This window comes from Staurois parvus, unplaced genomic scaffold (genome assembly GCF_062004578.1).
Source record: "Staurois parvus isolate SC_StPar_1 unplaced genomic scaffold, SC_StPar_1.0 ptg000576l, whole genome shotgun sequence".
Lineage (NCBI taxonomy): Eukaryota > Metazoa > Chordata > Amphibia > Anura > Ranidae > Staurois > Staurois parvus.
Window position 1 is genome coordinate 312817 of NW_028318372.1, and position 72089 is coordinate 384905.

At 43.2% G+C, this 72089-nt stretch overlaps 2 long non-coding RNA genes across 2 annotated transcripts; one reads left to right on the top strand and one right to left on the bottom strand.

Annotated features, from left to right (window-relative positions):
- Positions 1 to 14312: 14312 nt before the first annotated feature.
- On the bottom strand, positions 14313 to 19300 carry LOC149450260 (uncharacterized). The gene is made up of 3 exons (XR_016315277.1): positions 19142 to 19300; positions 17657 to 17824; positions 14313 to 14529 (listed from the first exon to the last, which is right to left on the bottom strand). It is a non-coding gene; the product is annotated as an uncharacterized LOC149450260 (long non-coding RNA).
- On the top strand, positions 14785 to 59554 carry LOC149450261 (uncharacterized). The gene is made up of 3 exons (XR_016315278.1): positions 14785 to 15324; positions 53763 to 53868; positions 59455 to 59554. It is a non-coding gene; the product is annotated as an uncharacterized LOC149450261 (long non-coding RNA).
- The last annotated feature ends 12535 nt before the right edge of the window (positions 59555 to 72089 follow it).

A 72089-nucleotide genomic window follows, 5' to 3' on the forward strand; every position in this document is an offset into this window, starting at 1 on the left:
CATAGAGGTGGTAGTTGAAGCCGTGAGAGTGTATGAGTTGGCCAAGGGAGGAGGTATAGATGGAGAAGAGAAGGGGCCCGAGGACAGAGCCTTGAGGGACCCCAACAGAGAGGGGGAGTGAGGGGGAGGTGGTAGCATTATAGGTAACGCTGAAAGAGCATTGTGACAGGTAGGATGAGATCCAGGAGAGAGCAGAATCTCTGAGGCCGAGGGAGTGTAGTTTTTTGAGGAGTAGGGGGTGGTCGACTGTGTCGAAGGCCGCAGAGAGGTCAAGGAGTAGGAGCACTGAATAGTGTCCATTAGCTTTGGCGGTTAGCAGGTCGTTGGAGAGTTTGAGTAAGGCAGTTTCGGTGGAGTGTAGGGGACGGAAGCCGGACTGTAGGGGATCGAGGAGGTTGTTGTCGTTGAGGTGAGAGCATAGGCGGGTGTAGACTAGGCGCTCGAGGAGTTTAGATGTAAATGGGAGCAGGGAGATGGGTCTGAGGTTGTTCGGGTCATTGGGGTCCAGGGAGGGCTTTTTAAGTATGGGGGTGATGTGTGCATGTTTCAGAGGGGAGGGGAAAGTGCCTGAGGAGAGGGAGAGATTGAAGATGTGGGTGAGGGAGCGTAGGATGGAGGAGGAGGAAGGTCGTAGGAGTTGTGAGGGGATAGGGTCGAGGGGGCAGGTGGTGAGGCGGGCATCAGAGAGGGTCTTGGAGACTTCCTCGATGGTAGTAAGGTCAAAGGTGTGGAGTGTTGGGGGAGCTTCAGTATGAGGAATGTAGGGTGGGGTGGAAGAGGAGGTCAGAGCAGTGGTGGGGCCGTGGGAGAGGGGTGATGAGGGGGTAGCTGAGTGAGGGTGAAGGGGGTTGGAGAGAGTTTGAGCAGCGACGAAGTCCCTGCGGGTTATGTCGAGGGGGAGGGGGGATAAGGGGGTAGCTGTGTGAGAGGGGACAGGTTGAGAGGGCGTGTGAGTTGCGGCAATGTCCTTGCGAATTGTGTCAATTTTGTTTTTGAAGTGATTGGCAATCTCAAGGGCAGTGAGTGAGGTGCTGGGTGGAGGTGGGGGTGGAGAGAGTAGAGAGTTGAAGGCAGAGAAGAGTCGGCGAGGATTGGAGGAGAGGGCCTTGATGAGGGTCAAGAAGTAGGCCTGTTTGGCAGCATGGAGGGAGGAGGTGTAGGTGCGGAAGGCAGATTTGTAGCGGGTGAAGGCTTGTTTGGATTTGGTTTTGCGCCATAGTCGCTCTAGGGCACGACTTTGTCGTTTGAGGGTTTTGGTGTGATCAGTCTGCCAGGGCTGGAGCGGTCAGGGTCTGGTTTTGCGTGTGGTTAAAGGCGCTAGTGAGTCAAGGGCTGTTGAGAGCGCATTGTTGTAGGCGGTCAAAGCCAAGTCGGGGCAGGACAGGGGGAGGATGCGGTCGTGGAGTTGATCAGCTGCAGAGTGGAGGGAGGCAGGGTTAAGGTTGCGGAGGTTACGGCTGGTAGTAGTGTGACATTTGGAGGGGTAGGCGTTGGAGGACGAGGAGATAGAGAAGGTGATCAGGTTGTGGTCAGAGAGAGGGAAGGGGGTGTTAGTGAGGTTGTGGGGAGCGCATCGGTTGGAGAAGACAAGATCAAGGATATTTCCGTCGGAGTGGGTGGTGGATTGTATGCACTGTGCAAGTGCAAAGGAGGAGGTTAGGTGGAGGAGATGGGCTGTGTCCGGGTTGTCGAGGTTGACAGGGATGTTAAAATCCCCAAGAATGATGGTGGGTAGCTCAGAGGAGAGGAAGAAGGGTAGCCAGGAGGAGAAGTCATCCAGGAAGCGGGGTATGGATCCAGGAGGCCGGTATATCACAGCAATCTTCAGGGGGGTTGGGGAGAATAGTCGGACGCAGTGGGCCTCGAAGGAGGAGAAGGATAGGGAGGGGGGGTTTGGGAGGACTCGGAAGGTGCTCTGCGGTGACAGGAGCAGACCAACCCCACCACCTTTACGACCGTTAGGCCTGGGTGAGTGGGTCCAGGTGAGACCTCCATAGGAGAGTGCAGCAGGGGAGGTAGAGTCAGTGGGCTGGATCCAGGTTTCCGTGATCGCCAGGAGGTTGAGGGAGCGGGAAACAAAGAGGTCGTGGATGGCGGTAAGCTTGTTGCACACCGAACGGGCGTTCAGGAGTGCACATGAAAACGGGGGGAGATTTTAGGGAGCAGGGAGACAGATACTAAGTTGCGGGGGTTGCAGTAGGACATGGAAGTGGGAGGGTGTTGAGCGGGTGAGGGAGGTGGAGGGCCAGGATTTGGGGAGATGTCCCCCGCGGCTAGGAGGAGGAGAAGGGTGAGAAAGGTGGCATGGGAGCGGGATGTGCAGGAGCGTGAGAAACTCCTAGTGGAGGTGTTGGGGTCAGTGGGAGAGCGGAGTAATAGGAGGAGGTGGTGGGTGCCATAGAGGGGTGAGGGAAGCAGTGAGGACACGATATACAAATGTTTGGGAGGGGCAGAGGGATATAGTGAATGGAATTTGGGAACGGAGGAGAGGAAAATGAGAAGGAGGAGTGGAAGAGACATTTTGGGGAGGTGAAGAGAGCAGTAGTAGGGAGATGATAGCAGTGAGGGGGAGATGTACAGGTTGTGGGGTGGAGCAGAGGGGTAGAGAAATGAGATTTGGGAACAGAGGGTAGTAATATGATGAGAAGAGGGGCGTATTATATAAAGGCACACAGAGTGGGTCTCAGGCATGTAAGAGGTTTCCCAGGGTGTTTGCTTGCAGTCTTCCAGCATGCAGTAGAGCTTCTAACTGTTGTTGTGTCTTCCTGCTGCTTGGGTTCTCCTGCTTTAGTTCAACTGCTGCGTTTAACTGCTTCTTCTATGCACTCGTTCGAAGCCGCACTCAATCTGAAGCAGCACCCCATCAGAGACTGTGCCCCCCATCAGAGATCTCCCCCATGAGCTGATCTAAATTTATAGGGAGATGCTCAAATGAGCATTCAACTCCACCCCAATTAGAAGCTGATAAAGATCACATGAGGAGTGGGGAATGATTCTCTCAGGAAACAGGCACCAGTCGTAAAACGGGTGCAGCTAAAGGTGAGTGCTGGTCAACATATACAAAAATATAAATACACCATTTGTTCTGAATATAGCAGGAGTCAATGCGTTTTGGAGTTAAGAGTGGAGGTAGGAGAATATTGATCAATTGATCAATATTCAGATCTATACCATAGTTTGTGAACTCTATAACTTTCCTACAAACTAAATAATACATCCTAATTTGGGTTATTTTCACCAAAGACATGTAGCAGAATACATCTCAGCCTAAATTTATGAAGAACAATTATTTATTTGTAAACTTTTATAACAGAAACAAAGAAAAATGTGTTTGTTTTTCAAAATTTTTGGTCTTTTTTTGTTAATTTAGCAAAAAATAAAAACCCCAGAGGTGATTAAATACCACCAAAAGAAAGCTCTAGTTGTGTGAAGAAAATGTTAAAATTTTAGTTTGGGTACAGTGTTGTATGACCGCGCAATTGTCATTCAAAGTGTGAGAGCGCTGAAACGTGAGAAATGGCCTGGGCAGGAAGGTGTAAAATTGCACGGTATTGAAACGGTTAAATTGGACGTCGCTAGCCAAACCTTGTCCCCAGGCCGCAACACCAGATCTCCCCTCCGTTTCCTGTTGAATGCCTTCCTGTAGTCCTCCTGGGCCCGACTGATGGCCTCTTGAAGCTTCTTATTGTTCGCGGAGAAAAACGTTACCGTACCTTGCGTTACTGGTACTGGGCATTCCGAGACCAAATCCGGGAGGAAGACTGGGTGAAAACCATAGTTGGCAAAGAACGGGGACTGTCCTGTCGCTGAATGGCGAGCGTTGTACGCAAATTATACTATACCTGAAACCTGCGTTTCCCTGTGTCAGTCCACACCTTTCTGGTCATTCCTAGATTCCTGACATCACACCAAGGCCTTTCCTGACCAGAAGTGGCTGCACAGGGAAGCCATCTTGACTTGTTGTGAAGGATGCATCCTGATGAGGTTATATATTTGTCTATGCTAGTTTTTGATGACAGAGAATATGCCTATCAGACTCTGCGGGAGTATACCAGGGATCAGCTGCTAGAGTGCATACGGGTCGCTCATTCCCTAGTAGGTCAGGACCTAGAGCTCTCTGAGGTGCAACCATTGATTCAGGCTTGTGTTGAGTTGGCTTCATCTAGTACCCCTGAAAGCAGGGATGAATTCCTTCCTCCATTCAGGGTGAGTCAAATAATATCACTGGTATGGTTGTTGGAGGATGATCCGGATTGCTTCTTGGAGCATTATTCAGCATGTTCACCACATGTGCTAAAGAAGTGTATAAACGCAGTGCAATCTTCGAGCAGACAGGCCTTGTGTAAGCTGAGCGTTGTCCAACCCTTACTGCAGACATGGTCAGACTTGTCACAGCTAGCCTCAGTCAGCTTGCAACAAACCAGTCCTGCTTCTCATCATTCCTCTGTTCAAAGCTCTCTTCCTGCATTCCCGACAGCACCCCCAGTGACAGCCCAGTGTACCCTGCTATCTACCACATGTCAGTCCCCTGCTCCCACTCGCTGTACCATCCTGCCAGTATCCAAACTGGTCAACCTGTCGTCTGAGAACCCGCCTTCCGTGGTTCAGCCGGCTCACTTGGTGCCCACTGTTGTACCAGTTGACTCGGTGCCAGTTGACTCGGTTCCCACTGTCGTGCCAGTTGACTCGGTGCCCGCTGTCGTGCCAGTTGACTCGGTGCCCGCTGTCGAGCTTGGTGACCCGGTACCCACGGTTCTGCTAGATGGCTCGGTACCCACTGACATGCCTGGTGACTCGGTGTTGTACTCGGTGTGACTGGTGTTGTACCAGTTGACTCGGTGCCCGTTGACTCGGTGCCCGCTGTCGAGCCTGATGACTTGATGCCTGATGATTCGGTGCCCGCTGTCGTGCCAGTTGACTTGGTGCCCGCTGTCGTACCAGTTGACTCGATGCCAATTGACTCGGTGCCCGCTGTCGAGCCAGATGACTTGATGCCTGATGAGTCGGTGCCCGCTGTCATGCCGGTTGACTTGGTGCCCGCTGTCGTACCAGTTGACCCGGTGCCAGTTGACTCGGTGCCCACGGTCGTGCCAGTTGACTCGGTGCCCGCTGTTGAGCTGGATGACTTGATGCCTGATGACTCGGTGCCCGCTGTCGTGCCAGTTGACTCGGTGCCTGCTGTCGAGCCAGATGACCTGATGCCTGAGGACCCAGTGCCCGCTGTTGAGCCACATGACCTGATGCCTGATGACTTGGTGCCTGCTGTCGTGCCAGTTGATTCAGTGCCCACTGTTGTGCCAGTTAATTTGGTGCCTGCTGTCGAGCTTGGTGACCCGGTACCCGTGGTTCTGCTAGATGGCTCGGTGCCCGCTGACATGCCCGGTGACTCGGTGCCCGCTGACTTGCCAGGTGACTCTGTGCCCGCGGTTCTGCTAGATGGCTCGGTGCCCGCTGACATGCCCGGTGACTCGGTGCCTGCTGACTTGCCAGGTGACTCTGTGCCCGCGGTTCTGCTAGATGGCTCGGTGCCCGCTGACATGCCCGCTGACTCGGTGCCCGCTGACTTGCCAGGTGACTCTGTGCCCGCAATTCTGCTAGATGGCTCGGTGCCCGCTGACGTGCCCGGTGACTTGGTGCCCGCTGTCGTACCAGATGACTCGGTGCCCACTGACGTGCCTCTGCCCGCTGCACAGCCCGACATGCCAGCCCCTGATGTCCAGCTAAACTGGCCAAGAACTGATTCCCAGCCTGCTCCTGGAAATCCCGTGCCCAGTGACCTGCCTTCCTGGGTTCTCCCACACAAGGAGAAGTCTACCACAGGAAACCCAGCCAGCCGGTTTACTCCGGCAGTAGGATATTCAGCCAGTTACCTGACCCGGGTGGTGGAACATTTTGCCCACTAAGGACTGTTTGGAGCGTCCTGAGGCCGCTCCTTGAGGGGGGGTACTGTCAAGAATGGACTCAGCACTGGTGGTGGGACTCACCTGCCGTGTGGGCTGCAGTACCAGAGCTGACCAGCTGGTGCTCTCAGCAATGGACTCAGCACTGGTGGTGGGACTCACCTGCCGTGTGGGCTGCAGTACCAGTGCTGACCAGCGGGTGCTCTCAGCAATGGACTCAGCACTGGTGGTGGGACTCACCTGCTGTGTGGGCTGCAGTACCAGAGCTGACCAGCGGGTGCTCTCAGCAGCCAGAAGCTCACACCTGCAATCAGCCAAACCTGGGGCTGATTGCAGAAATGTGTATTTAAGGCATGACCAGGCCTGTGATCTGGGCCTTGGTGTATGTTTTCCCATGAGCCTCTGTACCTGGTATCTTGTGTTCCTGCTTCGTTGCTGACCCGGCTTGATCCTGACCTCTGCTGACCGTCTCCTGTTGAACCCCTGGCTTGCCTGACCATCCTTCTGCCTGATCCCCTGTACTGCACTGCCCGTGAGTTACTGAACCCGGCTTGTGACCTTGACCATTCTCTGCCTGCTCCTTTGGTACCTTGCTGCCCGCACGTTGCTGACTTGGCCCGTCTGACCATGCTAACTACTCTGCCATCCATCCATCCTGCACGGATCCAGCTGTACCTGCACATACCTCTGGCGGATCCCTCTACCACTAGCAGGTGTACTCAGGGGCCACGACCTGGTTCCTGTCTGCTCCAAGTCCATCCCCACCATCAGGGGCCCTGGTGAATAAGCAGACTGGGACTTAGACTCCGCGCCCTGGGGAATCCTGTCCTGGGGACCACTAGAGGTACCACCAAACGGTCATTACAGAACCCTACGGCCGGCCTGACCGTTCCACCTCTCCAGCCCTGACTACGCCTGTGTTCCTGCACCTACTAAGATTAGTGGAAGGTTGGTTTGTTCACTGTGCGTTTATATATATATATATATATATATATATATATATATATATATATATATATATATATATATCTGCGTGGCTAATAATAAACTGTATTATTATACTATACCTGAAACCTGCGTTTCCCTGTGTCAGTCCACACCTTTCTGGTGATTCCTAGATTCCTGACACCTATACATTTCTTATGTCATCTCTTCTAAGATCCCTGTCCTGCCTGAAAATACAGGATGCAAGCTCCAAAGAAACTGTTGTGTATGTTCCAGTAACAGAATTCGCTGTGCCACCTGATACTACTGTCTCCAACATCCCTCTCAGCCAGGCCTCTGTATTGGAGAATATGCTTCTGGATCTATCACACATCACTACACTATTAGTGAAGAAAAAGCAAAGTGACAATATTTTTCCAGTGTCCGCTATCTGCTATTTCCTTGTGTGATCTAGACTGTTTATTGACCATGTCTCTGCTTGCTGCCTGAACTGACCTTGTTACTCGACTGTGCTTTTTGCCTGCCACTGTATTAGTGGGATTCAAGGTAATTCAGGAGTTTCATGTATGTAAGGGGTTCCAGAATCGTTTTTCCAAGTTTTTGGTTTTCTCCAGGTTTTGTAATTCTCAGATTAGGGTCTGGAGACCAGCGACTTCAATGAGATTGAGGTGGGAAGAAGCCTCTACCCCTGTGTCTAGGTCTTGACCGAATCCCTAAGCCTGAAGTTTCTGCTTGCCATGGCCTGTGAATCATCCATGCCTCTGCCTGAACTGACCAACCTCTGCCTGCTATGCTACCTGTTCTGCCTGTTTATAGACCGTGTTCCTGCCTACTGCCAGGACCAATACTCTGGCTGTGCTGACCATGTCTCTGCCTGCTGCCTGGACAATTCCTTTGGCTGTTGCTGACCACATCTGTCTGCTGCCTGAACCAATGCTTTGGCTGTGCTGACCATATCTCTGCCTGCTGCCTATACTAATTATGGACAGTATTCATGCCTGCTGTCTGGACAATTCCTTTTGCTCTCGCTGACCACATCCCTGGCTGCTGCCTGGACCAATGCTATCTGTGGACAACTGCACTACTAAAACCACAAATAATCTTTTGTTTACCATTTTCTCAGCAGAATGTATTTTGCATTATAATTCTTGGTATGTACATGCTATGTGTAAGAAATATCTTATAAATTGACAACTTTGCGTACAAAAAATACATTTTCATTTTCTTTATGCATTTTCCAAAAACTTGGGGAAAACAAAGACATGTTCAAAAGACTCATTATTTTTGATAAAATATACATTGGTCTGTTTCCTTTGCAAAATGTGGTAATTTTGTGGGTAATCCTATTATCCTGGTACTCCAGGGCCTTCAAAAATATGATAGATAATCAAGAAATTCGATGTGTAATTTATGCCCCTAGAATGCCTGAAGGTGTAGCTTGGATGTTGGGCCTCTGTATGGCTGTAGAAAAGTCTTACATGTAAAATCGTTATACTCAGGAGTATCAGAATGTAATTTGGGGTGTAATTCTTAGTATGTACATGCTATGTGTATATTGGGGTGTAATTGCAAGTACTGTATGCCTATGAAAAATAACTTGCTAATATAACAATTTTGGTCATTTGGAAAATTAAAGTGTGTGTGTGTGTATATATATATATTATTTTTTTTATATATACTTTTTCCTATGAATTAATTATCAATTTTTATCTCTATTCAATTTAAGCTTCATGTGAACTGTTCAGAAATTCAGATATGAATTTTTAATTTGCTGTGTCTGATATATATAAAATGCCATCTGACTGCCTCTTCTGGAGTATGGTCCCTTTTAAGGTGCATGGAGGAGGCGTTTCACTGGGTTGCCATATAATACACAGTTTTTTTGCTCCTATTGGTTGGACTTGAAAAAGGAGACCCCGCCTCTGAAACATGTCGTCATAGGAGCTCATCAAGTCTGATTCCTACTTCCTCTACCATATAATATGCCTCCTCTACTCTTTCTTCTCATATTATCCTTTGTTCTCAAATTCTCATTTCTTTACCCCTCTTCTCCACCTAAAGCTTTAACATATCATCCTGTTGCAAATACTATGTCAGTTAAAGTTCCTATTCTGTAGCAATGTTGTGAGCATTAACACAATCCACTTCCTCCAATTGTGAGGGGTTCGACTTTCCACAGTATGCCCTACATGTTTCGCAACTGAAGTAACTTCCTCAGGCGTTCGAAATGCATTTATAGAACAGAAGAACAAATATTGCCCAATTATTTTCACATTATACACACAATCAAACAAATGAACGTATACCCTTAGAAACCTATTAGAATACAACAATGTAGACCGTGTAGTATATGCAATTCTCAGGGCGGTGTGGAGGACACCACAGAACCAGGGGTGGAAATAACCCCTAGAGTAGATGCGGTGGCACACAAAGCTGTGGAAGGAGAAGACCATAGCATCAAGGAACAGACTGGATGATGAGATAAGATCAGTGGCCCAATTACATAGGTTATACGCACTGAAGATGTCAATGAATTACATGAAATACTCAAAGCTTCCACAATACCATTAGGCCATTAATATAAGTCAAGCATTTCCATATAACCTAAAAAATGCCCAAAAAGGAAAGCTTCTGTGAAAATCCAAGGGCCAGAAAATATATCCATGACCAATGTTCATTACAGGAGTGAAACATTGTAATTACCTTAAAGATTGTTAAATGTTCTAAACGGCCAGTGTAATATACAGCCCAAGCTATTATAGCTCTCCTATCCTCGTCCTCATAACTAGGTAGGTATGCTTCCCAACATGGACAAGGCAACAGTTGTTAGAATGTATACAAAGTACCAAGGGTACCAAGGGAACCATCACTATCTCAATCACGTTATCAGTATATACCAAACCAAATGACCACAATTAACAAGTCATTCAGATAATGGGGTAAGTGGCCTGAAACACACAGCAAACCTTCTGGAAATGGCACATATTGATGTGCCATCCTTGAGGAGTTGGACTGCCCCCTATTGCCTTCTCTTTACGGGGCACCCACATCATATCACTATCCCTACACAGGGTTATCCCCCACCAATAAAATCCTATAATTTGTTCATATACAAGTATGTATAATTCTTTTATATGCAGATCCTTTTTTAGATATACCAATTTTTAACATATTCCTTTTTTCATTTTCCCTCTAGAGCAGCAATGGGCAAACTACGGCTCGGCGGACCTTTTAATCTGGCCCGCAGAGCGTGATACTGTCAGGATGGCTGGCAGGATGTGTGTAGGCGGGGCAGCGTGACGAACGTGAGGGGAGCTAGGCTCCTCTCACAGTCCGCCCTGAAGACCCTCGACGTATCTGCGCATGTGCCGGAGATCGCCGATCGGCTGCTAATGCCTGAAACTGGCACATGCGCAGATACGTCGAGGGGGACAGATCCTCATAGGAGACAGATTTTCATGCTACACCGGAACGGCGCGGGGACACAAGAGGAACGCGCGGAGCAAAGGTAAGTGAATTGACACAGGGGGGACTTGGGAACTTAATATGGGGAATGAATTACTATAGGGGGGATGAATTACTATATGGGGGATGAATTACTATGGGGGATGAATTACTATGGGGGATGAATTACTATATGGGGGATGAATTACTACAGGGGGGATGAATTACTACATGGGGGATGAATTACTATGGGGGATGAATTACTATAGGGGGGATGAATTACTATAGGGGGGATGAATTACTATATGGGGGATGAATTACTATGGGGGATGAATTAATATAGGGGGGATGAATTAATATAGGGGGGATGAATTACTATATGGGGGATGAATTACTATATGGGGGATGACTTGCTATGGGGGATGAATTACTATATGGGGGATGAATTACTATGGGGGATGAATTACTATAGGGGGGATGAATTACTATAGGGGAGATGACTTACTATGGGGGATGAATTACTATATGGGGGATGACTTACTATGGGGGGTGACTTACTATGGGGGATGAATTACTATATGGGGTATGAATTACTATATGGGGGATGAATTACTATATGGGGGATGAATTACTATATGGGGGATGAATTACTATGGGGGATGAATTACTATATGGGGGATGAATTACTATGGGGGATGAATTACTATATGGGGGATGAATTACTATGGGGGATGAATTACTATATGGGGGATTAATTACTATGCTTACTATGGGGGAATATTACTATACTTACTATGGATGACACATACACATCATTCATCTACTCTTGGTCCGGCCCCCAGGTCCAATATATGAACCCATTGCGGCCCTCAAGTCAAAAAGTTTGCCCACCCCTGCACTAGAGTGTACATCTGTTATGCATCCCCATAAGAACTCCCCCCCCCCCCCCTCTTTTTTATCTATGTGTTTGCCAACACGCATTTTATATATGCATATGTGTCTTCCTTCCCCTCCCCCACCCTTTATTTTGTTTTATCTTTGTTTTTTCCCCTCTGGTGCTATTATTGTTGATAATAATTATTTCTGTACATCATACCGATCCCATGTTTTTATGCCTTCATGTGAAGCCCATGTCTTTTAATTTGTCATCACATGCAAAATATCCCTTTGCCAGTGTCAATCTGTTTTTCTCTTGATCACTGATGGCTTTTCTGCTGCTCGGTGACCGTTCCCTGCCAAGTTTCCCCGGCCATGTCTATCATCCTCCCTCGATCTACATAAGGCTCTCCCACCTGCCAGCTCCTCCCTGCCTGATGAAAGAGCACACCGGGCGACGCTCGTCCTGCGCATGCTCAGAAACGCATCGCACATTGTTGTCAGACGCCGAACGTGACCAATCTCAGACATCTTGGAGACTCTGCCAGGCTTCACCACATATGCTACACATACACAGAACCATCTGCTGTTGGACCTAGGCTATCTCCTTCTGGTACAGTCACCCAACATCTGGCTATAAGACATTTTACTTCTCCACTACATGGGCCTGTTTTTAATTGCAAAGATGTGAGTTACTACTTATCTTCTTATTAAATACTACTACAGTACACACTTAGAGTTGCTCTGTTCCTTGTCCCTTCTGCCGCAGACTTATGCTTCACTCCATTGCAGCTTGCCCTCAGTGCCTACTGGACTACCTCTGCCCATTTGGGACTTCATACTACATACATGAATTGCTACACCATGTGCCTGTCATTCTCCTTGTACTGACTCTTTTTGGTATTGCATGCCATTGCAAACCTTCTGGAAGAAAATCCATTCACTGATTAGGCAAGTCACAGGCCTGAACCCCCATTACTTCCAGAAATATTCCTACTACAAGTTGAAATAGATGGTTTTAATTTCCCACCAAACATTTGACCAGACACTTAATAAACGGAGCACAAGTTCTGATCCCCAGACTTTGGAGATCTCCCACGGCTCCTTCTTTGCAGGAGTGAATAGAACTTGTAGTCCATATTCATGATATGGAATACATTATGCACTACAAACTAGACAGACTAACTCACTTCAACAACATATGGCAGGCATGGAAAGACATCCAATTCTCTGAAACCTAAAAAGCCATCACTTAATTAAACTTAGGTTAATAAAGTATATTTCATTCATTTCAAAAGGAAGTGCAAGGGCTATGTGGCTCTTATTTTGTGGGCATCTTGTATCCACTTTCCTCTCTCATTCTCCTTCAGTTACCTACTCTTTTTCACAGGGACGTATGTATCACAAGGCAAACAAGGCACTGGCCTAGGGCAGCATTTTTCAAGGGAGCAGCACATCCCCCCAGAAGAAGGGATGGAAGAAGGGACACGAACCACTATGGGAAACAGGTGGGATCCAAGAGAAGCTGCAGGCTGCTTGATGGTGTATGTAGAGCTTGACTCTCATTCCCGAGGATGTTCGGAGCTGTGAAGATGGGTGTCTTTCTCTCTATTGCCAAGGGGGGGTAGTCGAAGGTTCTCCCAGATGGAGGGCATGGGTGTTGTTGGTCAATGTCAGGCTCTCTCTGCGGGAGGGGGAAGGGGGGTGTTGGTCATGTCTGTGGGGGGCAAACGATTTTTGTGTTGCCTAGGGCAGCACAAAACCTAAATACACCACTGCTTTTCCCTTCCTTGCCAATTTTTATCTCTCCCTTTTACTTTCTTTGGGTCACCCCCCCTCAGCTCTGAATACCAGATGATTATCTCTTCTACTTGACACACAAGACAACTAAAGACTAAACCAGAGGGTGTACCTCTCTCTGGACAATGTTGTGGGACACAGGGAGTTAGATGTTTTGGAGGTTATATGTTGTTCCCTCTTTTTCCTTATCCCCTCCCCGTCCCTTTCCTTTTTTCCCTTCCTGTATACTTACACTCAATTGGACAGTCTTTGAAAAATTTTGTCTCTGTACCACTACAGGGAATGCAGAATTGAGTATGGAGCTCTCATTCCTGCATGTACTATTTTTTTCTGCGTATTGCCAAAAGTTTAATAATTTCTAACATTCTTAACCAACCTTCAAGCGAGATCTCGTATTGTTACCATAGTCTTTGTTATTCAGGTGTACAAGCTCTGTCATAATTGAACTTTCTATGACATTCCTTCATGTAAATGAGCAGTATGATTTTTGTTTTTTTTCACTGTAAATATATTTTTTTAAAAATTTAAAATAAAGGACGTTTAAAAAAAATACAATTTAGGAAAGCAATGTCCTCAATGTAAATCTATCGTCAGTCAAATTATCTAGTGATTCAGATCCATCCAATCACAAAACACTGTGACCCAAATGTGGTTCCCTGCTTCTAAATGACAGATTTCTGTCTGCTAGAATGTAAATAAACAGAGATCAGGAGCTCTGTGGTCACATGGTTGGGAAACCCACCTCCTCCGCTCAACCTAAAGAGTTACTAAAGGCTGAAAAACAGGCACGGATTCTTTATTGCAGAAGAAATATGTAGTGTATTTTTCCCAATAAAATGCACTTACCTACCAGTTTGCAATTCTGTGCAAAATGTACCCAGAGCTGTGCATGCTGGGATGAATGACTCCCACTCATGCTTGGGAGTGACATCATCCCACAATGGGCAAGCAGCCTTGGGGGGATTTACCAAAAGTGAAGCAAACAGAATCTGGTGCAGCTGTACATGGTAACCAATCAGCCTATAACTTCAGCTTGTTCAATTAAGCTTTACAATAAAACCTAGAAGCTGATTGGTTACTATACACAGCTGCACCAGATTTTGTATGCTCTAGTTTTAGTAAATCCCCATCCCATTTAACAGACAAACAAGAAGGTCATGGTTAGGAGATTTACCTGAATGCTAAACTTCAGTGAGCCAATAAATCAGATTGTAAAAGCAGGGTGTAGCGCTACACCCTGCTTTTACGATTTATTTGGAGGTTTTATATGGTACCTTTTGGTGTTTAGCAGCTTTATCTTGTTTTAAGCGCTCGCTTGCTCTCTTAGATTAAATAAATCAGATTGAGTTGAGTTTATATCATATCATTTATTTTCCAGCTGAACTGGAGTTTAGGCAAAATATAAGGGAGATCAAAAGAAAGTAAAGCCCTTCAGAATATTATGGAAAGAACAGAACACACTACAATATCAATAAGCAATCTCTGCTTGTAAAAAGGAACATTCTCTGGTCTTTGTAGGTTGACATCCAAGAGTTCTGCCATTGTAACTGCAATATTTATTATTCTGGATGAAAAGGGAAAAAAAAGAAAGAAATGACATATTATTACACATTTTAAATGATGAAACAGTGAAAACTATTAGTTTATAAATGCAATACCTTTAAAAAAAATGGAACCCCATAAACATTAGTCTCACTTTCATTAACCTCTCTGACGGTCTGATTATGTCAATATTTTTGAATGTCAAAGTGGTACATTGTTTTGCATGAAAATTTCAGTGTCTGATGACGAATTTCCCCACAAATCATTATCGCTCAATTCTGCATGTGATTCTAACTCACTATCACTGTTTTCTAGCTGGTCTAAAACCACTTTTGACCTACAGGGACGCTTTTTGGATGCCATGGATGTTCTCAAGTTTCCAGGCAGAAAGAACGGTAAAAGTGCAGGCAGGGCACAGGACAAAGCACTCGGGACAAAACTGAGGTGAAATGGTTTGATACAGTAATGGAATCCTAACAGATTACAATGTATTGTGTGTATTTCATGTTTTTACTTTTTTAATCTCCCACCGGTTCTGCCCCCCTGCGTCGCGGCACTCGCGGGGAAGGGAACCCAGAAGATGGATGCCAGCAATGGTCGGAGGACACAGTAGGAGGACATCGGCCGGAGGACACAGTGGGAGGACATCGGCCGGAGGACACAGTGGGAGGACATCGGCCGGAGGACACAGTGGGAGGACATCGGCCGGAGGACACAGTGGGAGGACATCGGCCGGAGGACTCAGTGGGAGGACATCGGCCGGAGGACACAGTGGGAGGACATCGGCCGGAGAACATCAGGGGATCGCAGGGGCAAGGTAAGCTACACTACACACACACTACAGTGTAATTCTGAGTGTAGCTTGGGGTTACCACTTTTGGTACTGAAAATTAACCCCGAGCTACACTCGGGATTACCGCCAGAGAGGTTAAAAGTGATTTGCATTTATACTAATGAGAGGACACTGGATGTGCTATGTGTCCAGAAAGACATCCTCGGAGTACAGGGGATATATGTAGAACACCCAGTCATTCTGCCCTTTTGCCATGTCCCCCCCCCCCCCTCCCAATTTCCAGCAAAGCTCGGAGTTGCTGTGTAGATACAGAATTTTCCACTGTCAAAAAAGACTCCTCTGACTTTATCAACATCGTTCAGACGTGAAATAGAGGGATACAAATTAGCATTGTTAAGCTGGCTATAGATGGGTAAAATTTTAAACAAAAAGAATATCCTAAGAAAATTTGTTTTTCTAATCATTGCTGGGTCTAACTGACATTTGTTTTTGACCGCTGTGACAAGAAAATTTGAAGGAGCAGGATGGAAAATTGTTCTTGAACAAAAACATGTCTAACAGTGTACATGGTTTTCATTTGGTAAAGTCCATTAATTCCAAAATCAAATGTTATAAGCAAACTAAGTCTTTCAATTTACATTTGAAAGTTCTGAAAATTTTTCCTTAAAAATTTCTTAAGAATTTTTTTTTTTTTAATTCAATCTATATCTAGCTTTACTTTTGTGTCCACTGTTTCATTCACCTGTAGATCGAAGGGATGAATGTCAGTCTGTAGATGCTCTCAGTTAAATCAAAATTAAAACTATTTGTTTTTTAAAAGGTAGGATAGGGTTTTTATGACAGACAAGACTTATTTGTCTCTTTAGTCATAAATTCTTCACCCAACCTGTCAGTGGTAATGTACACTGAGCCACACGTGACATGTCCAAGTGTTGATAGCACAGCACTGGAGGGCATCATTTGACAGGTAAGTCTGTCATAACGTGCTAATATTCTTATGGCATTAACATGTACATACAAACACTTGCGCGCACACACATACATACATATATACATACATACACTTACGCACACAGATTCTACACACAGGCACATGTATATATACATACACACAGATACATACACTCATACACGTACACACACACACACACACAGATACATACACACACACGTACATACAGACACATGTACATACACACACACATACATACACACAGACAGACACATGTACATACACACACACGTACGCACATACACACACAGATACATACACACACAGCTCTTTGAAAAGTTGCAGTACTTCATTATCTTCATATCCGCCATAATTTCCACTCACCAATGCGAGCAGGCGAGTGCAAATTTGAAGGCCTGCCCTACCCGCTCCTTGGACTGTCGGCTTGTTAAGCAACATTATGAATTTTGATCTAGTGTATGTACGGCAGTGTGATTGAGTGGGTATGCTGGGTCCGGGCTCTTGTGATTCAAGGCGATAACGTAATCAGATCTTCTTTTAATGGTGATTGGAGGATTGTAGGTCATATTGACCAATTTTATAATATTTTTTAATCTCAATAAATCTATTTATGTTTGGTTACACTGCTGTTAGTCCTCCGTTTAAAGCCTCTTACGGGGTGGCCTCTCTTGGTTTCTCTTATGTTTTCTATAGTATTTGCAACTGTTGTACCTTTTTCAAAAATTGCAATAAAAACCTATTGAAACTAAAAAAAAAAAGTTTATTTTTGAAAGACAATAGGTTTATCTTTTAAAAAAACCTTTTCTTTAACTTGTATTTCTTTATCATCTTAACTGCTTCCCGCCTATTCTGGAGCCTCTTTAAACAGTTCCTCATGTACACTTTAGAGAATCATGTACAGAGAGAAGCATGCAGGCTGCCATCACTGACCTCTGCTTGTTTCTGAACCCTCATACAGGCTGTCTAAAAAGTCAGCCACTAACACAGTAATAAAGCCAGACAGCCAGGCAACTAAAATTTTCAAAATGTATCCTGGTAGGTCAGTTGGCTCTTATCTAAATTGCTTATACATGAAAGATGGAATCTAACAGACCTTAGAATTTGAGCTCTTTCATGAAAGGGACTGATGTGAATGTACAGTAAGTAAAGCGCAGTGTAAAATTGTTGGCAACATTTACAGTAGTTCTGTAATACTCATGATACAACCTGGTGCACCAAAGACAGACTCTAGTCATCCCAGAAAAGTCCCAGGGACTTATAGGAAGAAACCCTTAATGCATCAATGTGGTGGGTTGTCGAAAAAACTTTTATTCAGGTTAAAAATGTTCTGAAATGAATCAATATTGAGCAACATAAAATGATAATGTACAAAAATAAAAGTACCTAATTTGCAGAATTCCCTGCAGAGTTTCCTAGTAGCAAAGTTGTTTTTATTTCCTCCACAACCGCCATAGGCGAATTCTTCGCATCTATCCGTATCTTTATTATAGAAAAAACGATCGACCCGACCCTTACATGGACCCCTCGCTTCAGGTAAATTACAGATTGGATCTGGAAAATACAAAAAACACTTGAATGTCACCAACATAAAAAGAGATAATGGATGATAAACAACAAAACTGTTGGAACCAAACCTTACAGAAAAAGTGTAATCAGGGTTGGGTATACTATTAGACAGAAGGCCTGAGCTCATACCTCCAACTGTTCAGGTTTTGCAGGTCTGTATTGTGATTTGAGATACATTTTATATGTAAACTATAATATTTACTACTGACAACTGACCACCTAAGCTAGGGTACTATTCCTCTCATTGATGTCAGGGCATTTCCCTGTACCACTGGGGCATGCCCCTTCAAGCCATGGCCAATATTCCTCTCCAGTTATCCACACCTACCTTTCACCTCACCCACCATTGCGAACACCGACTGTGTCAGGATGTCCCTGATTTTTTTAAATGCTGAAGTTGGGAGGTTTTACCCCCACATAGGCCATACATTTTTCTCCTAACCAAAGAAATGACACATTTTCCATATCAATATAAAGCCGTGATCAAGAAAAGAGGACCATACCTCAAACTAGCAGGAGGAACTTTAAAGGATATCATTAGGAAGGATTATTTTATTGAATGATAAGTTAATGCTTGGAAGAGATTTACAGCAGAGGTAGTGAGCCAGTCCCCCGTGAATTTAAACATATTTGAGACTTGGAACAGACTTTTGAGGTCTATACTACCAAAAAAAAAAAACGAAATATAAAAAGAGTGGTCTTTTTGCCTTCACTCCTCTATGATTTGTCATTTATACTGTATGCTGTCACGAAAATTTCTATGGGAAGTTATGACCAGTAGAACAGTTTCAGACCAACGATGGAAAACCATCTCTACGAGTAGCAAATTCCTATTCATGAACAAGATTATGAAAACTACCTCATACTAATAGTTCATCAGTAAATTAAGGTACAAAAACAACAAAGTTAGAAAGGCAGGATAGCTAGAGATCGACAAGGGAGGATATAAAAAAAAATTATAATATATGTACCACACACACACAAAGTGGGGAGGATACATACAAGGATACTATAGGATGTTCCCTCCATTCCAGAACTGGTGAACTTATCCCTCACTTTCAGTCTTGATGACAATGATCACAAGACTAAATCAAGAGGGTGAATTTACTGCAGAGACATAGACAACAATACAAACCTAATAGGGGTTCTACGTTTACTACACATACACCTCAAAATAAAGGGAAAAAATGGATTTTAGGAACAAATAGAAAGTTTTGCTGCACTCATTTCAAATACTTGTGAAACTATACTGCAATACAAAGCACCCCTGTGTATATATAAGCATTACTATGCAAAACTGACCTCCTCTAGCTGCAGAAGCGAGCTGAATCATCAAGAGAGTGGTGGCGATCACCGCAAGGATCATTGTGGTTTTCATGTTGTAGTCTCGTGTCTTGGTCACCACAATGAAGAGTTGGAGTTGCTCTGTAGACTGTGTATGATGCCAGATTCCTGCTGGATATTTATAGAGACAGAAGTGACCCCATCCACAGCAGGACTGGTTAGGTCAGTTGGTTTGCCCTAGAGGGTGATCTTGACACATCTGGTGGGTTGGAGGTCATTTTAATTGTCAATGGTATCCATTTCAAATCACACCAGGAAGAGCATGCAGAGGACAAACTGTTCTTGTTTTTGTCGCCTTCGGCTTTTGTTTGAGAAGTAATCATCTGACATGGACATGAAGAATTGAACACTGCCATGGGGGACATGTACAAATGCAAAAATAAAATACAGTTCTTCGGGTTAAAGGTTTTCTTGTGTGCCTTAAAGTACAACATTAAAAATACACAAGGCAAGCTATTGTTGAAAAAAGGGCATGGGAACCTGGGCACTGTCCTGGGTAAGAGTTGGGAGAGGGATTATTTTTTTATTGGTTTAACCACTTGCCTACAGGGCACTTATACCCCCTTCCTGCTCAGGCCAATTTCCAGCTTTCAGCGCTGTCGCACTTTAAATGACAATTGCGCGGTCAAACAACATTGTACCCATATGAAATTTTTATAATTTTTTTGTGACAGAGCTTTATTTTGGTGGTATTTATTCACCTCTGGGTTTTTTATTTTTTCTTAAACAAACCAAAAACCACTGAAAATTTTGAAAAAAAAATGTTTATTCTTCGTTTTTGTTATAAACTTTTGTAAATAAGTGATTTTTCTCCTTCACTGATGTGCGCTAATGAGGCTGCGCTGATGGGCACTGATAGGCTGCAATGATGGGCACTGATAGGTGGCACTAATGGGCACTGATGAGGAGGCACTGGTAGGTGGCACTGATGGGCATTGACAGGCATCACTGATGGGCACTGAAAGACAGCACTGATAGGCAGCACTGACTGGCACTGACTGGCGGCACTGACTGGTTGCACTGACTGGCACTGTTAGGTGGCACTTACAGGCAGTGATAGGTGGCACTGATAGGCAGCACTGATTGGCATTGATAGGTGGCACTGACTGGCACTGATGGGTGACACTGAAAGGCAGCTCAGATGGGCACTGATATGTGGCACTGATGGACACTGGCACGAGGCACTGATGAGCACTGACATAAGGCACTGATGAGCACTGACAGGTGGCACTGCTGGGGCTACACTGATCATCAGGGCACACTGATCATCAGTGCCCTGATGATCAGTGTACATGTCCCCTCCGCGGAAAGCCGATTATCGGCTCTCCTCTCCTCTCGAGCTGTCAGCGTGACAGTTCGAGAGGAGAGAAATGCCGATAACCGGCCTTTCCCTGTTTACATGTGATCAGCTGTGATTGGACACAGCTGATCACATGACTGAGCCGACATCTTTGGCTCTTTCCGTGATCGGTGATCCACTGTGTCCTAGGGACACAGAGCACCACCGATCACCACGCTGTGTGCTCCCTGAGCCGTGCATGCGCAGTGAAAATGGGAGGATGTCATATGACGTCGTCCCAGAACAAGAGAACCACCTTGCGCCCGTCATATTACTATATGGTGGGCGGGAGGTGGTTAAAAAGCATCACTGAAAATACAAAAATTCTTTAACCTTTTTACTGCCAGGCCCTGTATTCCACTTTTAAACTCAGGTGGACAGACCATTTCTGCTGTTTTTCCATTGTATTGTTTTTAACTTACAGCTTTCACAGTTTGTAAAAGACCCCACAAACCATACATTTTATGAACGCACATGACCAGTAGAATAAAAAGAAGGGGCTAATGATTATTTTAGGCCCTGGGATGTCTGTTCAATTCTGTATTTTCAGTTAAAATACATTAAAATCAATATTAGGGAATACATACATGGCAAAACTTACAGAAACTGCTAAATTCCCAATAAATATAAAAGCTAAAACTATATTGAATTAATAAATAACACATATTTGTAAACTTTAAATTTCACCATTTTGTGAAGTGGTGAAAACTGAAGGTGTGCAAGACAGTAAATAAAAACTATTTACTCAAAATCTGGAGGTTATCATTTTTCACCTACAACTTTTAGTTTGAAGCAGACCCCCAAAGCATACACTTTCTAAAAGCACATGACCCGTAGAATAAAAAAATGTGCTATTGATTTTTTTAGGCTCTTCCATAGTTGAGCAAATGTTTATCAACTCGTTATTTTCACTATAAATACACTAATATCAATATTATTGGATACATATATGGAAAACTCTACTAAATTCATGCTAAGTTCATACTAAATATAAAAGCTTAAAGTATATTGAGTTAATAAATAACAAATATTTGAAAAATTTAAATTGCGCCTTTTTTGAAATGGTAAAAACTGAAGATGAGCTACACTGTAAATAAGAACAATTTACTCAAAATCTGGAGGTTATTATTTTTCACTTACAGCTTTCAGAATTTGCAAACGTTCGTACATATTCTGAAAGCACATGACCTGTAGAATTAAAAAAAAAGTTCTACTGATTTTTTAGGTCCTGCAATGGTTGTGCAAATGTTTATAAACTTGCTATTGTCACTAAAAAATACACTGAAATCATTATTTTTAGTGAAAACATTATGACTGACTGATGCTGCGCTACTCAATAAAAATAATAAATAAAATATAACTATACCCGCACAGTGTGAAATAAAAAATATATAGCAAATGATAATAATATAAATATAAATTTGAATATGTGACCAAATACTAACTGGACTAAATTATTGTAGAAATAATTCACTCAATGCACATAAAACTAAGCCCACACAGTGTAAATAAAAGTGACAATACTGAACAAATACATTTGTGACCAAATAAAGTGATCAATGGCACATAAAAATATATAAATAAATGTGAAGTGGCACGATAAAGTGTACAGTCCCAATGAATCTGTAGGTCTTCAACAAAGGCCATGAAACATCCAGTGACCACTGCAAAAAACCCCACAAATCTTCTACCAGCTAAAGTGCACACTCACCTCCAGGCTGCGACCCACAAGGGGTCATAAGGCTTTTGAATGCACTCAAACGATGCTATCCCTGTGTGTCCCTTTGATAATATTCAGGGAAATCCTCTATGGTGGAGATAGTAAGCACTCATAAGTGTACCAGCAGAAATGGCTCAGATGTCCCCTCACGGATATGGTCAAATACTCTCCTCTCCAATGGTCCCCACATGGAAAATTAAATAAAAAAACTCCCCATAGTGTAGTAGGTAAACATTTATTGATAAAAAAGGCAGAGTGACTACTCATATTAAAAACAGGGTCCTCAGACCCATACAGGCAGGAAAAACTGCAATGCAGAGAGGTGTATACACTGAGGTGTACCAAGATGGTGGTTGCAGTCTGTACCGGAAATTACATCACCTTTCTACCATCCTACGCTTTGCATCACGAATCACATGACTTCCTCAGGGAATTGATCACTTTATTGGGTCACCATTCGAAAGGTACGCACCTTCAGGCTTTCAAAGTGGTCATTGGATTTCAGGTTCCTATATGTGGTTAGGCTCCCAAACAGTCTCACACATGGTATCCCCATACTCAGTAGAAGTAACAGAATGTATTTTGGGGTGTAGTTCCACATATACCCATGGCTTGTGTGAGAAATAATTTAAATGACAACTTTGTATATGTGTGTATATATATATATGTATGTATGTGTGTGTATGTATGTATATATGTATGTATATGTGTGTGTATATATACATATATGTTTTTGTAATTTTCCAGAAACTTGTGGAAAAAAAAAAAAATCTTCCATGGACTCAATATGCCTCTCAGCAGATAGCTTAAGGTGTCTACTTTCCAAAAAGGGGTCATTTGTGGTGTTTGGTTTGTACTATCCTGGTATTTTAGAACCTCAAGAAATGTAATAAGCAGTCAGAAAGTAAAAGCTGTGTAAATTCCATTATCTATACCAAAGTTTGTAGATGCTATATCTTTCACACAAAGCAATCAATATACACTTATTGGGATTTTTTAACCAAAACATGTAGCAGAATACATTTTAGCCTAAATATATAACGTAATTTGAGTTTTTTGGATATTTTTATGACCAAAATGAGAAAATATTGTTTTTTTTCAAAAAAAATTATCGTTCTTCAAAACTTTTTTTTGTTTATAGCGACAAAAATAAAAAGTGCACAGGTGATCAAATACCACCAAAAAAAGCTCTATTTGTGTGAAAAAAAGACATAAATTTAATTTATGTACCGTATTGCATGAATGCGCAATTGTCCGTTAAACTAGTGCAGTATGTATAGCAAAAAATGGCATAAATTGCAGTATCTATACCATAGTTTGTAGACGATATAACTTTCACACAAAGCAATCAATATACACTTATTGGGATTATTTTAATCAAAAACATGTAGCAGAATACATTTTGGCCTAAATTTATAACTAACTTTGAGTTCACTATATATTTTTTGTAGCCGAAAGTAAAAAATATAGTTTTTCTTCAAAATGTTCTGTCTTTTTTTGTTTATAGCGTGAAAAATAAAAAGCGCACAGGTGATCAAATACCACTGAAAGAAAGCTCTATTTGTGTGAAAAAAGGACGGAAATTTTGTTTTGGTACAGCATTGCAGGACTGCGCAATTATCAGTTGAATTAGTGCAGCGCCGAGTAGCAAAAAGAGGCCTGGTCATTAAGGGGGGTAAATCCTCAGGAGGGCAAGCGGTTAAGAAAGCAAACAATGTCCTCAATGTAAATCTAATGTCAGTCAGATTATCCAGTGATTCAGATCCATCCAAATCAAAAACACTGTGACTGAAATATACTTCCTTTTTTCTAAATGACATTCCTGGCAGTTTTCATGTGATCGGGAAAAGTGCCTCCACTGTTCAACCTAAAGAGGAACTAACGGCTTAAAAAACTTGCAGACAGGCAGATTCTTTATTGCAGAAGAGATGTGCAATGTCTCTTCTGAAATAAAATGCACTTACCTGCCAGTCTGCAAGCCTGTGCAAAATGTACCCAGAGCTTAGCATGCTGGGATGAATGACTTTCACGCATGCTATGGAGTGACATCATCCCACAATGGCCAAGCAGCATTGGGGGGATTTACCAAAACTGGAGCAAACAGAATCTGGTGCAGCTGTACATGGTATCCAATCAACCTATAACTTCAGCTTGTTCAATTAAAGTGATTCTCAAGGTTAATTTTTTTTTTTTGTAAAATAACAAATATGTCTATACTTACCTGTTGTGCGCAGTGGTTTTGCACAGAGCAGCCTGCATCCTCCTCTTCTCAGGTCCCAGCAGGCTCTCCTGGCTCCTCTTGTCTGTCTGGTGCCCCCACAGCAAGCAGCTTTCTATGGGGGGCACCCATTGCTCCGTGTGTCCATTCACACATGGAGCCATCGCTTTGCCTCACCCCCTCTCTCTCCTCATTGGCTGACTGGCTGTGATTGACAGAGGGAGCCAATGGCTTGCTGTCTCAGCCAATGAGAAAGTAGAGACCGTTTAGGATCAAGTCAAGGCTGTCATTCACATTGCTGGATCATGATGAGGCTCAGGTAAGTATGGAGGGGGCTGGGGGAGCTGTCGCACACAGAAGGTTTTTTTTCCTTCACGCATAGAATGCATGAAGGTAAAAAACCCAGAGGCTTTAGAATCACTTTAAGCTTTGACAATAAAACCTAGAAGCTGATTGGCTACTATGCACTGCTGCACCAGATTCTGTGTGGTCTAGGTTGAGTAAATCCCCATCACATTTACAGAGGAGCCAAGCAAGAAGGTCATGGTTAGGAGCTGTATCTGCATGTTAAACGTCAGTGAGCCAATAAATCAGATTGAGTTGAGTTTATATCATATCATTTATTTTCCAGCTGAACTAGAGTTTAAGTAAAACATAAGGAAGATCAAGAGAAAGTAAAACCCTTCACAATATCATGGAAAGAAGAGAACAGTTACAGAACAGAATAGGTTTTAACACACTTCAGTGTCAGTAAGCAATCTCTGCTTGTACAAATTAACATTCTCTGGTCTTCTAAGGATGACATGGTGTTCCAAGGGGAGGTGGTGTTGGTTGGTGTTAGACTCTCTCCTTTGGGGGGGTGGGTTGCTGGTTGGTGTTATGCCCTCTCCACGGTTGGGGGGGTGTTGGTTAGTGTCAAGCTCTCTCCTTTGGGGGGGTTATTGGTCGGTGTTATGCTCTCTCCACAGTGGGGGGGGGGGATGTTTTGGTCGGTGTCAGGCTCTCTCCGTGGGAAAGGTTGGGGCTGCAGATTTTTGTGTTGTCTAGGGCAGCACAAAACCTGGATACACTATTGCCAACGATGGAAAACTATCTCTAGGTATAACAAATATCTATTCATGAACATGTTTATGGAAACTACCTCATACTAATAGTTCATCAGTAAATTAAGGTACAAATAGAGCAAAGAGAATAAGATGGGATAGCTAGAAATGGACAAGGGAGGATATAAACAAAAAATAATAATATATGCACCACACACAAAATGAGGAGGATACATACACGGACAGTATAGTATTTCCCCTCAATTCCAGAACTGGTGAACTTATCCCTCACTTTCAGTCTTGGTGACAATGGTCACAAGACTAAATCAAGAGATGTGAATCTACAGCAGGGACACAACAATACAAACCTAATAGGGGGTCTAAGTTTACCATGCTCAAAAAAAAGGGATTTTAGATACAAATAGAAAGTTTTGCAGCACTCATTTACCAATACTTGGGAAACCATACTGCAATATAAGACACCCTTGTGGGTATATATAATCATTACTGTGCAACATTGACCTCCTCTAGCTGCAGATGTGACCTGAAACATCAAGAAACTGGTGGTGATCACAGCAAGGATCAATGTGGTTTTCATGTTGTAGTCTCATGTCTTGGTCACCACAAAGAAGAGTTGGAATTGTTCTGTAGACTGTGTATGATGCCAGATTCCTGCTGGATATTTATTGAGAGAGAAGAGACCACACCTACAGCAGGACTGGTCAGGTCAGTTGGTCTGCCCTTGAGAGTGATCTTGATACATGTGGTGGGTTGAAGGTCGCCTCCATTGTCAATAGCACTAATTACAAATCATACCAGTAGGACTAGCTGTTCTTATTGACATCACATGAAGAGGTGGACACTGCCATAGAGGACATGTCCAAATCCCCCCCCCCCCAAAAAAAAAATACAGTTCATTGGGTAAATGCTTTTTGGTGCTGCTTAAAGGGCGACATTAAAAACACAAGGCAAGCTATCGTTGAAAAAGGGCATGGAAACTTGGGCACTTCCCTGGAGTACATTACTTTACTATATCAAGCCAATTGCCTGTCGACATATGTAGACATTGCAAGGGGGAACTGCAAAGTGTCCGCCTTGCAAAGCACCTTGTCTAAATATTGAGGGACAAGAACCTCTTCTCCACATCCTCATAAAGAATGTGAGGGTTTATGGGGGGAGTTATAGGAATCTAGAAGCTCCAGGTAGAAAAAGGGGGCCCCGAGATAAATTCTACCTCCCAGAGGAATGAGTATGGGATACATTATAACCCTGTATTACTCATTCTACCTCCCAATAAAGTCAAATGCAGGTAAATACAACACTGTGAGAAAATCTAAATACCAATTGAAAAAAATTGAAATAATATCTTTCAATATAAATTCATCATCAATCATATTGCCCTGCGGTAAATCCATGACTCATGTTGCTAAAAAGTTCTGTCTACTGAAAATAAAACAAAACATTAGCACAGTCCCAAGCACACCAATAATTTAGACTCAATCTAGGGGATGTATTTTTAATATTTATTGCTGTTGAACTTATCGTTTTTATATGTAAGTGGCAACGATAAATTTTATATATGAATATAATTCACATACTGATTCCTGGTCTGTTTGTGAGGTCCTGAGGAACAAGAGGATACCAATCTGAGGACACAGCTGGAATCTGTTTGTTTTAGGGTAATTATGCACTTTATATATAGTTTGCAGTGATATTTATTAATTTTCTTTTCACATGAGTGCTGTGACACTGGAGTGTTTTTTTTTTTTTTATGCATGATACACGTGTGGCACTTTTAGTTCTGGGATTTAAAAGGTAATATACTATGTTGAGATTTTGTTTTTTGAGGTATTTGAAGAGTACCTGTGATTGATTTGCATCTTCTTCAGTGGAGTGGGAAGCGTCTTCCTATCAAGAAATTGATCTTTGTTTGGACACATTATTTGGACACTTTGTATATTGGGACTTTATTTTATTTTTTGTTTTTTTTTATATATTTTTTTTTTTTTTTTTCCAAAAAAAAAACAAAGTTTATTGAAACAAGATACAAGTGATCACACGAAAATGTACAGATGAAGTGTACATAGGACATACAGCAAAGCATGTATCATACAAAGGCAAATGAGGTCCAACGCAAAACCAAACAGTGTGGATGAACTAGGCCACGACAGGGTTGTGCCTGTAATATTTAGGTAGGCTTGTCAAGTGCTAAAAAGAAAGAGACGTTTGGCCTCCTACCATATTGTCTTGCGGTAAAAATCTGTGGGGGGGAGACGAGCAAATACAATACCTAAGTAGAAGTCAATACTACAGAATACGATGGTGGAATTGTGCGAATGTAGGAGTAATTGTCGTGGGAACCGCTGATTAATTGCGAGAGGTGATGCTGACCACCTACTCAATGTGCTATTGGAAAAATTGTCCGAGACGTGTGTAAGCAAATGAAAAGAAAAGAAAGGAGAAGGCGAGAAAAAAGGGAAAGAAAGAAAGAGAGAAAAAAAAAAGGGGAAGGAGGGGAGGGGGGGAGGGAGGAAGGGAAGCAAATATGGAGGGTAAAATAAGAGAGGGGACAACTGTCAAAAATATCTTATCCTCAATACAAACAGTAACGGGAGTGGGTGGAACATACGCTGTCATCGGCGTCGAAAGAATGCGCATGTAACACAGGGGGGAGTATGATAGCACCCTCAGGTCAAATACTACTAAATGACACTATCGGGAAGTCCATATCAGGTGCAGACAGGCTGGTCCATGAGGGATCGATACTCCGGGGTAGTCAGAAAATGGGTCCAACAGGCCCATACGTGAGAGAATTTCGTAGGAGTGTCGAGAGCAGTCGCAACCAGTTCTTCCATGTCCGCCGTTTTACCCACTCGGGTGAGCCATTCACGTATAGAGGGAGAGCGAGTGGAGCCCCACAGAACCGGAATACAGAGTCTGGCTGCGTTGATCATGTGCATGGCTAATGATTTAAAGTACTGAGCCCTGGGAAGGGAAGAATGATGGAGGAGGAATTGAGCAGGAGAGAGAGCTAAGGGCAAGGAACTTATAGAAACTACTAACCTATGGACCTCCAGCCAAAATGGTTGAAGAATCGGGCAAGACCACCAAATGTGAAGAAAGGACCCATCCGGGGTCCCGCATCTCCAGCAGCTGTTGGGGAAGGCGGGGTTAAAATGATGAATTCTTGAAGGAGTTCGGTACCATCTAGAGGCTATTTTGTAGCTGTTTTCTTGTGTCGAGACATTGAGGGAACATTTATGAGAGTATTGGAAGACCAGGTCCCAGTCTGAGTCCGACAGCTCAGCATTAAGATCTCTCCTCCAAGCCCGACATGCGGGGAGGGAGTCATAAGACCGGCTCTCCACTAGAAGTGGGTAGATCTCCGAGATCAGATGTTTCCGCGGTTCAGCCTTCGCGCATGCAGATTCAAATGGGGTAAGAGAGCGATGCCAGTTATGAGGGGGTTTATGAGAGAGCAGATAATGTCTGATCTGGAAATATACCCAGAAAGGGAATTCGCGAATACCCAGACTTTCTTGCAATTCTCGGAGTGTTTTCACCTTGCCCTTGCGGAGAAAATGTTTCACTAAGAGCTGTTTGTGTGGCCAATGTTTCAATAAAAAGTCTTTATGCATGCCAGGGGGAAAGTCAGGGTTGAGGCGTATGGGGGTCAGGGGGTTGGGTGTGTCAGAAATGGCTGCAGATCTACAAGCCGAACGGAAAATTTTTAACGTAGGTCCCACCAAAGGATGGGTGAGAAGAACTTGTGGCGTGTGTTTCGGCAAAAGCCAAGGAATCGATGCCAGGGGGAAGGGCGAGCAAGCATTCTCGATAGATATCCAGTCTTTAGAGGCAGTGTGAACGTGCCAATCAACTATCCGGGAAAGATGACACGCCCAATAGTAGCGGTAAAGATCAGGGAATCCTATACCCCCTTTAAGTTTAGAAAGGGTTAATTGGGAGTAGGCAATACGCGGACGTTTGTGGCTCCAAAGGAACAGTGAACACAGTCTTTTGCAAGAAGCAAAGAAAGCAGGAGGTAAGTGAATTGGTAATGTTTGGAAGAGATACAGGAGACGGGGAAGTACATTCATTTTAATGATCGCTGCCCTTCCAAACCACGAGAAACAAGGACGGTGCCATTTATTGAGGTCATCTTGCATAGAGCGAAGAGCGGGAAGAAAGTTTTTCATGTAAAGGTCATCAAGGTTGCTGGTGAGCTGGATACCAAGATAAGTTAGGGAATCCCTTTCCCAGTGAAATGGGAATTGGGCCTCACAAGCAGAGACTAGCTCCGCAGACAAAGTAATGTTAAGGGCGGCAGATTTGGAAAAATTGATTTTAAAATTCGACAAATATCTGAAAAGGGCAAAGTCTTTCAGTAGGTTTGGAAGAGTGATGTGAGGGTCCGCCAAGAACAAAAGAATATCATCCGCATAAGCTGCAAGTTTATATTCCTTATCTGTCACCGTGATTCCTTTAACATCAGGGTTTAAACGAATTTTCCGCAACAGGGGCTCAAGGGATAGGACAAACAAAAGCGGGGAGAGGGGGCATCCCTGACGTGTACCGTTCCGTAAATGAAAGGAGTTGGACAGATGGCCGTTCACCCGGACCCGGGCAGTAGAGGCAGAATAGAGGGCCATGATAAAGTTGAGCATCTTCTCACCCAAACCCAGTGCCACCAAAGACGCGTTCAAGTAATCCCAGGCAATCCTGTCAAAGGCCTTTTCTGCATCCAAGGAGAGGAAAAAACCCGGCGTGTTAGACCTGCGAAGCCAGTGATGGAGATTAAGGGCCTTGATAGTGTTGTCCCTTGCTTCTCTACCAGGGATAAATCCTGCTTGGTCCAAATCGACCAGGGAGGGAAGCGAGGGAAGAAGACGATTAGCAATGATCTTCGCGAATAGTTTGACGTCCACGTTCAGCAAGGAAATGGGTCTATAATTGGAAACCTGGGTGTTATCCTTCCCGTCTTTGGGGATAACTGTAATGTGAGCCTCCAACAGGTGGTTAGGCGGCCCTGAAGGTTGAGCGAGAGTGTTAAAAGCAGCAAGAAATGGAGTACCCAGTATATCTAAAAAGGATTTATAATAGGCTACTGAAAAACCATCAGGGCCCGGGCTCTTCCCCGGTTTCATCTGTTTTACTGCAGATTGCAGTTCAAGTAGGGTGAGCTCATTTTCCATAGCGTGCACCAGATCCTCGGAGAGGGCGGGTGAACCGTAGAGATGGAGAAATTCAGAGATCAAGGTAGTTCTAGATTTGTCCGAATGTATGGGGGGGCGTTCCGGAGGGAGGTTGTACAAGGATTTATAGTAGCGTTCAAAATGGGCGGCAATATCGGGGTTAGATGTAGCCTCAATGCCATCAGAGCCTCTGATTTTATGAACCGTCATACTAGCCCGTTTCTCCCGAAGAGCTCTAGCTAGAAATTTCCCGCTCTTATTTGCGAACTCATAATAGAGCTTATGTGTAAGAATGTATCTTTTTCTAACCGCTTTACCCAGTTCCGTGAGAAGCTGTGTGCGTGCATGCGTGAGTTCCGAAAGGGTCGACGCAGCCAGAGTCCGTTTATGTACTCTCTCCAAAGAGCGGATCCTATCTGAGAGGAGCTTCAGACGCTCCTGCTTGGCTTTCTTACGTCTTGTCGCAAGGGCTATGAGGCTACCCCGTATGACACACTTGTGGGCCTCCCATTGTGTGATGGGTGAGGTGTCTGACGAGCTGTTCAAGGAAAAATATTCAGCCATATTAGAGCGGAGCTCCTGAACAATAGCGGCATCCGTAAGAAGGGAAGCATCCAAACGCCAGTATTTGGAGCGCGGGTGCGAGATGGGAAACCGAAGCGTCATGGTGATAGGATGATGATCGGAAAGGACCATCGGTTCAACAGTAGCCGCATATAGGAGAGGGAGATCTGGTTGCGACAAAAAAAAGTAATCTATCCTAGAATACTTATTGTGTGGTGGGGAAAAAAAAGTATAATCTTTAACAGTGGGATAAAGTGTACGCCAGGTGTCATGTAATTGTAGAAGCTGTAATTGTATATGTATTTGCCTGAGAGCCTTGTAGGGCAGAAAAGAACTACCCGAGGAGGAGTCTAGCAGAGGGCTTAAGGGGACATTCAGATCGCCTCCAAGTATCAGTAACCCTTCCTGGAAAGCAGCTAGGGCAGAGACAATTGAGCGCATGAAGGAGACCTGTTGAACATTGGGGGCATAGACATTGGCGAATGTGATAGGTCTGTTAGCGAATACTCCCTTTATAAACAGGTATCTACCCTCAGGGTCCACCATAGAATCCTTTATATTAAACTGGAGGTGTCTGTCGAACAATATTGCAACCCCCTTAGACTTAGCCAGGGGGTTGGCGGCGTGGAGGACCGTGGGGAAGTAGAAATTGTAAAGCTTTGGAATGGAGTCTTGGCGAAAATGCGTTTCTTGTAAAAAGACCACATCCGCTTTCTGTTTGTGTAAGTAAGAGAGGAGCATGGAACGCTTTTCGGGTACGTTCAAACCTTTGACATTAAGTGAAAGAAGTTTCAGAGACAGTTGTCCCGTCTGTGAAGCGGAAGAAAGCATGGCTGTAGGAAGGTGGAGCCTGAGTCCGGGGCTTCGGTATGCCGAGGATCCGGGGATGGGAAAAAGGAGGGGGGAAGGAGAGAGAAAAAAAAAAAAAAAAGGGGGGTATAGAAAGTATACGGCTAGAGGAACAGTCCCGCTGTTCCACGTGAGAGAAAGAAAACAGGAAAAGGGGAAAGGGTCGGGGAAAGGGAAGAGGAGCAGAAAAAAGAAAAGAAGCTCAGAAAAAAGATACGGATAGAAGCCGAATGAAAAAGTATCAGTGGAAGCTCGCTGAGCTCACTGTGTGGGGAACGAGGTCGGCGTGAAACCAGGAAGTGCGCATCCGCCGGCCGGTAGCCCCCTATGAGAAATCATAAAACAAAAGGCAAGAACAAGGGAGCGGGGTTCGAGAGATGTAAGTGATGTCAGAAGTCCGCAGGGGTGGGGCACATAAAGGTTTGGGTACCGGTCTTCCATGGGAGATGAAGTGACATGTGACATGCAAAGGAAGAAGACCTGGGCAACTTTAGTAGATGTATCACACGTGGAATGTCGCCGAGCGAGGGGTCTAGCTACGCTTAGTAGGAAAGAAGCGTAAGGCACGTACAGAGTGACCGCATTGGGAAGAGCAGCCCACGCCAAGGTGGGCGTGAGATAGTAAAGGGGCACCTCACTGAACGGAGAATATTGGAAGACCCCTGCATATATTACAGGCAAACCACAGCACAAGGCACAAACATAACAAGTCAACAATATCAAAACATGAATGAGCATGACAAAATCAGATAAAACATCAATAAGCCCCTGTTCAGCTGTTACTAATGAAGCCCCCTAAGACCAAGGCCCGTCATCATCCCACAAATATATGAGTATCAAGGGGACTAGATAAGACATAGAAAACCCTTCCTCCCCCTACCCCCCCCACACCAAGATAGTAGCTAGCGTCCCCAGGGAAACAAAGGGTACGAGCATCACCTCTCTCGGAATGGCGTAAGAGTGGGGAGGAGGAGGAGGAGGGAAGTGAGCATGGGAGTGATCAAAGGCACGCAGGCCCACAGGTATGCCATTTCGGCCAAGTAAAAGCCGGGTGGAAGAGAATGACATGGTACCATTCTGAAATATCTAGCCAGTAGCGGGAAGAGGTGATGCTTGTCCACACAGTCAAATTCACTGACTAAAAGAACATGTACACTCCCCGAGAGATAAAAAAAAAAAAACAGTGATCCATCCCCGCAAACAATAACCATCTCCCCCAAAACCACCTCCCGGTCAAAATTTAGAGACACTAACATAGGTACGCAGAAATTATACATTACAAATTGAGCAGGGAGCATTGCCATAGGATCGGGAAGGCCAAACGTTCCAATGTCCACGGAGAGGATGAGGGGGGCGAACAATCCATCACCGAACAGCCCCAGGCGAGCAGCAGGACGTCCGCAAAGATGTGAGGGCGAAGTTCAGAGCATACCAGCAAGACGATGTCGGAGGATGTTCATCGCCCAGGATGCCTCCAGATGGTAATAGGAAATAAAAGGCTAGGAGAAGGCACCAATCGATAACCAGCTGGAGGCGGAGGACTCGCTGTGGAGTGCGGAGGACTAGGTGACAATTAGTAAGGCAGATCCCAGAAACTGTTCCCCCATGTATGAGGACGAGACAGCTAGAACGGTGCCGACTCCCAACCCCCTGTATGGCATGAAGGAGCTGTGGAGGCCCACTATTTGCGCATAGGGCAGAGACGGAGTTCCGTGAAACACAGGCCGCAAGCTTGACGGATAAACAGTAAAGGTGGCAAAGGTGGTAAAGTAGGAGTCCGACGAGCATTGATCAGAGAGCGCAAGTGCGCAATTAGAACATATGAGGCGGGTGGACGAAAAAAGGTGTGCAGTAACAGTAGAACGTACTCAGCAGGGTATGCATCAAAGTAGCAATGTTAAGGGAAGAACAGGGACCATTAGGTTTCGCGTCTTGGCCTCCTGTGTGCTGGCGAGGCCGTTGGACTAAAGGTAGTCGTGGCGTCCCCCATTAGGGGTCTCGGAGGGGTCGATGGGGCCATCCGCCCTCTACGAGAGGACTGACCGCGCCAATCCATTGCATTATCCTCGGCCGCCAAATCCTGGGATAGCGGCAATCTCATGGAGCTAAACCAATCAGGCAGGTCAATCAGCGGGATGTCTATGGAGGCACAAAAAGAGGGCAGTTCTTCAGGGGTGCGCAAGTTGTAGGAACGACCACTAACTTGTACAGAGAGACAGAAGGGGAACCTCCATCTGTACGGGATGTTACGTGATCGGAGCGTATCCAGAAGAGGGCGTAAAGCGCGCCGCTGGCGTAGGGTGGTGCTGGATACATCCTGAAACAATTGTATTTCTGTACCCTCATACAAAAGGCGCCCTCTGTCTCTAGCACAGCGGAGGATATCTTCTTTGAGCGGGTAGCTGACTAGGCAGCAAACGATATCCCTGGGTGGGTCTGCATCTCCCCTCCTGGGGCGGATCGCTCTGTGCACACGTTCGATGTCAATTGGGGTAGCTTGCGGGCGACCGAGGAGGTTATTAAATATGGCTATTGCTGCCTTGGGAATATCGGTATTTTCTACTGATTCTGGGAGACCGCGGATCCTGATGTTACGCCTGCGGCCACGGTTATCTAAATCCTCAATATGCCTGTGGAGTTCTCTGATAGTTGACGCGTGTATCGATGACCGATGATGTAAATCAAGAATTGCGGAACCATTTTGCCTGGATGCGGATTCCACGTGATCCAAACGTGAACCCATGGCCCTTAGATCATTATGCAGGTCCCCTAATGCTGCAGTGAGTGTGGCTGTCAGGGTGGCCTTAATGTCAGCAGCCACAGCCTGAAGATCCCTCAGGGACAGAGATTGTGAGGCAGAGGGGACATCATGTTGAGGTACTGTGTCTGTAGCTGCCTGCATTTCAGAGCAGGAAGGGTTAACCACATTAGCAGCCGTGGAGAGGAGGAGGGGGGCGGAGGGGGACGCAGCAGGAGAAGGAGATGAAGATGGCTGCGACCCCTCCCTTTGCTGTTGGGAGCGGAAGAGCTCCGTTATGTGTCTCCCCTGCACACCCTGGCCCCGTGGGGAGCGCGATCGGGTACCGGATGAAGTCCGGTCAGTCTTCCCCATGATGTGACAGCTCCCTCTCACCCCGTTCCGTAGTGTAGCAACACAGAGGGATCCGGCCGGCGGGAGCTCTCTCTCTATGCGGCCATCTCCCAGCCGCGGCAGACCACGCCCCCCTTTTTTATATATTTTATATTTTTTATTTTTGGGTAATCTCTTTGGGTCTTGATTTTTTCACTATAATTGTGGGTTTTTGGGTTTAAGTCAATGAATATATGTATTATTGGTACTTCAGGGGAAGGATATTGATATGACCTTAAGGGATTTCTGAGGATTTTATATATATATGTGTGCTGATTTATACTTATTCATCTACCAGCATGTCTTTGGAGTGTGGGGAGAAACCCACAGTACCCAGGGATTCGCCTTGGTGACCCTGGTGCAGCTAGGTGTAAGTGCTAATCAGCTAGCCACTGTGCTACCCATGTTTATACGTGTTACTCAGTGGTTACAGATCTACTAGCCTGAAACAGTTGCATGGAGCTTGGTATCAGTGCTTCTACAATTTTGGACTATAAACCAATGGTTCTGGATGTGCAGTTGGCCACAGGGACAGAATGAAATGATTTACATTGTTCCACCCACTGTAATAAAATGGAGGATAAACCCCATATTTCTGGCTCTGTCATAGAAGTAAGACCCACAAATACCTTCCGTTTGAAGAGGGCGCTACTGTGTTGCTCACTAATTATTGGGGGGCGTTTTGTTTCTTTTTAGCACCCCTTCCCATAATGTTTCTAGTTGGCCTCTGTTGTGTTTTTCATGGTCATATAAATACAATCTATACATAAGAACAAGGATTTTAAAGCATTCGCATATATTCAATATTTGTTTTACTTAGTGGAACCCTATTTTGCAGAACAAAAAAAATGCTGTGACAAAATCTCCCCCAGGTTATTTATCTTTTATTTGAAAGGTTGATTTAAGAAGAATTTTACTGAAAAGAATTGTAAAACATGAAAAGTCCTCAGGATCAATGTGCATATAAAAATAATACCAGAGGACCGGTTAGGGGACATGTTGTTCATGTTTTTGTGTCTTGATTTATGAACAATCTGAAATGGGGACATGGGAAGATGAACTCTGCTATGGGGGACGTGTACGAATGCAAAAAATTTGCAACTCTTAAAAATACATAAATCTTTTAAACAGCATGCTGGAGGGGTGCCTTAAAGTTTCACGTGGTGCATATGCCTGCAACATGGGGAGATACCTTTTACATAGGGGGCTGCAAAGCCTCCTCCCTTGCAAGGCATCTTGTCCTCATGTTGAGAGACAAGGGCCTCTTTCTCATATGCTGGCCTCCATAAAGAATGTGGGTGTTTTTGAGGGGGGACATAAGGGAATGTAAAATCTCCCCCTACAATAAGGGGACCCTCAGAAATCCACCTCCTTCAAGGGGATTGAGTAAGGGATACATTTGTAGTTTAGTAGTTAGCCAGCAATGGTATTGATGCAAGTTTTTTTTGTATTGTGTTTATTTCAATGACATTTTTGAAAGTATAGACACACAAAGGAATATAGAAAACCTTGCATGTATTCCATGATGTCCGTTTCATGCTGAAGTGAGTGCTTTTAATGAAAAAAAAAGATACCATAGGTACTTTATGCGCACAAGCTCAATTCCAAATGAAGTTGGGACAGGGCCATGTTTACCATGGTGTAGCATGCCCTCTTCTTTTAACCATTTGACCTCTGGAAGGTTTTACCCCCTTCATGAACAGTGCATGTTTTGCTATTCAGCACTGTGATACTTTAACTGGCAATTGCTGGGTCATGCAACACTGTACCCAAATGAAATTTATATCTTTTTTTCACACATACTTACCTTTTTTGGTGGTATCTAATCACTACTGAGATTTTTTTAATATATTTTGCTACATAAATGAAAAAAATAATATACATTTTGAAAAAAAAAACACATTTTTCTTAGCTTCTGTAATAAATTTTGCAAACAAATAAGTTTGTGATGCTCCTGTAAATTGTAATTAAACTCCCCTGTATCAATTAGTAGGTGCTGACAATATAGAAATCACACCAGCAACCAGTTAAATTGGGGAAAAATTGACTCCACCTTTCTGTTGTGTGTCTCTGTGTGCCACATGGAGCATGGAGAAGAGAAAGAGCAGCAATAAATGGTGCAATGAGGATTTGAGAACATAAATTGTGGAAAAGCATGGACAATCTCAAGGTTACAAGTCCATCTCCAGAGATCTTAATGTCCCTGTGTCCACTGTGTGCAACATTGTCAAGAAGTTTACAGCTCATGGCACTGTAGCTTATCTCCCTGGATTTGGATGAAAGAGATAAATTGATCAAAGATTTTTTGAACGGTTGTGTTACGTACTGGACAGTGGAGCCCAAAATGACGAGGGTGGCCTCTTGTACAATTCCCATCCAAACACTCTTGGTAGTGGAAACAGCAATCTAGTACATCCTGGTCTTTCACATACTAGCACTGAAGTATCACTTGGTGACGTGGTGAGTCCCATAAGTGCAGTACAAGCTGGTGCGGTGGCGAGCACAAATATTATCTCGCAGCCACCAAGAAATCGCACACAGGCCCATAGAGCCCCTAGTATCCTCCCGGATGTGCTTGCAAATCCCGATTGGCAGCCCACAAATTCTGCAGCACCCGTACTTCTCCCATTCAGTGCCCAACCTGGAAATTCAGGTGTAGACAGCAAATTTAACTACTCCCCTTGATTTTTTGGAGCTGTTATTCATGGAAGATCTGTATGCATTGATTGTGGATCAAATCAATTTTTATGCACAATTTATATGCACAACAATTTGCCAACCAAAATTCAAACCTTGCCAGACCACTCGCATGGAAACCCATTACGGTTTCCGAATTTAAAGTTTTTTTGGGCCTAATCCTCAACATGGGCATTACTAAAAAAAAAAGAATTGCAGTTGTATTGGTCCACAGACCAGATTCATCATATGTCTGTGTTCTCTGCTGCCATGGCCAGGCATAGATATGAGAGTATAATGTGTTTTATGTGGATTGTGGGTGCAAAACTGGGAGAACATTAAAAAAAGAGGCTAAAACAAAGAGACATAACTATGCCTAGTGAGCAGGGCTTTTTTAGTGGGATTACGGGGGAACAGAGTTGTGGTACCTCCAGCACAGAATGTATGTACTGGCAAAGGGGGCTGTGGTGTGCTGGAGGGTTTATTGATGCTGCCTGCTGGGGATCTTTTGTAGCTGGAGGTGTAGTGTTGCTTGGGGGGGGGGGGGGTCTGTTGTTGCTGAGAGGATCTACTTTTGTGGGGAATCTATTGTTGTTGGTTTCCTGTTCTTAGCTGACAGGAGTGGAACCCGGTGTGGTCTTCTGCTGCTGTAGCCCATCTGCTTCAAGGTTCAACATGTTGTGCATTCAGAGATGGTATTCTGCATACCTTGGTTGTAACAAGTGGTTATTTTAGTTGCTGTTGCATTTCCGTCCACACTACTGCCACTCACTCATTGGATATTTTCTCTTTTTCGGACCATTCTTTATAAACCCTAGAGATGGCTGTGTGAGAAAATCTCCGTAGATCAGTAGTTTTTTAAATACTCAGACCAGCTCATCTGGCACCAATAACCATGCCACATTCAAAGTCACTTAAGTACCCTTTCTTCCCCATTCTGATGGTAAGTTTGAACTTCAGCAAGTCGTCTTCACCATGCCTAAATACCTTGAGTTTCTGCCTTGTGATTGACTGATTAGCAATTTGTGTTGCCAAACAATTGAACAGGTATACCTAATAAACTGGCTGGTGAGTTTGTATTGCACAGTGACATCATTCCCGGCCCTCAAGGTGCCAATTGACCTACCAGCATGTCTTTGGAGTGTGGGGAGAAACCCACAGTACCCAGGGATTCGCCTTGGTGACCCTGGTGCAGCTAAACGTACGTGCTAATCAGCTAGCCACTGTGCTACCCATGTTCATATGTGTTACTCAGTGGTTACAGATCTACTAGCCTGAAACAGTTGCATGGATCTTGGTATCAGTGCTTCTACAATTGTGGACTATAAACCAATGGTTCTGGATGTGCATTTGGCCACAGGGACAGAATGGAATGATTTACATTGTTCCACCCACTGTAATAAAAGGGAGGATAAACCCCATATTTCTGGCTCTGTCATAGAAGTAAGACCCACAAATACCTTCAGTTTGAAGAGGGCGCTGCTGTGTTGCTCACTAATTATTGGGGGGCGTTTTGTTTCCTTTTAGCCCCCCCCTTCCCATAATGTATCTAGTTGGCCCCTGTTGTGTTTTTCATGGCCATATAAATACAATCTATACATAAGAACAAGGATTTTAAAGCATTCACATATATTCAATATTTGTTTTACATAGTGGAACCCTATTTTGCAAAACAAAAAAAATTCAGTGACAAAATCTCCCCCAGGTTATTTTTCTTTTATTTGAAAGGTACATTTAAGAAGAATTTTACTGAAACGAATTTTAAAACATGAAAAGTCCTCAGGATCAATGTGCATATAAAAATAATACCAGAGGACCGGTTAGGGGACATGTTGTTCATGTTTTTGTGTCTTGATTTATAAATGATCTGAAATGGGGACATGGGAAGATGAACTCTGCTATGGGGGACGTGTACGAATGCAAAAAATTTGCAACCTTAAAAATACATAAATCTTTTAAACAGCATGCTGGAGAGGTGCCTTAAAGTTTCACGTGGTGCATATGCCTGCAACATGGGGGGGGATACCTTTACATAGGGGGCTGCAAAGCTTCCTCCCTTGCAAGGCATCTTGTCCTCATGTTGAGAGACAAGGGCCTATTTCTCATATGCTGGCCTCCATAAAGGATGTGGGTGTTTTTGAGGGGGGACATAAGGGAATGTAAAATCTCCCCCTACAATAAGGGGACCCTCAGAAATCCACCTCCTTCAAGGGCATTGAGTAAGGGATACATTTGTAGTTTAGTAGTTAGCCAGCAATGGTATTGATGCAAGTTTTTTTTGTATTGTGTTTATTTCATTGACATTTTTGAAAGTATAGACACACAAAGGAATATAGAAAACCTTCCCTGTATTCCATGATGTCCGTTTCATGCTGAAGTGAGTGCTTTTAATGAAAAAAAAAGATAACATAGGTACTTTATGCACACAAGCTCAATTCCAAATGAAGTTGGGACAGGGCTATGTTTACCATGGTGTAGCATGCCCTCTTCTTTTACCCATTTGACCTCTGGAAGGTTTTACCCCCTTCATGAACAGTGCATGTTTTGCTATTCAGCACTGTGATACTTTAACTGGCAATTGCTGGGTCATGCAACACTGTACCCAAATGAAATTTATATCTTTTTTTCACACATACTTACCTTTTTTGGTGGTATCTAATCACTACTGAGATTTTTTTAATATATTTTGCTACATAAATGAAAAAAATAATATACATTTTGAAAAAAAAAACACATTTTTCTTAGCTTCTGTAATAAAAAGTTGCAAACAAATAAGTTTGTGATGCTCCTGTAAATTGTAATTAAACTCCCCTGTATCAATTAGTAGGTGCTGACAATATAGAAATCACACCAGCAACCAGTTAAATTGGGGATAAATTGACTCCACCTTTCTGTTGTGTGTCTCTGTGTGCTACATGGAGCATGGAGAAGAGAAAGAGCAGCAATAAATGGTGCAATGAGGATTTGAGAACATAAATTGTGGAAAAGCATGGACAATCTCAAGGTTACAAGTCCATCTCCAGAGATCCTAATGTTCCTATGTCCACTGTGTGCAACATTGTCAAGAAGTTTACAGCTCATGGAACTGTAGCTTATCTCCCTGGATTTGGATGAAAGAGATAAATTGATCAAAGATTTTTTGAACGGTTGTGTTACGTACTGGACAGTGGAGCCCAAAATGACGAGGGAGGCCTCTTGTACAATTCCCATCCAAACACTCTTGGTAGTGGAAACGGCAATCTAGTACATCCTGGTCTTTCACATACCAGCACTGAAGTATAACTTGGTGACGTGGTGAGTCCCATAAGTGCAGTACAAGCTGGTGCGGTGACGAGCACAAATATTATCCCGCAGCCACCAAGAAATTGCACACAGGCCCATAGAGCCCCTAGTATCCTTCCGGATGTGCTTGCAAATCCCGATTGGCAGCCCACAAATTCTGCAGCACCCATACTTCTCCCATTCAGTGCCCAACCTGGAAATTCAGGTGTAGACAGCAAATTTAACTAATCCCCTTGATTTTTTGGAGCTGTTATTCATGGAAGATCTGTATGCATTGATTGTGGATCAAAGCAATTTTTATGCACAATTTATATGCACAACAATTTGCCAACCCAAACTCAAACCTTGCCAGACCACTCGCATGGAAACCCATTACGGTTTCCGAATTTAAAGTTTTTTTGGGCCTAACCCTCAACATGGGCATTACTAAAAAAAAAAGAATTGCAGTTGTATTGGTCCACAGACCAGATTCATCATATGTCTGTGTTCTCTGCTGCCATGGCCAGGCATAGATTTGAGAGTATAATGTGTTTTATGTGGATTGTGGGTGCAAAACTGGGAGAACATTAAAAAAAGAGGCTAAAACAAAGAGACATAACTATGCCTAGTGAGCAGGGCTTTTTTAGTGGGATTACGGGGGAACAGAGTTGTGGCACCTCCAGCACAGAATGTATGTACTGGCAAAGGGGGCTGTGGTGTGCTGGAGGGTTTATTGATGCTGCCTGCTGGGGATCTTTTGTAGCTGGAGGTGTAGTGTTGCTTGGTGGGGGGGGTCTGTTGTTGCTGAGAGGATCTACTTTTTTGGGGAATCTATTGTTGTTGGTTTCCTGTTCTTAGCTGACAGGAGTGGAACCCGGTGTTCAACATGCTGTGCATTCAGAGATGGTATTCTGCATACCTTGGTTGTAACAAGTGGTTATTTTAGTTGCTGTTGCATTTCCGTCCACACTACTGCCACTCACTCATTGGATATTTTCTCTTTTTCGGACCATTCTTTATAAACCCTAGAGATGGCTGTGTGAGAAAATCTCAGTAGATCAGTAGTTTTTTAAATACTCAGACCAGCTCATCTGGCACCAATAACCATGCCACATTCAAAGTCACTTAAGTACCCTTTCTTCCCCATTCTGATGGTCAGTTTGAACTTCAGCAAGTCGTCTTCACCATGTCTAAATACCTTGAGTTTCTGCCTTGTGATTGACTGATTAGCAATTTGTGTTGCCAAACAATTGAACAGGTATACCTAATAAACTGGCTGGTGAGTTTGTATTGCACAGTGACATCAGTCCCGGCCCTCAAGGTGCCAATTGACCTACCAGCATGTCTTTGGAGTGTGGGGAGAAACCCACAGTACCCAGGGATTCGCCTTGGTGACCCTGGTGCAGCTAGGCATAAGTGCTAATCAGCTAGCCACTGTGCTACCCATGTTTATACGTGTTACTCAGTGGTTACAGATCTACTAACCTGAAACAGCTGCATGGAGCTTGGTATCAGTGCTTCTACAATTTTGGGCTATAAACCAATAGTTCTGGATGTGCATTTGGCCACAGGAACAGATTGTAATGATTTACATTGTTCCACCCACTGTAATAAAAGGGAGGATAAACCCCATATTTCTGGCTCTGTCATAGAAGTAAGACCCACAAATACCTTCAGTTTGAAGAGGGCGCTGCTGTGTTGCTCACTAATTATTGGGGGGCATTTTGTTTCTTTTTAGCACCCCTTCCCATAATGTTTCTAGTTGGCCCCTGTTGTGTTTTTCATGGCCATATAAATACAATCTATACATAAGAACAAGGATTTTAAAGCATTCACATATATTCAATATTTGTTTTACATAGTGGAACCCTATTTTGCAGAACAAAAAAAAATGCTGTGACAAAATCTCCCCCAGGTTATTATTTTTATTTTATTTGAAAGGTAGATTTAAGAAGAATTTTACTGAAAAGAATTTTAAAACATGAAAAGTCCTCAGGATCAATGTGCATATAAAAATACCAGAGGACCGGTTAGGGGACATGTTGTTCATGTTTTTGTGTCTTGATTTATAAAGAATCTGAAATTGGGACATGGGAAGATGAACGCTGCTATGGGGGACGTGTACGAATGCAAAAAAAAATAGCAACCTTAAAAATACATAAATCTTTTAAACAGCATGCTGGAGAGGTGCCTTAAAGTTTCACGTGGTGCATATGCCTGCAACATGGGGGGGAGATACCTTTACATAGGGGGCTGCAAAGCCTCCTCCCTTGCAAGGCATCTTGTCCTCATGTTGAGAGACAAGGGCCTATTTCTCATATGCTGGCCTCCATAAAGGATGTGGGTGTTTTTGAGGGGGGACATAAGGGAATGTAAAAAACTCCCCCTACAATAAGGGGACCCCCAGAAATCCACCTCCTTCAAGAGGATTGAGTAAGAGATACATTTGTAGTTTAGTAGTTAGCCAGCAATGGTATTGATGCAAGTTTTTTATGTATTGTTTTCTTAATTGACGTTTTTGAAGGAATAGCCACACAAAGGAATATAGAAAACTTTGCATGTATTCCATGACATTTCATGCTGAAGTGAGTGTTTTTAATTAAAACAATGATACCATAGGTACTTTATGCGCACAAGCCCAATTCCAAATGAAGTTGGAACAGGCCCATGTTTACCATGGTGTAGCATGCCCTCTTCTTTTAACCATTTGACCTCTGGAAGGTTTTACCCCCTTCATGAACAGTGCATGTTTTGCTATTCAGCACCGTGATACTTTAACTGGCAATTGCTGGGTCATGGAACACTGTACCCAAATTAAATTTATATCTTTTTTTCACACAAACTGACCTTTTTTGGTGGTATTTAATCACTACTGAGATTTTTATTTTTATATTTTGCTATATAAATGAAAAAATAATATATATTTTGAAAAAAAACAAATTTTCTTAGCTTCTGTAATAAAAAGTTGCAAACAAATAAGTTTGTGATGCTCCTGTAATTTGTAATTAAACTCCCCTGTATCAATTAACAGGTGCTGACAATATAGAAATCACACCAGCAACCAGTTAAATTGGGGAAAAATTGACTCCACCTTTCTGTTGTGTGTCTCTGTGGGCCACATGGAGCATGGAGAAGAGAAAGATCAGCAATGAATTGTCTGAGGATTTGAGAACAAAAATTGTGGAAAAGCATGGACAATCTCAAGGTTACAAGTCCATCTCCAGAGATCTTAATGTTCTTGTGTCCACTGTGTGCAATATTGTCAAGAGGTTTACAGCTCATGGCACTGTAGCTAATCTCCCTGGACGTGAATGAAAGAGAAAAATTGATCAAAGATTTTTTTGAATGGTTGTGTTACGTACCTAACAGTGGAGTGGCTTCTTGTGTAATTCCCATCCAAACACCCCTGGTAGTGGAAACAGCGGCCTAGTACATCCTGGTCTTTCACATACCAGCACTGCAGTATCACTTGGTGATGTGGCATGTCCCATAAGTTCAGTACAATCTGGTGCGGTGGCGAGCACAAGTATTGTCCCACAACCACCAAGAATTCGCATACAGGCCTATAGAGCCCAAGGTATCCTTCCGGATGTGCTTTCAAATCCCGATTGGCAGCCCACAAATTCTGCAGCACCCGTACTTCTCACATTCACTGCCCAACGCGGAATTCAGGTGGAAACAACAGATTTAACTACTCCCCTTGATTTTTTGGAGCTATTTTTCATGGAAGACCTGTCTGCATTAATTGTGGATCAAAGCAATTTATATGCACAACAATTTGCCAACTCAAATTCAAACCTTGCCAGACCACTTGCATGGAAACCCATTACGGTTTCTGAATTTAAATTTTTTTTGGGCCTAACCCTCAACATGGGCATTACTAAAAAAAAAAAAAAATTGCAGTTGTATTGGTCCACTGACCAGATTCATCATATGGCTGTGTTCTCTGCTGCCATGGCCAGGCATAGATATGAATGTATAGTGCGTTTTATGCATTTCAATGACAACACACTCTGTTGTCCTCGGGGTGACCCTGAATTTGACCGGCTCCACAAAATTCAGCCCCTCGTAATTCACCTTAACCAAAAATATGCAGAAGTCTATACTCCCCAGCAAGAAATCTCCATTGATGAGTCCCTCATTCATTTTTCTGGCTACCTTGCATTCAAACAATTTCTCCCCAGCAAGTATGCCAGATATGGAGTCAAGATGTATAAGACCTGTGAGAGGAAAAAGATAGTCATGTGGAGCCCGATGGATGGTCAGACTACATGGGGAGTAGAGGCAAGATAGTTTGGGACTTGGAGTTATCCTTTTGCCATATGGGGTACCACTTAAACGGGGACAATTTTTATTCAAGTGTGCCACTATTTTGACATTTGTACAATCTTGGAATTGGCGCATGTGGCACCATGCGACATAATGTGTGACCAACAATAGAAGTGGGTGGATGCAGGACGGTATTTTCTAATGGTGGGCATACAACACACTTTTTCTGGCAGAGATTTCTTCTCTTTTTTTCGTTCAGCCATAGGCTGCATACAAAAAGAAAAGAACATAGCATATATACCCAAGAATCAGCAACGTACTGGTGCATCACTGGATTTTGAATGGTTATACCAGGATGATGCCTACAGCTGCAGGCATGATCCTGGTATTGTGTTTTTCAGCCAGGGATGGTCTCTCTTGTAATCCTAGTGACTAATTAGCTTCAGAATTGCTGTTACAAGCATCGGGAGACAATGCCCCCCCCCTCCCCTTCTGCCTTCCACGGCCTTCTTGGGCAGTCTGGTGCCATCGGAGGAACCTGAGAATGCAGCCGGTGTTTCTGTTAGCTGACCATAGAGCTGATTGGAGACTGGAATGATGCCAATCATCTATATAGACTAAGAAATTGGAAGTTACGAGCATTTCATCACTTCAGTTTCGCAGGATATAAACAGCACCATTTGTAAATTGGGAAAGCATCTAATCACACCGATCTTGGTGAGATTAGATAATGTAAGGGCAGAGGAGATATCTAGAGTCTAATACACCCCAGATTTCTCAAAAAAGAATATATGACAATGCCCAAAGAAGTTATAGGGGATATTTGCATTTCCTGTGATAGCATTAAAAGTGCTAAAAAAAAATGAAAGGGACAGTGTAAAAATATAAAAATTCAAAATAACCTAAAAATAGCACCCTTGCTCCCCCGCATGCGCATCTGCGTGCGCAAGCATTGACCCTGTGCCGGTATGTAAACACCATGCATGTGAGGTATCACCGCAAACGTCAGATCAAGGGTAGTAATTCTAGCACTAGACTTACTTTTTAAATCTAAAATGGTAGCTTTTAAAGCATTGCCTATGGATATTACAAATGTATGCAGTTTGTCTCCATTCCACGAGGCATACGCAGTTTTAAAGCATGTCATGTTTTGTATTTATTTACTCGGCATACCATCATCTTTTATACTTTACCAAATAATTGGCCAATATATTGTGTTTTTGTGCATTAAAAGTAAAAAAAGGTTTATTTTTTCAAAATATTTGCATTTGAAAAATTGCTGCACAAGTACTATGTGACAAAAAATTGCAGCACCCACCATATTTTCCTAGCAAAAAATACTGATTTTTTTTCATGTGAACAAAGTGTCAGAAAAGGCTTGGTCTTCAGGTGGTTAGAAGAGTGAATGATGTGTGGCATAAACGTCAAGTGCTGGGAATAAAATGCCCCCACCCCCCAAAACGACCCCTTTTTGGAAAGTAGACACCCCAAACTATTTGCTGAGAGGCATGTTGAGTCAATAGAAGAATTTATTTTTTTTTACCAAAAGCTTTTGGAAAATGACTAAAAATTTTTTTTTTCTTTTACACAAAATTGTCACTTAAATGATTTATTGCTCACACATGCTATGGGCATATGTGGAATTACTCTCCAAAATACATTCTGCTACTTCTCCCGAGTATGGAGGTACCACTTGTGAGAGACTTTTTGGTACCAACATTACTGCATGAATACTGTTTTGTTCAAGCAAACAAGGATAAAGATGACACCTAACAGGTTGTCACATGAGGCTAATACACTCTGAGGGCTGGTTCATGCATTTCCAAATGTATGTTTTTGACGCATTTTTGATGCATTAGTTCCAATGTATTTGTTATGCATTCCAGTTCATTTTCCCCCCTCTTTTTCTTCAAATAGGGACATGTGCATTCCAGTGCATTTTTGGTGCATTCCGGTGTGTTTTTAATGTGTTTTACTGCGTTCCAGTGCAGTTCTGTGCAGAAAAGATGCAGCATGTTCTACTTTTTTTATACAACCGGAACACACTGGAACTCCAAGCACAGATGTGAACTATGGCATTGTCAACCATATAACCTACTTTCTGTGCATTTTGGATGCAGAGAAAAAGCAACTGAAACACATGTACATAGTGTGAACTGACACTAAAGGAATGTTTCCACTTACACTATGAAAGGGTTATCTGTTCTATCTGTTCTCCCAGCCTTCCAGGCAAATAATCCTCCTCAGAATCTTCCAAAAGAAGATTCAGGTGAGCTTGACTGTATGAGCCCTGCTGGTTCAAGCAATCAGGGATAAAGAAGTTGACACCAACAATTTATCACATTCATTAACTATTTGGTCAATACATTCTAAAGGAGTTGCTTCCACTCACCTTGTGAAGGGGTCATATATTCTGCCAATCAGCAGTCTCAGAACCTTCTGAAATCAACCCTTGCTAGATTCGTCCAAAGAACATTAGGACAAACATGACTGTATGATTCCTGCTTTGTTTAAGTAGATGGTTATTAAAATGATGTGACCAAGTTGTCACAATTAATTAAGCATGTGGTCAAGCCACTCTAAAGGAATTGCTGAATTCACATTCTGCAAGGGCCATCTATTCTGGCAATGTCCAGTCTTCCTTTTAGGGCCTTTATAACTGGTCTCAGAGTCTTCTCAAGCCAATAAATCCATCAGTCCCTTCTGAACAAGAAGATGACGACCTTTGTCCAGGTTGTCGATTCCTCCTTTTGTAAGGTTGATGAAATTCCTTTGAATAGAAGCAAAGCTGTAGAAGTATTTCAAGTGCCTCCAGAGGAATGCTTGACAATTCCCTTATGGTGACTGAATCAAGTGCCTGTTCTACAAGATTGGAGCATGTTGTCACAGCATGATGTCAAGGGTTTTGAATCACCCCTTTTGCCAGTGTGTCCCTTATGGGATTGGCCAGATACCTGACTTTACTATTAGAAGATGCTGTGGCCTTCAATGACATTCTCAATAACTGCATTGTTCTTGATCTTGGAAGGTGAACTCTGAATTAATAGTGGTCAGTTTGGCTTCCTGCTTCAAGATGAACATCTGTTGAGTTAAAGGAGACTGAAGTTCAAGAGTCCGTTTCCATGCTCACTCCAGAGAGGGTTGGTTTTTGCATTTCTGACTGGGAGTCAAAGAAAAAGCCAGCACATAATACAAGAAGTCAGTGAAGAGCTTAATGTCAGCATGCTTTCTGGTATTTTGGGAAATGTACCATCCATACATGTCTTATGGGCACTTGGTTCCTCTTTGGACATAGGTACAGCATTGGTGACTGACACATAGTCACTCAAGGCAAGCATTTCAGGACATATTTGGGATATCTTTCATCCTTCATGTCTCAGATCCAGAAGGTCAGGTAGACTCATTTCCTCACCCCCTATCAAGTTGGGTTTCCAAACTTCTAGCAGTTAGAGGGCCTATGTCAGAAAATATATATTACACCCTGTATGGAAGCAAGCCAAAACTTGTAGTTGGAGAAGCAGAATATTCTGCGATGTCATTCCCATATGACAATCTAGTGGCTGGTGGTGCAGCAAGACACCAGAAAAGTAGAACTGAATTTCAGGCTCTCCTAGCCTTCAGTTACTTCATCCAGGGTGGACCTGGTGAAGTTAGACAGCAAAACAAGGGGGCACTTAGTGTCTCCCTCCTAAAGGAAGTTTCTCTGATTCTAGGGTTGGCCCAAGTCAATACCTTGTAGCTACCTGCTGCCTATGTGCTCGGTCAGAGGAATCTTTAGGCAAACAATTTGTCCAGGACAATCCTGGATGACAATGAGAGGTAGATGCTAATAGATCTTATGAAAGCAAAGAAGAACAGCACTAACAGTGTCTATAGGGGAATATTACATAAATTCACAATATTGCTGCTGATCAAAGTTTTATACTGGGCTCTTCACAAGTCTGTCACATTCTGAAGTTTCTGTAGGTGGGGCTTGATTTAGCTTTATGTGTAAGTACGCTATGGGACCACATTTCAGCTACAGTTGGGCAAAAAAGTATTTAGTCAGCCACCAATTGTGCAAGTTCTCCCATTTAAAAAGATGAGAGAGGCCTGTAATTGGCATCATAGGTAGACCTCAACTATGAGAGACAAAATGAAGAAAAAAATCCAGACAATCACATTGGCTGATTTGGAAAGAATTTATTTGCAAATTATGGTGGAAAATAAGTATTTGGTCAATATCAAAAGTTCATCTCAATACTTTGTTATATATCCTTTGTTGGCAATGACAGAGGTCAAACGTTTCCCGTAAGTCTTCACAAGGTTGGCACACACTGTTGCTGGTATGTTGGCCCATTCCTCCATGCAGATCTCCTCTAGTGCAGTGATGTTTTGGGGCTGTCGCTGGGCAACACAGACTTTCAACTCCCTCCAAAGGTTTTCTATGGGGTTGAGATCTGGAGACTGGCTAGGCCACTCCAAGACCTTGAAATGCTTCTTACGAAGCCACTCCTTCGTTGCCCAGGCGGTATGTTTGGGATCATTGTCATGTTGGAAGACCCAGCCACGTTTCATCTTCAATGCCCTTGCTAATGGAAGGAGGTTTGCACTCAAAATCTCACGATACATGGCCCCATTCATTCTGTCCTGTACATGGATCAGTCATCCTGGTCCCTTTGCGGAGAAACAGCCCCAAAGCATGATGTTGCCACCCCTATGCTTCACAGTAGGTATGGTGTTCTTTGGATGCAACTCAGCATTCTCTCTCCTCCAAACACAACGAGTTGTGTTTCTACCAAACAGTTCTATTTTGGTTTCATCTGATCATATGACATTCTCCCAGTCCTCTTCTGGATCATCCAAATGCTCTCTAGCAAACTTCAGACGGGCCAGGACATGTTCTGGCACTGCAGGATCTGAGTCCCTGGTGGCGTAGTGTGTTACTGATGGTAGCTTTTGTTACGTTGGTCCCAGCTCTGTGCAGGTCATTCACTAGGTTCCCCCGTGTGGTCCTGGGATTTTTGCTCACCGTTCTTGTGATCATTTTGACCCCACGGGGTGAGATCTTGTGTGGAGCCCCAGATCGAGGGAGATTATCAGTGGTCTTGGATGTCTTCCATTTTCTAATGCTCCCACAGTTAATTTGTTCACACCAAGCTACTTGCCTATTGCAGATTCAATCTTCCCAGCCTGGTGCAGGTCTACACTTTTGTAGGGGGTAGGTAAGTGAGCGCAAACAGATAGGGTAAGCAGCTAACATACAGGGTAATCCTCAGTACCTTAGAATGTAAAATGTAGATGGGGTATGTAGCGCTGTTGGCATGTGACGTCATTCACGCATGCGCGGTAATCCGGAGTGGCGCTTAATGCGCATGCACGACCGCGGCTATTTCTATTTGGCGTCTGGGGGCAGGATCTACCCCTTTGAAAATGAGCTTTCGCTCGAAACATGTTAGGGGATCCACCCTACTGACGCCTTTACTACCAGGGAACCACTAGCCACCAGGGAATCTCTTTACTAGACCTGGATGAGTATTCTTTAATTGCAAGTCTTGATGTATATGCTTTTATGCTGATGAAACCACTAGCCACCAGGGACTTATCAAATAGACCTGGATGTGTATGTCTTTCATGCTGAGTGAACCACTAGCCACCAGGGAGCCTATGTATTGGGCCTGGATATATTCTTTTATACCAATGTGAGTTCCTTCTTTTAGTTTACATTTAATACTCTAAATAAACGTACTTCACCATTAGTACCTTCTTGCCTCCTGGCTCGTTTTTTAATGAGCTTTGCAAGGTGGTGATCTGGAATCAAGAGCCAGAGGGGGCCTGGACAGCGTTGGACCTGTTGACCCGGATGTCCTAATGTGACCAGATGTTGCCCATGCTGCTGACCAGACCATGATGCCTGGTTGCTGTTAATTTACATACAATGCTCATATTGTGTGTACTTGTGGTAAGCTCACAACCTCACTAATCTTTTCTCACTCCATTGAACGGGATTTGGAACATCATTTGATCATATCCACCTTCCTTCCTGCTACATTATATGAACTACTTTATTGTTACTATATATGGTGACACTCTCTTTGTTTGATATTTGTTCAGGTCTACACTTTTGTTTCTGGTGTCCTTCGATGGCTCTTTTGGTTTTCACCATAGTGGAGTTTGGAATGTGACTGTTTGAGGTTGTGGACAGGTGTCTTTTATACTGATAACAAGTTCAAACAGGTGCCATTGATACAGGTAATGAGTGCAGGACAGAGGAGCCTCTTAAAGAAGAAGGTACAGGTCTGTGAGAGCCAGAAATCTTGCTTGTTTGTAGGTGACCAAATACTTATTTTTCACCATAATTTGCAAATAAATTCTTTCCAAATCAGCCAATGTGATTGTCTGGATTTTTTTTCTCATTTTGTCTCTCATAGTTGAGGTCTACCTATGATGTCAATTACAGGCCTCGCTCATCTTTTTAAGTGGGAGAACTTGCACAATTGGTGGCTGACTAAATACTTTTTTGCCCCACTGTATCTTTGCCTTCACCGACATACAATGGGCATCCAACACTCAGTTATACTGTCCTCCAAGCTGCAACTTGGTTGAAACCTACCTGAGGGATTGTTTGTGAAGTGGGATCTCTCATTGGTGTGGGACTTGTTTGCATCAGATGCCTTCAATCAAAATGGCTACTTGTGGTACCTCTCGCTGAAACTGCTTTCCTGGTGGCAATTACATCAGCCAGAAAAGTGTCCGTATTAGCAGCCCTGGGTTTTAAAAACCCTTTCTTTTGTTCTCATGCTGATGCTCAAGATCGTGCCAAAGTGTCCTTCATAGTCCATATCACATGGAAAGTTGTTCTTCCCACATCCCTTTTGGGGAGTACCCAAGATGTTAGCCCATCAGTTGTGGGTCAAGCTTTAAAATATAACATCAAGGCGACATCTGACATCAGGAAGTCAGAGCACTTGTTTATCATTCCAGGTAAAGCGTGTAATGATTTTATGGCTTCCAACAAGATTATTGCCTCCTGGTTGGTGAAGCTCATTTCCATGGCCTACAAGTTGAAAGGGTTGGCTGCAGCAGGGGGCATCACTTCACTGTCTACCCAAAGGGTTTCGACTTTGTGAGCAGCAGCAGGCTGAGTGTGCCCAGACACTATCTGCAAGTCAGCTACGTGGGGGTCAATACATATGTTCATGGCTCATTACTGTATAGAATTCTTAATGACAGTTGAGTTTGGCAGAGGCATCCTGGCTGCTGCTTTTTAGACAGAATTGAGGAGTGTGTAGCATTATCCCTGCCCTGTTTGGCTAGTTAGTTCCCAGTTGTGCTGACATGGAGCTGTCAGGAAAACTGAATAACAGATACTTACTGTAATTTTCCTTTCCTGACTGGCTCCATGTCAGTACAATTCCCAGCCAGCTTGGTATGACTAGTTACAGAACACTGAGGCTGGGAAAAATGGGAAAAATCAGGATTGAAAGAGAAATATAGAAAACTCTAAACTAGGAAGTTATTTTAAGTTATTGGGCCTGGAGAGAAATGGAGATCTTGCAGAGGGGAGGGAGGGGGGAAGGGGGGAAAAGGTGGGTTGGGAGGGAAGGGAAAAAAAAAAGAGGTAAATAGAAGGGACAAAGTAGAAATGTTGAGAATATTTATATGTATTGTGTCTCTTTTTACGGAATTTTTGTAATAACACGAAAAATTAAAATTAAAAAAAAAAAAAAAAAAGAACACTGAGGCTGCAGGTGGGCTAAAATTTATGAGTTAGGTCCTGGAAGCATGGGGGAGTGGGGGCCTTTACCCAGCTGTGCTGACATGGAGGAAAGGAAAATTACGGTAAGTATCTGTCATTCAATTTTCCATTTTCTTGCATGAAAACATTTCTAACAGTGTATGTGATTTTCATTAGGTAAAGTCCATTCATTCTTAAATCAAATATCAAAAGCAAACTAAATCTTTGGCATTTGAAAGTTTTGAAAATTGTTGTACAAATTTTCCAAAGACTTTTTTAAAGAATTTTTGCTTGAAATTCTATCTATGGCCAGCTATCCTTTTGTGTCCACTCTTTCATTTACCTACAGATCAATGGGATTAATGTAAATCTGCAGATGCTGTCAGTTAAATCGAAATGAAACTCATTAAAGAAAAACAAAAAAACCTGACAGGTAGGATTTTAATGACAGAAGAGACCCTGTTTGTCTCAATAGTCAAAAATGCTTCACCTGGCCTGTCAGTGGTAATATACACTGAACCACATACGCACAGCTCAGACTACATTTACAGCACTGTTCTGTGCTTTGATCATGTGACTCTCATGAGCATCGTCATTGCAGCCCGGCCATTCAAGCGGCTGAACAGAGCGAGTCCAGAAGGAAGACCGAGAGAACAGATATGTGCCCAAGTGCCAACAGAGCAGCACCGGAGGGCATCAATTGACAAGTAAGTCTGCCATACTGTGCTAAAATTCTGTGTGTACTAGAAGATTATGGCATAATCCACTTGGGTGCCCATTAAAAAAACACCCAAAAATGCACAACCTCTTTATTTGTAAATCATCTGCTTTGTACCAGAATGATAATTTTTTTTAACAGAAAAACCAGAAGGATAATTTAAGTGTAATTTTAAACAGGACAAATTAAAAGAGAAGTATGGGGTTTGTTTTTTTCCCAAAATTATACTTACCTGGATGGATGCAGCATCAGTCCAATGCTGCATCTGTCACCCGCCAGCTCTAAGTGTGATAAAAATGCTAAAACAGAAATTTTTTTTCTTTTACATTTTTATGTAAGGATTGCATAAAAATAGAAAAGTTCATTTTTGAAGGACAGTATCACATTTATCCTTACAAAAAAAATTTCTTTATCATCTTAACTGCTTCCCGCCCACTCTGGCATCTCTTTTATGTATACTTTTGTATACTTTTTAAGTATACTTTAGAGAAACATGGACAGAGAAAAGCATGCAGGCTGCCATCATTGCTTGTTTCTGAACCCTCATACAGGCTGTCTAAAAAGTCAGCCACAAAGACAGTATTGAAGCCACTGACAGCCATGCAACTAGCATTTTCAAAATATATCATGGAAGGTCAGTTGGCTCCTATCTAAATTTCATATGCACTTGAGATGGAAGGTAAAGGACCTTAGATTGTGAGCTCTTTGATGGAACGGACTGATGTGAATGTACAATATGGAAAGCAGTGTGAAAAATTGTTGGCAATATTTAAAGATCTGTACTAATAAAACGTGGAGCACCAAAGCCAGTCTCTGGTCATTCCATAATGGTATCCTTAATGCATCAATGTGGTGAGTTGTAGAAAAACCTGATATTCAGGTTTGAAATGATCTGAAATGAATTAATGTTGAGTAACACATAAAGACAATGCACAGAAATAAAAACACCTACCGGTAATTTGTAGAATTACCTGCAGAGTTTCCTAGTAGGAAAGTTGTTTCTATTTCCTCCACAACCGCTATAGATGAATTTTTCGCATCTATCCGGGTCTTTATTATGGAAAAAGCAATCATTATGCTTCTTTCATGATCCCCTCTCTGCAGGTAATTTACTGATTGGATCTGGAAAATACAAAAACACATGAATATCAGCAACATAAACAGAGATAATGGATGATAAAAAGCAAAACTGTTGGAACCAAACCTTACAGAAAAAGTGTAATCAGGGCTGGGTATACCATTAGACTGAAGACCTGAGCTCATACCTCCAACAGGTTTCTGTAGGTCTGTTCTGTGATTTGAGCTAAAATTTTATATATAAACTATAATACTCACCACTGACAACTGACCACCAAAGCTGGGGCACTATTCCTCCCATTGATGCCAGGGCATCTTCCAGTACCACTGGGACATGCCCTTTCAAGCCACACCCAATATTCCTCTCCAGTTAGTCACATCTACATTTTTTCCCCACCCACCATTGTAAACACCGGCTGTGCCAGGATTTCCCTGATTTTTTTAAATGCTGAAATTGAGAGGTGTTTCCCCTGCAATTTTTTTCCTACCCAAAGAAATTACAGATTTTTCATATCAGGATAAAACTGAGATCATGAAAACAGTACCATACCTCAAACTAGCAGGAGGAAATGTAACCGCTTCAATACCGGGCACTTTTACCCCCTTCCTGTTTAGGCCAATGTTCAGCTTTCAGCATTGTCGCATTTTGAATGACAGTTGCGCATTCATGCAACACTGTACCCATAAACATTTTTTAAAATCTTTTTTCACACAAATAGAGATTTCTTTTGGTGCTATTTAATCACTACTGAGTTTTTTTTTTTTTTTTGTAGCTAAATGCACAAAAAAAACCCTGAAACTTTTGAAAAAAATAAAAATAAAAAAACTTCATAAATTTAGGTCAAAATGTATTCTGCTACATTTTGTTGGTAAAAATACCCCAAATTAGTGTATATTATTTAGTCTGTAGGAAAGTTATAGAGTCCACAAACTATGGGATATACACTATGTGTCGGGGATCGCCGCGGCGCTGGCCTCGGCGCAGGCGCAGTGCGCCGCCCTGTGCAGGGACGCGGGCACTAGGTCCTGGCTGGTCACGGCGTTCGAGTCCGCGCATGCGCAGTAGAGGCCGCGGGCGCGCACTTGGCACCAATGACAGTGCAGGGCGCGATATTTAAACGGCTCTGGGCTGTCATTCAGTGCCTTCTGGTCCTGTATCCTGTATCTGTAAACCTGTGTATTGTGAGTTACTGAGCCGGGTTGTACCTGACCTTGTTGTATTCTCCTGCCCAGATCCTTGCTTTGCTTGACCTCTCTCCTGGATGCCCCCTATTAGATCTGACCTTCTGTTGCTGACCTGGCGTGTGACCCGACTACTCTCTGCCCGCTGCTTTGTACCGCACCATCCCCACAGTTACCGACCCGGCCTGTCTGACCTCGCACTTGCTCAGCCATCCATCCATCCATCCCAACGGGGTCACCTGACCTCCTCATATCAGGCTCTTCCCCGTGGGAGCCCCTGGTGAATACTGCTACCACTGACAGGTGTACTCAGTAGCCACGACCTGGTCTCAGGGTACTCCAAGTCCATCCCCACCATCAGGGGCCCTGGTAAACAAGTACTCTGGGGCTTAGATTCCGTGTGCTGGGGACATCTGACCAGTGGAGTGCTAGTGGTACCGCTGGGCGGTCCCTTACACTATGTTACTAAAAGTATTGGACCAGCCCTCCAAATCCTTGGATTCAGGTGTTCCAATCACCTCCATGGCCACAGGTATATAATATCAAGCCCCTAGGCATGAAGACTGCTTCTACAAACATTTGTGAAAGAATGGGTCACTTTCAGGAGCTCAGTGAATTATCAGTGTGGTACTGTGATAGGTTGCCACCTGTGCATTAAGTCCTTCTGTGAAATTTCCTAGCTACTAAATATTCCACGTTCAACTGTTAGTGGTATTATAACAAAGTGGAGGCAACTAAAAACAACAGCAACTCGACCACAAAGTGATAGGCCACATAAAATGACAGAGCGGGTTCAGTGCATGCTGAAGCGCACAGTGGGCAGAAGTTGCCAACTGTCTGCAGATTCAATAGCTAAAGACCTCCAAACTTCATGTGGCCTTCCGATTAGCACAACAATAGTGCGTAGAGAGCTTCATGGAATGGGTTTGTCAGGGTCCTGTCCATGGCAGGAGTTCTGGAAGATCTGGCATTTCTGCCAGTACTCTACATGGCTGCAGAAGTACACAAGTCTAAGTCTGGTGCCAGATGGCCTTTATAAGGAGGCTCATCACTTCCTCTAGTTGCTGGATGATCTCTAGCTCCCTCTTCCTGGTTCCTGTTTCCTGTGATTCTGACTTGTGATTTCCTATTACCGACTGGGCTTGCTCCTGGACCTGTCTACTCTGATTTACCCCTGATCTGACCTTGGCTTGGCATACGGATACTCTTTCTCTCTCTCTCGCTCCTCTGTGAATGACCTCGGCTATCCCATCTGACTATGGCCACTATGATTCCCACCTGGTACCTGCCCTTGGCTTGAACTGACTACCCAGCAAACATCCAAATCCCGGAAGGGCTTGCATACCACACACAAACACCTCCTGTCTGCAGACCTATCTCCGTGCACAAGCTGTGCTTCCGAGTGGACCGCCAACCAGAACTCCTACAGGCGACCTGTGCAACTTTGGGCCAAACTCCCACTGTCCCACTCTCAGGGGAGTCCGGAACTTAGCCACAAGGGAAGCCCTCTCTCCATTGACCTCCATCACCAGGTACGTGATAGGGTTTCCATGGCCAAGCAGCTGCATCCAAGCCTTACATCACCAAGTTCAATGCAAAGCGTTGAATGCAGTGTCGTAAGGCACACTGCCGCTGGACTCCAGAGCAGTGGAGATGTGTTCTCTGGAGTGATGAATCACGCCTCTCTGTCTGGCAATCCGATGGACGTGTCTGGGTTTGGCGGTTGCCAGGAGAACGGTACTTGCCTGACTGCACTGTGCCAAGTGTAAAGTTTGGTGGAGGGGGATCATGGTGTGGGGTTGTTTTTCAGGGGTTGGGCTTGGCCCCTTAGTTTTAGTGAAGGAAACTCCTAAGGCATCAGCATACCAAGACATTTTGGACAATTTCATGCTCCCACCTTTGTGAGAACAGTTTGGGGATGGCCCCTTCCTGTTCCAACATGACTGTGGACCAGTGTACAAAGCAAGGTCCATAAAAATATGGATGAGTGAGTTTGGGGTGGAGGAACTTTTCTAGCGTGCACAGAGTCCTGACCTCATCCCGATAGAACACTTTTCAGATGAGAGGAGACTGTGAGCCAGGCCTTCTCGTCTGACATCAGTGCCTGACCTCACAAATGTGTTTCTGGAAAAATGGTCAAACATTCCCATAGACACCCTCCTAAACCTTGTGGACGGCCTTCCCAGAAGAGTTGAAGCTGTTATAGATGTAAAGGGCGGGCCAACTCAGTTTTGCTCCCCTACGGACTAAGACTGGGATACCATTAAAGTTCATGTGCGTGTAAAGGCAGGTGTCCCAATACATTTGGCAATATAGTGTATATCTGATAATCGATCAGTCCTGATGTACTGATGGCCAATCTCATTTCGTGAGGCCTGAAAATGCTAGGATAGTACAAATACCCCCCAAACGACCCATTTTTGGAAAATAGTCCAAAGTATAGTAAGAGGCATGGCGAGTTTTTTTTAAAGTTGTAGTTTTTTTGTTACAATTTTTTGGAAAATGAAGAAATTAAAAAAAAAAAATCACAATGTATTTTTTTTTACATATTGTCACCAATCCATTACAGTGTTATCATATAACTGGTGTGCCGGTGATCAGGGACAATGATTGATGACAGTATGTAAAAAATAATATAAATAATAATAATTGAATTTTTTTTCTATTATTTTTTTCTTTTTATTAACCTCCCTAGCGGTCTGATTATGTCAGTATTTCTGTGCTCAAAGCAGTACATTATTTTGCATGGAAATATGTTGTTTTTTCATTGTAGGCCTGTAATTCTTAAGAATAACTCTCTGAAATCTGTCCGAACAAGAGTCTAGTAAACATCCCGGGTATGATAAAATTTGAAACACGAAATCATAAATTATAATATAATAAGTAATCATAAAAAATAATAATATAATAATAAATTTAATTCAATAATATAATCAAACCAAAAACACTGAAATGTGAAATATAGCGCCAAGTTCGCACATCACTGAGCTTAGTCGCAAAATCGTTTTCAGTGTCTGATGACGAATTTCCCCACAAATCATTATCACTCAATTCTGCAAGTGGTTCTAATTTACTATCACTGTTCCCTAGCTGGTCTAAAACTGCTTTTGACCTAAAGGGACGCTTTTTTGACGCCATGGACTTTTCTCAGTTTCCAGGCAGAAAGAACTGAAAGAAAATGCAGGCAGGGCACAGGACAAAGCACTCGGGACAAAATGTATGTGAAATGGTTTGATACAGTAATGTTATACTATGAGATTTTAGTGTATTGAGTGAATGTCACTTTTAAAATTTTTGAACGTCCTGACACTTGCAGAGAACAGAACCCGGAGAACGAATGCTGGCATCGGCCGGAGGAGATGGCTGGGGACGATGCAGGGGGGACATTGCGGGAGCGCATGACAAGGTAAGTGCTGGAGGGAATCCCTGAGCAATGCTGCAGGGTAATCCCGAGTGTAGCTCGGGGTTACTGCTTTTGGTACTGAAATTTTACCCCGAGCTACACTCGGGAATACCGCCAGGGGGGTTAAATCTTTTTACTATTTTTTTTCAACACACTGTGACCAGAGCCATACAATGTTCTCATAGTAACATTGTGCTACTTTGGGCAAGTGATCAGGATTTTTTTTTTTTTACACATTTTGATTGCTAATACCAATGTATTTCCTTGATTTCAATCATTTTTACTAAATGAAACTAATTAATTTAGCCTTTTGTTGTGATTAACTGTGATTGGGCAAAGCTCATCACATGGTACATATGGGCTGTGATTGGCCCTGTCTGTGCTATGTGACCAATCACAGCTAACAACACAATTTTATACAAGGATTGCATGAAGCCATCCACTGTATACAATTGTTATGTGACCTGCTGTGATTGGTCACATCGGTCACATGACACTGGTAGTGATCTGTCGTCCGCTGTGCCCCGTGGACACAGCCGGTGACAGATCATGCTGCTGTATGGCTCTACGGCTGTATGAGCGGCACCTTCTGACAGGATGTCTTATGATTTCTGCTCAGAAGGAGAAGCGTCCCACTTGGCCGTCAATCTGCTATAGGCCGAGCTGGAAGTTGGTAAAGAATAATGTTAGGAACGATTATTTTATTGAACAATAAGTTTATGCTTGAAAGAGATTTCCAGCAGAGGTAGTGAGCCAGTTAACAGTGAATTTAAACATACTTGAGACAAACAATGGTCTATACTACAAAAATAAAGAAAAGACACACAGTGGCCTTCACTCCTCTATGATTTATCCTTTATCCTGTATGTTCTCACAAACATTTATGAGAAGTTATAATCAGCAGAATAAAGTTTCAGACAAACAATGGAAATCCATCTCTGGGTGTAATAAATATTTATTCATGAACAATGTTATAGAAACTACCTCATACTAATAGTTCAAGGTAAATAAAGGTACAAATCAGGGGCGGACTGACCATTTGGAAATGCGGGCACTGATCGAGGGCCCGTAGTCATTAGGGGGCCCCATGAGATGCCCCGGTACCTTTTCCATAGGATTTTTTGAGTTTGGGCAAGGACACAGGGGCCCCATGATCCCCTATTGCCCGGGGGCCCCATGAGTTGTCAGTCCACCCCTGGTACAAATAGAACAAAGAGAAAGAGACAGGATAGCTAGAGATGAAGGGAGGATATAAATAATTATAATAATATATGTACCACACATATAATGGGTAGGATACATACAAGGCTAAATCAAGAAGGTAAATCTGCAGCAGGGACACAAACAACAATACAAACCTAATAGGAGTATTAAGCCTACTACACTCAAAATAAAGGAAAAATGGATTTTAGCTACAAATAGAAGTTTTTACTGCAATGATTTACAAATACTTGTGAAACCATACTACAATATAAGGCACCCCTGTGTATACACAGTATAATCATTTTCTATGCACAACCGGTGCTCTTCTAGCTGCAGAGGTGAGCTGAAACATCAAGAGACTGCTGGTTATCACAGTAAGGATCAATGTGGTTTTCAAGCTGTAGTCTCATGTCTTGGTCACCGCAATTAAGAGTTGGTGTTGCTCTGTAGAGTTTGTATGATCCCAGATCCTTGCTGAATAATTATAGAGAGAGAAGAGACCTCACCCAGAGCAAGACCGGTCAGGTCAGTTGGTCTGCCCCTGAGGGTGATTTTGATACATCTGGTAGACGAGGACCGGTTAGAGGACTAGCTGTTCTTGTTTTTGCCTCCTGATTTTGTTTGAGAAGTAATCATCCGACATGGATATGAAGAGCTGAATGCTGCCTTGAGGGACATGTACAAATGCAACAACAGCAAAAAAAATAGTTCATGGGGTAAAAGATCTTTTCATGCGGCTTAAAGCACAACATTAAATGTACACAAGGCAAGCTGTTGCTGAAAAATGGACATAGAAACTTGGGGACTGCTCTGGGGACATATGGGAATCTGAATCCCTCCCTAGAATAATGGGGCCCACAAATATCCACCTGTTTCAAGGGGAGTGAGTAAGGAGTATATTAGTAGTTTATATTATTGATGCACGTAGTTTATGTATTATATTTGCCTAATTGACCGTTTTACAGCCATAAATACACAAGAGAATATAGCAAACTTTGCATGTCTACCATACAGTCTGTTCCATGCTGAAGTGAGTGCTTTTAAGTAAACAAAAGTTGATTCTATAGGTCCTTTATGCATATAATTTATTGGTTACATATTAAAGGAGCATAAACGTGAATATCTTTGTATCCCAAAAAAACTTTCAGCCATTGAACTTTATATAAATTCTAAGTTGCACAAGTCAGTTAGGATCTATTTAAATAGTAAATGGCCCAGTGTGCACCGTTAGTATTAGTGTGTTGCCATCTAGTATGCATTGCAACGCAAGTCAGCCCAGTTATTCATTAGAAAATGTACATGATGCAGCAAGCACGCACCTTGCTTTACCATACCAGGTCAATTGCCTGTTGACATGTGGGTACCGTGCAAGAGGGGAAGGCCAAAGCCTCCCCCTCAGTGACAAGGGCCTTGTCTCCACATCCCCATTCAGAATGTGAGGGTTTACGGGGGGCGTGATAGGAATCTAGAAACCCCTGTTAGAAAAAGGGGGTCCCCCAGATAAATTTCACCCCCAAGGGGAATGAGTACAAGGTACATTACAACCCTGTATTACTTATCCACCCCCCCCCCCCAAAAAAAAAGAGAGAAAAAAAAGTCAAATGCAAATAAACACATCAACACTGTCAAAAGGTTTTTTTAATAACAAGTGAAAACATTTAAATACATATAACCAGATATAAATTCATCATCAATCACATTGTCCTGTGGTGTAAATCCATGACTTATGTCAGTCTTATGACTTGGTCACCTCAGTGAAGAGTTGATGTTGCTCTGTAGACTGTGTATGATCCCAGATTCATGGTTGATATTTAGGAAGAGGAGAGACCCACCTGCAGCAGGACCAGTCAGTTCAGTTGGTCTGCCTCTAGGGGTGATTTTGACAAGTCTGGTGAAATGGAGACTATTTCCTATGTCTTTCTTAAGGGCAAATGTCAGAGAATTTGCTTTGCAGAAATGCCATTACTAAATACAGATATATATCAGCTTTGTGGATTCTGAAAGCTTTAGAGATCGGGGCATTTTCTTACAGGACAGGTGTGATACTTCTGGTGTGTCCAGAAACATGTATATGCAATTAATACAATAGGAATGTGCAAAGCTGACCATGGACATGAGATCAGTGTCGCTCAATGCCACCATTTCTTTTCATACATAAAACCTTAAGGTACCCCAGAAATGACAATGGCTTCATGATCTGACCAGGTCATATCGAGGATGGAGGAAGAAACCTGTTGTAGAAGACATTTATCTACCACAAACATATTTATACATGAGTACAAGCTAAAAAAAAAAAGAAAGTGTAATCTCTTTTACCTATGTAATGCCAATGCCAAACCATGGAGGAATGGAGAGTTAGTCCTTGTCTTCTGGGTGAAGATGAAGAGTTGAGTATATTTAATGGCTCTTTTTGATGAGCATTGTTTTCCTGTGAGTAGCATGCATTTGGTGCAAATATCCAATGCATATCATCAAAATCCCATTGACTTTTATTGAGCAGTACACATGGTGGTTCAAAGGTAGGGTGTGAGATGGTTTGTGTTACAATGCAGTTTTATCCTATGGAGATGCATTTGAACTGCAACAAAGCAGGTCAAGCTCAGTCTTTGCAATAATTGAAATTAAAAACCTGTCTATATGAGTCCTAAGGGATCTTTGACTTTCAAGTTGCAGTGCAGTTCCCTCTGAAAAATGATACACACTCCCTACCAACCCCATCAATCCCTGCTGTACTTACCTTCATGGGTGATGAGCTGTCAGTACCCATACAGCCGATGTAGGGGTCAGAGGATTTGAAATCCCTGGTGTTCTCCCCCTTCTTTCTGCAAGGCTTTTGGGATGAATCAGAGTGATTCTCTGTGCCAGTACTGACCAATAAGAATTGTTATTATCCATCCCAAAAGCCCTTCAGAAAGAAGAAGTGAGGTAATTTGAAATCCTTTGGCAGCTACACAAGCTGCATGGGCAATGCATGAGCCCTCTTCCAATTCATTATTAAGTCTGAGCTGTAGCATGGTATAGAGACAGATACACTTCGCACAGTTTGAAAGCATGCATAGTATAATTGCATATTATAGCAGAATTACCACTGAGTTTACTCTCTTCAATTGTTGCATTCAACATCTTCTATTTTCGGCTACTGATGATGTAACTCCTAAAAATTTGGTTCATTCTCAGCATCTTACAGATGGCAGGAGTTGTCCTGGACTGTGCTTTGTGCCTTTGCCACAAGCAAAAACAAATGCGATGAGAAAGGAGAAGGAGTTTTGTGGCAGCTGCTAAAAAGTTCTGCCTGCAAGGATATTTAAAAAAAAATTGTTACATTTTAATGGCTAGCCATTTATGGTACTGATTCAAGTATTTGTATTTTATTTGCTCTATTGAGGTTTTAAATTTATAGATACACAGCAGTGATGAAACTACCAGGGTCGCGAGGTCACACTTGTGACCAGGCCCTGGAGTTGCTCCACAGTGGGGGACGCCAAGCAGTGTTGCGAACTGTCCATTACTTTAGGGACAATTTGAAAACACAGCTGGATTGCTCCTGTCCATAGTGCAGGAGAATCAATCTGTAAATTTAGGGACTGGTGGCTGCAGCTGAGCTGAGTCTCCCAGCCCAGTGAGCACACTCTCCCCTCCCCTCACAGATGGGGGAGCAGAGAGCAACACAGCTGCTCTTCCTCCTCCCAACCCTGTTCCTCCTCTTTCTGCCAGGCCCACCCACAGTCCTATCCCTGGCATGTAGCTGTGCCTGTGAGAAAGGGGATGTGTGGGCAGGAAATATGAAAAAAGCAGCCAGCAGCTATAGATTCCTGGCTGTATCAATGATGAAGTTGCCTGAGCTACCAGCCTCAGCCTCAGTTGAGTGAAAAATGAGCCTCTGATACACAAATATAATGTAACACCCTCTAGTGGTGCTAGAGAATTAGGAGCATTTAATGGGTCACTCGTTGGATTGAGCATGTCTGAGTTGGGGTCAAGCTCAGACCAGGTTAGGCTGGATGACTCAGCAGGTTGGGCTTCTATTTCCTCCACCTGATTCTGGAGGTCCATGGAAACTTCCAGATACTAGTGGGCAAAGAGGCGGAGACCTGGATCTGCATATTCATGGCAGCCTAACCAATCCCACACTGGAAGTTCTAGTAGTGTGGTAGACTGCCCCTGGATATAGGGAGCCATCTCAACAGGGGTCTGGAGTCAGGTGAAACATGGATTACTGAAGCTGCTGCTTTGTAGCCTGGGATGGGACCCCAGAAATAGGGTCTGCCTTCAGGCTGGAGGCTTCAGAACAGGAAAGGAAGCTGACAGAGGGTGCTCCGCTACCTTACAGTCCACCAAGGAAAGACAGCCTGCACGCGGGGACAGAAACTGGCTCAGTGAAAGGTCTGAGCACAGTTTACCCAGAGCTGCTTGATACAAGGACAATGTGAGTATCTCTAAACCCCTGGGGCCAAGAGGAGAGAGGGCTGCTTGGAAAAATACTTAACCAGTTCTTCCTGGGACGGTCCTGCATGCCTGTCTTAGAATCTCTTGCTCCAAAGTACTCTTCAAGAGACAGCCAGGGGGATGGGAATTTTCTAGGCTGGAGTCTGAAGAGAGTTCACTTAGAGGTGATCAGGTGCTCCTCAAAGAGACTGTGCTATTGATTTATTAGGAGACTGTGCCACTCCATCTGGAGTAGAAAGTTCAAGATCTGCCTTTTTGAACATAACCAGGAAGTTTTGTCCTCAAAGTGATTACTTGAACTCAAGTCAGGCATCCCATATACCCCTAACCTTTCCAAGTTAGTACCCTCTAATTAAACAATTAGTGTTCTGATTATCAGTAGTGATGGGCTGAACACTCCCCTGTTTGGTTCGCTGTCTAACATTTGAACCTAATGAAAGTTCCGCTATGAACTTCGAACTTAATAGAAAGCTACGGGACTCAAACTTGTAAACTCAAAAGTGCCTGTTTTGAAAGTCTTCTTGCAAGTTATTGGGCATAAAAGGGATATGGGGACTTGGTTGTTACTGTCCTGAGGAACATAAATTAGTGAACAAAAATGTCAAGAAGTACTGTGTTTAAAGGGGCAGTCATTTTTCATTGCTTAAAGTACTGTACCAGGCCACATGCCCTCAACATGGGGGGGTGCTCTTCCCCACAACCCTGGGCTATGATTGTGGGGGTCTGTGGGGGAGTGACTTATCAGAATCTGAAAGCACTCTTTAACAAGGGGGCCCTCAGATTCCGCCTCCCCCCCCTTGTGAATGAGCATACCTATTCACCAAAAAAGTGTAAAATGTGAATAAAAGCACAACCGTTTTTGACAAGTCCTTTTTTAAAAAAAAAAGCCAAACAAATGATTCCTTTGTGGTAATCCATAGTCAATCATGGCATCCAGCATTGTCACACTACCGCTGACTAGCCAAAATTTTAAAAAAGCCCTCGCTGCTTTCTGACATTTGCTATGTAGATGTAAACCATTGGCTGAGCTAGTGGTGATGCCACAACTAATTTGGCCCGATTGTGCTGTGATTGGCCAAAGCATTTCACCTGACCATCACAAGCTTGTCCCTGGCCAAGGGCAACTCCAGAAATACACTAAGTGCTGAGACCTGGCATACTCACTGATAGCCCCTTGTCAGCCCCAGCTTGCAGGAATTCCAAGACTGATGCTAGACTATGCACTTTCGAGGAAGTTTGTGCTCACCATCTGTTAAAAGGGTTAAACGGGTCTCCTCCTTTCTATATAGTAGGGTGGGTAGAGGGTGGATACAACCCTAACAGAAAACCCTTTCCTCCTCAGCAGTTTTTCTTCACAAACCAGGCCGCTAGATTCCACCTGCCTACCTGGGGATATAGGACTGGACCCTGCTAGAGAAGATCATCTTGGCAAGGCAACATCTAGGGAGGATAAGTTGCTAGGGCCACGAGAGTCAAAAATCAGGTCCACCTGGGCCATTATGGTTCTATCAGGATCAGGGAAGTTCACTTGGACCTGAACTTTCTCAGAACCGCCGGCAACAGGGACACTGGCAGGAAGGAGTAACATTTAATATTCTGTACATGTTCTCTTAAGCACTTCCACAAAGTTATCTTAGTTCTTCTGATATACTGAGTTCCACAGGAACACTGAAGGGCATACACAATGCTCTCAGTTCTGCATGTAATACAGTTTCTAATTTGATACCGTCCCCGTTACATGTTAGATGAAACAAACTCTTTTAGTATTCAATCCCCTTGTGGCTAAACAGACATAACAGCGCTTACAGGGGAAAAAACCTTTTTGGTTAAAAAGGGAAAGGAGTTGTTTTTTGGGGGGTTCAATAACATTCCTAGCAATCCTATGTCTTAATGTGGGAGCTTTTCTATAGATACATTTCGGATGATTGGGTAGGAGATCTTTTAGATGTCTATCCCCTTTAAGAATTGGCCAATACTTAATAAAAATCTTCTCAATCTTCCTATAGTGAACATTAAAATCCAATATTAGGGGTATTTGGTCATTCAGTTGTTCCTCCCTTCTTTTATCTCCTATTAAATTCTTGCTATCATGTTCAGCAACCTCTTTAATCTTCTGATGAATGAAGGACCCTTCATATCCCCTCTAAATAAACCCATGTCCAATGGTCACAGCCTGTTCTTCATAGTCTGTTCTCTTAGTACAGTTTCTTCGTAGGCGAGTCAATTGACCCTTTGGTATGTTCATTAACCACGATAGATGATGGCAACTATCGTACGGGATATAACTATTCTGATCTACTGTTTTAAAATGTGTTTTGGTCATATATCTATTCCCTTTGAAAATTATTTCCAAGTCAAGAAAATTGATTCTCTCACTATCATATATCCAAGTCAATCGAATACCTCTCTCATTGGAATTCCAAAAGAACACTTTGCTCCATCTTCCTTTACATTTAGCACCCCCTGCCACCTTCTGGATGCCTTCATCCAGGCATTGAATGGGGCATAATGAATATTCAGCTGATCATTGTGTTCTTGGGCCCCTCCTTTTCTCTCTCTACACCTCCTCCCTGGGCCAACTGATAACCTCCCATGGCTTCCAATACCACCTCTATGCTGATGACACCCAGATCTATCTCTCCACTCCCCAGCTCACCCCTTCAATCTCCTCACGTATCACAAATCTACTAAGCGACATATCAGCATGGATGTAACATCACTACCTTAAACTCAATCTTTCAAAAACTGAGCTTGTAATATTTCCTCCTCCCCGATCCCCCACTCATGACTTTACCATTAAGATCAACAGCACAACCATTGGTCCTTCCCCTCATGCCAGGGTGCTAGGCGTAATCCTAGACTCTGACCTCTCCTTTGGGCCCCACATCCACTCACTGGCTAAATCCTGCCGCCTCAACCTCCAGAACATTTCCAAAATCCGATCCCTTCCTGACCAATGACACCACAAAACAACTTATCCACGCCTTGGTTATATCCCGCCTCGATTACTGCAACTCCCTCCTCACTGGTCTACCATTACACAGGCTATCCCCCCTTCAGTCTATTATGAATGCTGCTGCTAGACTCATACACCTTACCAACTGATCAGCGACTGCTGCCCCTCTCTGCCAATCCCTCCGCTGGCTTCCACTAACCCAGCGTATAAAATTCAAAATACTAACCACAGCTTACAAAGCCATCCACAACACTGCCCCTAGCTACATCACCAACCTCATCCACAGATACAGCCCAAATCGCCCACTCCGCTCCTCCCATGATATACTCTTCTCTAGCTCCCTCATCACCTCCTCCCACGCTCGCTTCCAGGACTTCTCCAGAGCCTCTCCCATCCTCTGGAACTCCCTATCACAGCATGTCCGGTCAACCCCCACCCTGTCTGCCTTTAGGCAATCTTTGAAAACTCACTTCTTCAGGGAACCCACCTCTACCTAAGAACTGTTATTGAATCACCTCCGCCAGATTGTCCCCCACAGATATCACCTTTTGTATCACCTCCCCCTTCCTTTAGATTGCAAGCTCCACGAGCAGGGCCCTCCTATTCCGTCTGTACTGAAACGTATTGTAATTGTACTGTCTCCCTTATATTGTAAAGCGCTCCGCAAACTGTTGGCGATGTAAAAAATCCTGTATAATAATAATAATAATTTGAATCTCCCTGCACTATGGTCTGGAAGCTTCTTTCAGAGTCAGGTGGGAGTAATCAAAATCCGTGCTCCGGAAACACTGAGCAGACCAACACAATCAATTATTGTTCCACTCACTGCAGTAGAGCCAAAAACTACATTTTTCCTTAACAGGCCAACTAGAGAACAGCAATACACATATATACCATACAGTCTGTTCCATACTGAAGTGAGTGCTTTTAATTCAAAAAAAGATCATACCACAGTACTGTTATTTATTTCAGGTAAATATATAGCACCATCAATTTACACAGCACCTTACATGCATATGTATGTATGTGTGTGTATATATATATATGTATATGTATATATATATATATATATATATATATATATATATATATATATATTGTACATTCACATCAGTCAGTTAAGCTACCAGCATGTCTTTGAAGTGTGGGGAGGAAACCGGAGTACCCGGAGGCATAGGGAGAACATGTAAACTCTGTGCAGGTGCAGGTAGTGCCATGGTTGGGATTTGAAGCAATAACGCCGGTGCTTCTAGGCAGATGTGCTAACCACTTAGCAAATGTTCTGCATTGGTTACAGGCCTTCAAACCTGAAACAGCTGAATGGAGTTTGGAATCGATGATTCTATAATTTTGGGCTATAACTGTACTATAAACGCCTATTTTACAAATGGTCACAAATAAAAAAAAACATTGACAACACCTCCCCATTGAACACTCCTAGAGTAAAAACAATAAAATGCTGTGAAAAGGGAAACGTTATGAAGGGTAACTTTATGAAGAATTCTACTAAAGAGAATTTGAAAACATGAAAATCCCTCAGGACATTGTACCAGACAGAGGACTATCTGTTCTTGTTTTTGTCTCCTGATTTCAGGTGAAAAGTAATCATCTGTCATGGGGAACTGAACATTGCCATGGGGGATGTGTAAAAATGCAAAGAACCCAAATAAACAGTTATTTGGGTAAAGGGTCTTTCCATGTGTCTCAAAGAGCAACATTACAAAGTACAAAATCTCCTAAATCACATGCTGAGAGGGTTGCCTTAAAATATGAAGCAGTCTTTTTATTCTATTTAGTCTATTTTATTTAGACCCTTATCTAGGCATGCAGCCTGGGTGGCAAGAAAAGGGATGGCAGCAAGTGTTCACCCAACCCTTCCTGTAATACACCAGGCTACCAGCCTGCCAACATTGGAGGGGTGCCCTGCAATAGGTGGAAGCAAAGTTTCTCCTCTGAAAGGCATCGTGTTCTAATGTTGATGGACAAGGAACTCTTTCCCACATCTTGTCCCCCAAAAAGAATGAGGGTGTTTGTGGAGGGGATATGTGGGAAACCCCCCCCCCCCCCAGAATAAGGGGCCCTCAGATATCCACCTCCTTCAATTGGAGTAAGTGGTATATTTGTAGTTTAGTAGTTAGCCAGTAATGTTATTCACGCAAGTACAGTATTTTTTCATATTGTGTTTACTCAATTGAAGGTTTTATAGATAATATAGCAAACTGTCGCATGTCTACCATACAGTCTGGTCTATGCTGAAGTGAGAGGTTTTAATTTTAAAAAGTTGATACTACAGGTCCTTTATGCATATAACTCATTGATTACATATAAAAGAAGTACATACATGTGAATATCTTTTCATCTAAAAAAACATGCAGACATTAACCATTACAATAATTCTAAGTTGCACAAGTCAGGTAGGACCCAGTTAAAATTATATAGCCGACTGAGTACCATTCATGTACATGTAGTATTATTATTATTATACAGTATTTATAAATCGCCAATAGTTCGCTCAGCGCTGTACATTACAAAGGGGGACAGAACAATACCAATACAATGCAAAACATGAGGGGATTGAGGGCCCTGCTCTTTTGAGTTTACAATCTAGGAATGTAGCATATTAATGTGCATTACATTGCAAGTCTTAAACTGTTGTGTTTTTACTCACTTTTTACACTTTTTTGGTGATACTCATTTACATGGGAAAGGGGGGGGGCGGGATCTGGGAGCTGCCTTGTTGATTCCAATAACCCCCCCCACATACAGACCACCACAACAGGGTTGTGGGAAAGAGGCCCTTGTCCCCATCAATGTGGGGACAAGATGCTTTAGGGGGAGCATCTGGGGACCCCCACACTGTTTTTTTTTCTTAATTTTTTCATTGCCAGCATTCTTTTTTTACATTCAGCTGTCAGTGGGTTTTACTCAGGTGAAAGAAGGGTGTTCTGTGGGTAGAACCTCTCTATAGAAATCTCATCTTCTGCTCACCCCACCAAATTAGAGGACGAGACTCTGGTTTCTAGATTCACTTGTCCTGTCAGCATCCGGGTCCATAACTCACTGATGAGTCAGTGATGTTGATTTGAAACAAGATCAGTGTTTGTTCCTAATGTCAGGAAAACTCTTGTTGGTTGCAGGTGGGTGAGGGCACATGGCTAATGTATTGTATCAAATGTCTCTGATTGCCCAGTCACGGAGAGATCAAAACTCAATGTGATCGGCAGCTACCCATCATAGGGGAAATTCTGAGTTCTAAGACCCCAAATCTCTAGCTCTTGCACCTTATGTAGGGGTAGGTGTTTGTTGTAAAAGTTGTGTTATAGGCGGGTCACCTGTACTTCTGTATCCAGAAGGACCTTTGTATAGATGCCATCTACTTGGACTGACACAATAGGAGTAGGTCCTTCTAATTTCTAGTTGGTTCAGAAGTCTTTATTTGTACTTTCTTCCTGACCTGCTTCTGGGGTGTCAATGGCTTTGTTGAAATTCTGGGAGAATGGTGTTCGCTGTCTTTCCACGACCCAATGTCTGATGTCAAACAGAGTGAGTTGGACATTTGCCCGGGGGCCCTCTGTGAGGATTTGGAACTCAGCTATTGTTTCCTTGTATCTTTAGATTTAGAGCTGGCTGTTAGAAGTGGACACCTGATTCGCTCCTGACACAGATTCTCAGACTTCTGTGGACTTGTGCATTCTCATCTGTATTGTCTCACTCCTTTGCAGTTGAAACTTGGCACTTGGCTTCCCAGCTTTTCAGCAGGAACAGTCATAGGAGTCAAAGAATAACTGGCCCTTGGAACAATTTTTGCTAGTCAATATGATAACTTTGACTGCTAGTAGAGTCATTAATTCCATTAACAGGGCCATCTGGGCTTTCAAGAGCACCATCTCTGTGTTGAACTGGCTGTACTAGCTACTCTGATCTCAGCAACAGTTTTTGCTTG